Raw genomic sequence first — 72,089 nt, forward strand, 5'->3', positions numbered from 1 at the left:
GTTTCGCACTTTTGTAATTTTATTGTTGAGCTTATTTCTTCGTTGGGCTCCTCGTATTATTAATCCTTTCTAATTATATATATATATATATATATATATATATATATATATATATATATATATATATAAGCCATAGAACTGTTATAATCTTGGATTATCCTTTGCTTTACGGCATGAGGTAAGGCTTAGGATAATTAGAGTGTTATAAGTACAAAAAACTTTAGAGAGAGAAGTTGTTTGTTTTAGAGAGAGAGAGAGAGAGAGAGAGAGAGAGAGAGTTGTGGATTGAAAGGAAAAGTTGCATTTGTAATTCCTAAGGCGCAGGACCATGGCGCAGGAATGCAGCCTGTACTGACTCAACGACATTGCGCACGTTGCTAGTGGCATCAATAAAGAGGTAAGTTTGTTTTCTTTTATTTATTAAATTTTATATAACATAATATGTAGTATTAGAGTGCAATAGTTAGAATACAAATTAAAGATTTGTAGTTTAGTATTTAAAAGTTAAGATATAAAATTTTAAATTAAGGATATAGTATTTAAGTAGAATGTTTATTCTCTAGTAATTAAGATTTAGGGTTCAAATTTTAAATATAGTGTTTAAGGATTGTAGGGTTATTTTTTAAATATCGTATTTGAAAACTAAGATTTAAAATTTTAAACTTTAGATTTTAAATTTTTAATTTTAAAATTAGAAGTTTTTTAGTTTAGTTTTAAAATTTAAAATTTAATTTTAGAAATAGAACCTATGATTTGTATTTTATTATTTTAATAATAAATTTTAAGTCTTAAACTATAAATTTTAAACTTTAAATTTTATAATGTAGAACTTATAAATTTAAAAGTTGAAAATTTTTTATTTGTTCTAAAATACATTTAGATATGTTTCAAAATTTAATGTAAAAGTTCATAAGTTTTGTTTTTCTATTTTAATAAAATTAGCTTGAAAAATAATGTTAAGTGAACTATATATGAAATTTTAGTTTAGATCGGATAAATAGGACATTTGTAGTTTTTGTGTCTAATTATAATTTATGGTTTAAATTTGTAAGTATTAAAATTTTTTTTGGTGTGATTATTTTTCTCACAGTTAAGTAGGTATATTTACAACGTTTGGAGGCAACAGACAATATATTTACAGCATAAATCGCTATAGGAGTATGTAGTTCATGCATATTATACATTTATAAAAAAATTGTTGGAAAGATGTAGCAATTTCTGCTTTCACGCTACCTAACGTAAACCGCTGCACTCTAATCGCAGTTTACATTCAAACACTAATCCACCATATTCTTATAGCAGTTTCTATAATAATATGAAAGTTGCATTTGCGTATGCAATATTTAAAAGTTATATTTTAGGTTTAATTATTCTGTTGGTCCTTATAGTTTTGCGAAATTTTCAGTTAGGTCCCTATACTTTTTTTCCTTTTAGTTGAGTCCTTACACCAATTTTTTTTTTAATTGGGTCCCTATATTTTTTTCTCCTTTTATTTAGGTCCTTATACCAATTTTTTTTTTTAGTTGGTCCCTATAAAATTAAGCCAATTACTACTAAAAATGACTTAATTGAAAAAAAAATTAGTGCAGGGACTCAATTAAAAAGAAAAAAAGTATAAGAACCTAATTAAAAATTTCACAAAACTATATAGGGACCAACAGAGTAATTAAACCTATATTTTAATAAAAAAAAGTTTTCAAACGATTTATCTTAGTGACTTACCCTTATATTATTGATATGAGTGACAATTAAATTTTTATATAATTATCTTTTAATTTTAATTTAAAATATATTACCTTTGTCTTTGTGAGTGGATGACATTTATACTAGAATTATATTTAGAGATATTATTTTTTGAATGTGCAAAATATAAAGATAATTATTTTATTAGTATCTATAGGCTTTTTATTTTTAATTCAATTTTTATAATTTAAATATTTTTAAATCAAAGTTTTTTAGTGTAAAAAGCTTTTAACCAAGCCCTTATTTTATCCAACGTTACAAAAGAACATCAAATGAAATTAATTTCATTTTTTAATAAATACTCCAAATTCTCATCCGCTCTCATGCACATCTCATACAATAACTATCCAACATATATTCTTACCTTTCCATCATTTTAAGAAAAAAATAAAAACAATATATCACTTTTTTCACTATTTGTATGAATAAGAAATTTTTTTGTGATTAAATAAAAAAAAAGATAAAACTAAATTAATTGGCTAGGTTCATATATAAATTTATTAGAGGTTGAAACTTACTCTATAGTTGTTTCCATTTCGAGTGAATGTCTGCGCCAAAAGCAGCTACTTTAGCTATATAATCTGCAACACTATTCGCATTCCTTTGAATTAAAAGAATAGAGATTTTCCAATTCCAATTCATAATCTCCTATATATGCTTTGTCAAATTTCATTTCGAAATATCATTACCAAGCATTCTTTGATTTACCAAAAAAAGGGCTTTTAAACAGTCTGTTTCATAAATAATCTCATGAAATCCATTATCCCGAAATAGAAGTAAATCTCTCAAAATCGCATACAATTCAACAAAAGAATACTGCACACTTCGAATTTTCTAGTGCAACCTTTCAACTAACATCCATCAGAATTACAAATGATATAACCAAAACCAGCATAGCCAAAAGGAGCAAAATAACTAGTATCATAATTCAATTTAACAAAATAAACGAGAGGTGGAACCCAATGCAAACAAAGTGAAGGAGAAGACAAAAATTGATGCATAGTAAAAATGACGTGGAACTCCCTTACTGAACTACAAATCAAACTCATCACTTTACTAACACTCCAAGAGTCATCTGTATTAAATAAGTCATGATTCCTGCTTCTCCAAATTTACCAGATGGTCGAGAAGAAAAAAAATATATCCACTCCTTGCACCTCTGTAGAGCCAATCACGTAAATCTGAATTATCTGAACACAAGCCTAAAAGGTTTCAGACCTCCTTGGCACTGGTCCCGAAGACAATGAAACATGGATTCAGAATCAATCTGGCAGTGATGACAAGTGCTAGATAAAACTAAGCTACGATCTAATAAACTCTGTCGTAGAAATAGCATTATAAACTTTCTCAGGAATATGCAATTTCCATATTCACAACCAATTATCACGCTCATTCCAGTCAAACTTTCTTTTGACTAGCCAACTAACTGTATCTATTCCTAGCTGAGTAGAGTCTAGAAGATGCCACACCTCACGACCAACTCGAACTCTCCCCAGCATTCAAATCCGGATTATAAGCATTCAAATGCTGTCTGACATCTTATGGAATGTTAGAGAAAACATCATGGAGACTCCACTGGCAATCTTTTCAAACGTCTCTAATAGTTAAATCATAATCAGAAATATAAACAAAAGGAACATCTTGAGCAATTGGGCCCTCAATACTCCACTTGTCAAACCAATAAGATTGATCAAGTGACCCAACGCACTAAGAGAAGGCATTCTTAAGAGCACCAAAAGCCTTTGAGATACTTTTCCAAACATGAGAAGCATTGCAAAGAATAGGGCCATCTAAAACTCTCTCATTCTTCATATACTTCGCCCTTAATAGAGCAACCAAAGGCTTGTCCAGGTAATGAAAAAATTACCAAACTAATTTACTAAGTAAAGATATATTAGCACATGCAGGTAGTGGTGGCAAGCGGAGAAGCCCGCCCCGCCCCGCCCCGCCTCGCCAGAAGCCCACCCTGCCCTGCCTAGTGAGGCAGTCCCAGAATCCTAGCCTGCCCCGCCTAACGGCGGGCTGGCGGGCCAGCGGGCTAAGCCCGCCAAATAACCTCTTTTTATTTTTTTACTTATAACTATTAAATAATATATAAAGGCATAAAATTTTTTTTCTTATTTTTTACTTTTAACTATTATAATTTCTAAAAGTATAAACAAATTATAATTTTTATATTCACAAACATTAAAGTCTTTGTAATTATAAATATCTAATAAATATAATTATAAACCAAATTTTTATCTAAAACATAATTATAAATATTGTTCCCAAAGCAAAATAAATATAATCCAAAATATAATTATAAATATTGTCTCTAAAATAAAATAAATATAATCTAAAATACTCAATTTCATCTTCATTCTCTTGTAAGTTGGGTTGGGGGAAGTTGAGTTTTGGTAAAAAAAATTGTAAAAATACCCCTTGCTTAAAAAATTCTAAATCCGGCGGGAAAGCCTGTCCCGCCCCGCCAAAGCCCATGGTTTAAGCGGTGCAGGTTAGGTGGGCTTTTACTATTTGGCAGTCCCAATTTTCCAGCCCAACCCACCTTTTTTGGCGGGTTACGCGGGCTGGCTCGGCGGGTTTAGGCCCGTTTGCCACCCCTACATGCGGTATCTCTAACACCCAAGTCACCAAATTTCTTTGGAGTGACCACAGTCCTCCAATTAATAAGAGAAAGATCTCTGGCATCAACTTGATCCTTCCAAAGAAACTGTCTCATCATAGAAGATAATTTATCACAAATCCAATTTGGAGAAAATGATACCTGCATATGATAGACAGGAATAGATGCTGCAACTGAATTGATTAGGCAAAGTCTTCTTGCTTTATTTAGAAGTCTTCCTTTCTGAGTAGCTAATCTTCCCCTTACATTTTCAATCACCGAATAAAAAGAGGCCCTACTAGTACGAAAATGATTAAGGTTAACTCCAAGATATCTTTCTAAGTCCAAAGCAAAACATATTGAAGAAACACTAGCAAAAGTATCTCTTCTACAAGCAGTCACATTCTTAGAACAAAAAATTTTGGATTTTTCAAGATTTACTTTCATTCCAGATGCCTTGCAGAAAATGTTAAGAGAATGCATGACCATTTCGACCTGACTCTTTGTAGCCTCATAGAAAAATAAGAGATCATCTGCAAATATCAAATGAGAAAATTTCAGGCCACCCCTAGTGACAGAAATCAGTTTTCACACACCCTCGACTACCTTATGAGATATATAGCAAGCAAGTCTTTCCATACAAAGCACAAATAAGTAAGGAGACATTGGATCACCCTGTCTAAGCCCCTTCTAGGAGCAAAACTATCCAATCTATTCCCATTTTACATAATAGAAAGAGATGATGCACGGACATAATTCATAATTAAATTAACTGTGATGATAAGAAAACCAAACGCAATGGGAGTACTCTCCAAAAACCTCCCATCCACCTTATCATAAGCTTTTTTAAGATCAATTTTAAAAGCAAGAGTACCTTTCTTAGATTTTGTGTGCTTCATGAAATTCATAATTTTTTGGGACACAATAATATTATCAGGTTCACCACGACCCGGAATAAAATCTCCTTGTAAAGGACTAATAATATTTAAAAGAAATGGCCGAAGTCGATTAGTCAACACTTTAGTGATAATCTTATAAACAACATTACACAAGCTAATAGGCATGAAATCCTTCATAAAAGTAGGGTTATCAATTTTAGGAATAAGCACAATTAGAATTTCCATGATGCTAGGATTTAAGTGCTCTCCCAAAAAAGTGCTCCGGATAATATTTTAAATCTCAATGCCTACTATCTCTTAATATTCTTTAAAAAAAATAAGCTTGAAAGCCATCTGGACCAGAACCTTAAAAGAGCTCATACTAAACACTGCTGACTTGACTTCTGCATAAGAAACAGGGTTAATTAACTTAGCACAAGTCTTGGTGCCTGGAGTGGGCATCGAAACATTCCCTAAATAATTAACCTCAACCTCTTCTATTCTATCAAAGAGATTCTTGTAAAAAAGAGAGTTTCTTCCTGGAGAATATCTGGATTAATAAACCAAGACTCATCTCTAGCATATAATTTATGTATTTTATTATAGTTTCTACGCACCAAAGTCTGAAGGTCAAAGAATTTAGTCTGAAGAGATTTTTTATTTAAATTATTAAATAACTAAAACAAAGATTCTTTAATTTTTAAAATATTCATTACCTAAAAATTTGTCCAGCATATGCCTATGTTATTTCATGCATTGGGTTAGTGGAAAAATGAGTTTGTATCCCAATTCATAGAGGCACCCATGAAATATAGATCTCTATGCATGTGAAATGACCCATTTAAACCCATAAAATATGGAGTCACAGGAAATGGAGCTCTCTTCGCAACCCTTCGAGTTCTTTTTTTTTTCGTGGACCCTCCTCCGAATTGGGGTGCAAATCTATTTTGCTGGCCTAATCCTTAAAAGTTGAAATGAATATGCGTGTGAGAAAAGTTAGTCTATCTCCAACATTTTTCTATCTATAGGAGAGCACCTTTCCTCTCTACAGAAGGGTACCACTACAGGGTTATTCCAATTTGGGAGATGCTTCAAATTCAACCAAAACATAAAGAGTTACATTAAATACCATAAAAATCTTAACCTTCTGTCACCTCCACCTCACAACCCAACACCTTAGATCACACCTTCACTTTTCTTTTCAAACTAATTTACCACGCTAGCCAATAAACCAACAACCACATATATCCACCAGTAGCACTGCACCAAAAGAAGATACACAAGATGTCACAAAACATGCCAATCTTTGGAAGGGAGCCGATAGAAGAAAAAACAATCACTATCAAACCAAACTGCCAAAAGGAACATAAAGTAGACTGCATCAATTTAGTAGGAAAAATCATATCAAGCAAAGAAGTCCTATTTAGAAGCAGCGAAAATGCCATTATGGGAATCTGGGGAAACCCAGAAGGAGTTTCCATCTCTGAAGTAGGATGCAACAAAGTTCTGATAAGCTTCAAGGATATGTGGGGAGGTCTGCAAACATTGAAAGGGGGGCTATGGAGTATAAAAGGTCATCTCCTAAATCTCCAACTATGGTCACAACATGAATCAATATCGGAGGTCAGCCACCAATATATGGAATTTTGGGTTCAGATACATGGGCTACCATTGGAGAACATGAACAGTGAAACAGGCAGAATCATTGGAGACATGATGGGGATTGTTATTGATGGAAGATCCAATGAGGAACTATGTACTCATGAGAACTTTTCTAAGGGTAAGGGTAGCCGTGGATATTCTCAAGCCTTTACCCATAAGTTTCTATATGGCAAGGAAAAACCTCCCTAATATCTGGGTTCATTTTAAATATGAGCGCCTTCAAGATTGTTACTACGTGGGGTTATAAGGCACAGCAAAAAAGAATACAATAAAGAGATGGCCATGGCGACGTGGAATCCAGACAAAGCCAGATATTCCCATGGGCTAAGGGTAGACCAAGCCAAATCTCTGAATAGGGGAGAGAGAAGAAGATAGAAGCAAAGCAAATCACAAGAAGGGGATGAAAAGATGGAGGCACGTGACATCCAGGACAACTATGAGAGAGTGGAGGAACTACAGGAATCTGTAGCCAGCACAGTAGGTAGAAATCTAGAAGAGGAAAGGAAGGAAAAAGGAAACAAAGTAGCATCAAAAAATCAGGAGCATTTAGGGCAAATGGATCTCAGAGCTGCAGAGCAGGTAGAAGAAATCCCTCTTAATCAGCTTAGGATGGCAGAAAATCAAGGGAATTACAATAGAAGAGCCAAGAAGATACTAGAGAAAATTATGACAGACTTAAATGAGATAAGGGCCAAAGGAGGAAAGAATACTAATGGGCCAAGCCCAATAAAAGATGGAATAGAAGCTAGGTACTGAACCGGGAAACAACAGGGAGAACAGAAAAGCATTAACCAAAAAGTAAGAAGCCCAAACAATTTAGACCATACAAGCCTAATGGAAGTGGACCAACAAGACACAAAAAAGGACAGGAAAGAAGAAGGATGTAGAAGGCAGCATAACAATATGGAGGATGAATTGGGCCCAAAAACAATAAGGAAGATTTTGAAGGCCAGTTTTGGTGCTAAAAACACAACAAATGCAGCAGGAGAAACGGAACAATAAAACAAAGGCAAGGCTTTAAAATTTAATGAGGACAGCAGGGATATTTGGGCGCTTAGAAGAATGAAGGAAGAGAAAGATGTCATGGCAAAAGAGAAGAATTTAATTATATAGAGAGTAGTTGGAGGAGGCACATATTTTGTGGAGCTAGCCAAGGAAGAGGACGAAGATAAAAATGAAAATAAAGAGACACAAGCTCTGCATGCTCAGTGGGAGAAGAGGCTCACAATGGAGATCATAAGCAAGTTAAATATCAAGAGGAAGAGGACTGAACAGGACACTCTGATGATTAAAGCTGCAGGGGAAGAAGAAAAAGAAGAAAAATTGCTTCAAGACAACACCAAGACCAAAAGGACTAGGAAAGAAGAAGTAACAAAGAGAGACATAGTTGTAGGAAAAATGCAAAATGTTCTCAGTAGTACAGAGGTTGAGGAGGTGGGCTTATACATGCCCCAACCCCAGCCATGAGTATAGTAAGTTGGAATTGTCGGGGTGTGGCGGCAACCGCGACAGTTTCTGAATTAAAAGATCTTTGCAAAAATATCAAGCCGGCCAAAATTTTCCTCATGGAAACAAGAGTTAAGGAATGCAAAATCAGAAAGTTAAAGAGAGAACTCCGTTTTGATAAATCTTTTTGTGTAGAACTGCGGGGCTTGTCCGAAGGTCTAAGTCTTTTATGGAATAAAAATATGAATCTTGATATTTACTCTTGGTGTCATAATGTTATTAAAACTTATATTACAGATAGGAAAGAAAATAAATGGGATTGTTATTTTGTGTATGGAGACCCCAACTTTAGGCAGAGAAGGAAACAATGGAGGGATTTAGTAGCTCAAAATTAGAATTAAAATGAACCACAGTTGTTCATTGGGGATTTTAATGATATTTTGAATCAGAAAGAAAAAATGGACTTACACCCAAAGCCAAGAGAGCATGTGGAAGAATTTAGGAATTTTGTGAACAGCAATAGATTGATGGACATTGATCTTAAGGGAGAAAAATTCACATGGTTTAGCAATCCTATGAATGGCTTCGTTACAAGAGAAAAGCTAGACAGGGTCCTTGTCAACTGGGAGTGGAGGAGATTATATCAGAATGCAACCCTCACAGCCTTCCTGGCGATAGGATCTGATTATTGCCTTCTAATTTTAAGGCTGGAACCGAGAGAGAAATTTGAAGGATGGGAAAAGAATGAAAATAAAAAGAATAAATGGGAAAAACTACAAGAAAAATTCAAGAGTTGCAAGAAGGAATTGGAGCAATGGAGCAAAAGAACTTTCACTAGAGCTGATAAGAAAATCAACTAATTTAAAAAAGAAATCACAAAACTGCAGAATCAGGAATTTTCAGAACAGCAGCAGGAAAGGATCAAGGATCTGAAGGTTGAAATATCACAGCTATGGAAGAAAGAAAAAAAGTACTGGGGTCAAAGAGCAAGATTAAAATGGCTAAAGTTTAGGGACAAAAATACCTCCTTTTTCCATGCAACGACAATTCAAAGAAGAGACTTGAATAAGATCGAAAGACTAAAGGACGCAGAGAGAAATTGGATTACAGGGAGCAAGGACATTTTGGAATTAGTGGAGAGACACTTCACTGATCTATTTGCCACAACCACAAGGAGCAAAGTAGAGGAATGCACCCAAATTATCCCGAAAAAGGTCATAGTTGAAATGAACAGGGAGCTTCTAAAGGAAGTGTCAGATAAGGAGGTAAGGGATGCATCCTTCAGTATGGGAAGCCTGAAAGCGCCTGGCCCAGATAGTCTTAACGGTTTATTCTTTCAAAAGCACTAGGATATCATCAGTAGAGAGGTATGTGATGTTATTAAGGAAATTTTTGCTAGCAGGAGAATGCCAGAGGACATGGGAGAGACTACGGTGGTTTTGATTCCCAAAGTTAAACAACCAGAATGCCTTAGCCAATTAAGACCTATCAGCTGCTGTAACTACATTTACAAGATCGTGACGAAAATCATTGTCCTCAGACTAAAAATGTTTCTTGATAAATTAATCTCCCCTACCCAAAGCGCTTTCGTGGGAGGAAGACTCATACAAGACAACATTGTTATTATTCAGGAGGCCTTCCACAATTTAAACAAAAAAGGTAGGTTTGGCTCCCAAAACTTAGCTATAAAATTGGACATGAACAAGGCTTATGATATGTTAGATTGGGATTTTTTGGAAAATATTTTACTTTCTTTTAGTTTTGAGTAGAGCTGGATACATTTAGTAATGGAGTGTGTCAAAAGCGCAAGTTATAAATTTAAAATAAATGGTAAGTTGTCTAAGAGGATAAAACCTCAAAGAGGTCTGAGGCAAGGTGATCCTTTATCACCATACCTTTTCATTATGACAGCAGAGGTTTTCACAACACTTATAAAGGAAGCACAAAGGGAAGGACGTATTTCAGGCGTTAAACTTGCTCCAACAATGCCAGTTATCACCCACCTTCTGTTTGTTAACCATTGCATTCTTTTTGCGGAAGCCAAAGAAGAGGAACGTTATCAAAGCATCTTAATTCTGAATAGATACACGGATGCATCGGGACAAAAGATAAATTTAGAGAAATCGGGCATAGTGTTTGGACAGCAGGTACCGATTCAGACAAGGGTCAATATAGAAGAGATTATGGGCATGCAAACCTGGAAAAATCTTGGGAAATACCTTGGGTTACCGGCACATTGGAGAAGATTGAAGAACAAAGCGTTGGCATGGCTAGAAGAAAGGATAGACAGCAAAATTGAAGGATGGAAAGAGCGACTACTCAACCAGGCAGGGAAGGAGACTTTGATTAAAGCAGTTATTCAAGCCATACCCAGCTATGCTATGAGCATTGTCTTGCTGCCCAAAAACTTTTGCGAAAGAATAGGATCAAAAGTTGCAAGATTTTGGTGGGCAAACTCTGAGAGAGAGAAGGGGATACACTGGAAAAACTGGAGCAAGGTTTGTAAAAGCAAGAGGGATGGTGGGTTAGGTTTTAGGGACTTACAGTGTCAGAATTTGGCCTATCTAGCCAAGCAAGCATGGAGGGTGATTGAAAATCCAAATGAAATATGGGTAAAAATTCTAAAAGCAATATATTTTAAGGATAGTGATTTTTGGGAAGCTGGCATCGAGAGTGGGGGATTATGGGCATGGAAAAGTCTTATCCAAGGCAGGGACTTCTTGAGAAGGAATGGGAGATGGAGTATTAAAACGGGCTTAAAAGTAAAGATATGGACAGACAACTGAGTTATGGGCATGGGTAAAATCCTTTTGAACAGAAATCACTCAGTGGATAGAGTAACCGAGCTCATCATCGAGGGAGAAGGATGAAAACAAGGAAGAATAACAGAATTATTCCCGGAGAACATAAGCAACAAAATCCTACAAACACCCATAAGTCTACTGAGGAGCGAGGACAGACTAATATGGCCTTTCAAATGGGATGGGGGTTACACAGTTAAGACAGGATATCATGTGGCAAAGAAGAAAAAACAGGTCAGCGAGGGAGCGGGACTTTCAACAAGCAAAGATATGACGGATCTTTGGAAAGAGATATGGGGAATGAATGTTCCGTCGAAGATAATAATGTCTTTATTGAAAGCGGCACGTGATATAATACCAGTATATAACAACTTATTAAAAAAGAAAATAACTAATACTCCAATTTGTCAAATTTGCAGGGAAGGAATAGAGACAACAGAATATGCAATTCTTCTATGCCTGTGGACTAGAGCAACGTAGTTTGGAGCACAAAGTCAATGTCTACCAACACCAGAGACAATCAAGTCTTTTGCAAAATTGCTGCTTGAAATGTGCAGAAAAATTAGAGGACAAGGAAAGGAAGAGGCAGAGGATCTGATTAGAAGAATTGAAATGCTAAGTTGGGAGATTTGGAAAACGAGAAACCAGACTATATTCCAAAACACTAACCCCAACCCCAATGCAACCATCATCAGAGCTAAAATCCTAGAATTAGAAATTAGGGAAGCAATGAAAAAAAGGAGCAGTTCAGGCAAAACCAGAACAGGAGTATGAGCAGAAGGAGCATTACCTAGAGACCTCCACCGGGGGACTGGCTGAAGGCTAACGTAGATGCTGCGTATAGTAGATCGACGACAGAGGGAGCAACTCCAGTTGTGATTCGAGACAATTCCGGGAGATTGTTAACAGGAGAATCAATGAGAATCATAGTTCATTTCAATCTGGCAACAGAAGCAGAAGCAATGAGAAAGGCACTAATTCTAGCTACAAATCTTAATATGGAGCAAATTTTAATAGAATCGGATAATTTACCTCTTGTGCAAGCAGTGAAATAAAAAACTTATATAGGAGAGGTGGAATCGATTCTTTGAGATATTTTTCTTCTGGCTGAGAGTCTGTCCAATTGTGGCTTCACATGGGTCCCTTGAGAGGGAAATAAAGTCACAGATGGAGTGGCAAAATGTTCCCTGGCAGGCCAATTGGAGGAAAACTGAAGACAGAAGCCCCCACGAGAAATAGCAGAACAATTGAGGAGGGAAGCTTCAAACCAGAACAGATGCTCCAATCGAAGCCATTCAATGAGCAAGACTCAAAACACATTGCATTCCAGAATTCAGAGGCAAGGAAATATGAATTTCGGGAATTCAATGTGGTGAAGAGACCTGATGCCAAATTCCAGAACTCTAAACCCTCTCTCAGTTGTCAACGATGCTGATGCGACTTCGCCGGAAAGGAGAAACGTCTTTGTGAATAATGCTAACACACCTGGACAAGACAGTCAACTAGGGAAGGAGAAATTCGGCACGGTAGAGGAGCCAACCGGAGCTTCGTTAGCGACGAAGAATCATGGCAGACATGGGACAGAAAAGGGCTTCACCAACGGACAAAAGCATCGACGATGGAAATCAGCTGTTGCAGCAAGCGAGAAGGACTAGGCCACGGCAGAACTGAAGGTCTAAGGTAGTGGAGCGGTGAGATATGGTGCCAATGCAACCTCTGGGATCGACGGCAGACAGACGACAGTAATGGCTGCACAGCTGACGGAAACCAAGTGTCGGAGAGCGAGAGAGATGAACAGAGGGCGTGGGTGCTACACCAATAGGGTAGGGTTGTGTTGGCTTCTGACCCGACCCGGTCTCCTGGTTGGTTTGGCATTGGCCCAAAGGCAAAAAAAAAAAGAATATGCGTGTGAAAATTTGTGTCATGTACATTTTAACAATTAAAAAATTTTTTTAATTTATTTAAATAAAGAGTAAACTATCATTTTTGTCTCTAACATTTATAATAAATTTTAAAGTTGTCTCTAACATTTAAATTATCCTTTTTATGTCCCTAACGTTTCAAAATCATCTTAATGTTATTCTGTCATTAGTGATTTATTAACAGAATTGATGGTGAGACAAAATTGAAACGATTTTAAAACATTAGGGATTTAAATTGGACGAAAATATTAGGGATGAAATGATACATTACTCTTAGAAGAATTATCAAATCAAGTAAAATAATAATGAATTTTAACGGAATGAAATGCATTATAAATTCAAGATTTTTACTCATACTTGTAGAATGACTAGTATATAAATTTTTGGAAAAAGAACAAAAAAGAGTATGTATATATACAATAAAGTAAAAATTCTATCTTTTTGTCTCTAATATACCGAACTTCTTTAATGTTTAATTTAATTAAAATTTATTTTTTACTTTTTAATAAATTTTGATTTTTCTTCAATAATTTTCATTTTTTACAACAGATAATAATTTAATTTATTTTTTATTTTTTCTTAATAAAAAATAAATTTACATAGAACAAAAGTAATGTAATTAAGATTAAAATTAAAAAATAAATTTATTTATAATAAAAGTAATGTGATTAAGAATAATTTACTTAGATACAATTAAAAATATTAAATAATTAACTACTGTAAAAAATTAATATTATTAAAGGATAAAATTAAAAATAAAGTTTAACTAAATTAAATATTAAATAATTTCATAACATTAGAGACAAAAAATATAATTTATACTTTATTGTATATGTACCATGTTCTTTTTTTTCGCAAGTTTATTTATTAGTCATTCTACAAACATTTTATTATGAGTAAAAATCTTTAAGAGCAAAATTTAAAAAAATATTTAGAATGAAAGTAATATGATTAAGTATAATTTATTTAGATGTGATTAAAAAATGACTAAATAACTACATACTGTAAAAAAATTGATATTATTAAAGGATAAAATTAAATTTTATTTCCAAGCTAAAAATAAAATTTATTTAAATTAAACACTAAAGAAGTTCGATACATTAAAAAAAAGATATAATTTATACTTTATTATATATGTATCATATTCATTTTTTTAAAGTTTATCTACTAATTATTCTAAAAGTATTTGTTGAGTTAAGAAATTAACTAAATTAATTAGTGATGACAAACATTATTTTTGGCAAAATAAATAATTAGAGTTGTTAAATTAATAAGTATACATTGCTAATTATTTATGTTATGTTGCAGGCCATAATTCAATTTTGGCAGCCCAAGTTGAATGAATAAAACAAAGCTAATGGGTTGAATGGAAAGTGTGAATAAAGACAAGCCCAAGTCATTCTTATCAAACAAAGAAGCATAGCAAGGCACCACGGGCCAAAAAGAGAAGAACCCGATCTAAGCTTGAAATTGTTTTCAATTTCCCACCTTTTTGCTCCAACCAAAGCAACGTTCCTCTCCTCTCTAATCAAGTCACATCAAGACTTCAGTAAAGTAAGAAAGAGAAAGAGAAGAAAAGCTTCCTCCATAAGCCAGTAACCAAAGAAGCAAGAAAGAAAAAATCTAAGCTTGAAGCACAGAAGCTAAAGCAGAAAATCTAATACAAATCAAGCTTAAGAAAGGTAATCCATCTCATCTTGCATGCATCAGATCTTCATCCTTTCTTTCCTACTCTCTGTTCTATCCGAAAATGGCATTCAAAGAAAAAGTTGATCTCTGTTTTTCACTGCTACAAATTCACGGTCACAAGAGATTCTTGGGGACCAAGTTGCATCTCTATGGTTCAGATTTGGTTGACCATTGGAAAACAATTTCGGTTACTCCTTCATGGCTTTCGGTCAAGTTGGAAAAGTTAGAAGGAAAGGTTCTACTTTGATGATTGAGAAGAAAAAGTAAACTGGTGGGTTGGTAAAGCTCAAGGCTCAAGATGTTGACCTTGGAGGAAGAACCAAGTAACATGCAAGGAGATAAAAAGAAGCTTGTTGTTCATTCTGAAGCAAGGAGAGAAAACCAGAGTTTGAAAGTTTGTTCTGAGAGAGCTCTTTGAAGAAGTTCAACTAACTGGACAGTGTAACCTATTCAAAGGTGCATTCCACCAGTATGAAGAACTAAATCAGAGGCTTGCTAATCTGGTTTTTCGCATAGCACAGAGGCTGTTGATGAAGTCAATCTCCTTCATGCTTTTCTGATTGTGATGTACTTTTCTAAGCTTATATTTCTGTAATTTCTTGAGAGAAAAGGCATTGTGAGAAAGCTTGAGAAAAAGCCAAGAGTTGAAAAAGGCTGAGAGATACACTTGAGAGAAAAGCCTAGAGTTATTTTCAGATTTCTTTAGGTTGATTAAGTGTCTTGTATCCTGTACCTGTTTGGTATCCCTTTCTTAGTTGGGATAGCACTTAGAGTGAATAGTTGAGAGTTAGCATAGCCAATGTCAAGTTAGGTTAGAACTTGAGTGTGAAATTGGTGTATGTAATACTGTTAACTATAGTGAAATTCTTCCATATTTGTGGAGGAGACTGGATGTAGGTTGCATAGCACAAAGCAACTGAACCAGGATATATGCTGGTGTTAGCTTTTTCTTCTCTGTCATGTTCTGTTTTCTGATATTCATGAGACAAAAATAAATTGTCTCATAAATTTCCGCTGCTGAGTTCAAACAGAATCAGATTTGTAACTTTGCTTAAAAGGGTCAAAACAGCAACTTAAAAGGAAGGCATAGATTCAACCCCCCTTCTCTAAGCCTACCACAACCTTCAGTATTCTATGATGAGTAAAAATCTTGAATTCGTAATGCAATTCATCTTGTTAAAATTTACTTTTATTTTACTCGATTTGATAATTCTTTTAAGAGTAATGTATCATTTTTATTCCCAACGTTTTCGTCGTATTTAAGTCCCTAACGTTTCAAAATCGTCTCAATTTTGTCATGCCGCGTCAATTCTATTAACAGATCCTTAACGACAGGACAACATTGAGACAAATTTGAAACGTTAGGGATTTAAATAGAATGATTTAAAATGACTTTGAGACTTCCTTCAAATATTTTCGGAGACAAAAATAATACTTTACTCTTAAATAAAAAAGCCAAAATAAGATGTGAATAAAAATATATAAATTGTTGGTTTCAGTAAGGTTTATTCTTTTGACTTGAAGTCTGCCCTTCGCTGCCCGACAGTATGGAGTACTGACCACACCGAGGGACAGGCCTATCCCTAAAAAAAGGCTTTTCTGCTGTTAGCTCCGCCACTGGATCTGGTCCAACCCCTCTTCTGTCTGATGACAATCGGGGCCTGACTCTAACAAGTAAGCAAGTAAACCACCTTAGCGGGCTAGTCTTAAACTCCATCTTAATCTCTGGCAGCATTTCCCGGCCTACTAGAGCATAGGAATGAGGGACGGAATCCTATTCAACAGCTTAGCCGTTCCCCCCATCCCTTAGTCGGTGCTCCATAATACGGTTTGAACACTACTTTGAAGGGTATCAGTAAGCAACCAAACCAACGAAGCGTCCCGTCCCATAGGCGTTTTCGCCCGCCCTTGAATAAGCAGTAAGGCGTGGGCATTGGTTTAGAACTAGAAGGAGAGCTGTGCTGGCGGGACTCATCCATAACAGAAAGTAGTGAACGACGAGTCCCAACAAGGATCAGTCATTCGATTCAAAGACCCAGGCCAATCCACGTGGCCTGCTTGACGAACGTCAGCGACGGAGACATCGTAAATTGGTCTGCGGGCATCGCGATAAGTCCTCTGTCCTACTACAGGTGCCGCGACAACCTTTACCAAGTCCGAATGATTGTCGACCACCAGACCTTGGCGGAAGCCCTCATTTATTTGATGAAATATCCACTTTTGATTCAGCTCGCAGGTTGGACGATGGCTCGATGATTGTCTTTTAGTAGCTTTTCCAGGTAAGGATTGTACAGTATAACCTAACTCTTAATGTCTACCCTCAGACCGTTCATTAAATCATAGATTGAGATTTGGAAAGTGAATAGGCTGTGAATGTCCTCTTTTCTTTTCAGGAAGAATTGGGATTTACCAGGAATGAGAGCAGAATGAGCAGCCTAACGACGTACCTTCAACTCGCAACTCGAAAGGCTAAGCCCGCTCCTAGAAGTAGAGCTCAAACCTAACTCTATCAAGTCAGTTATAAATTCCTCTTCTTTCCAGTCGAGCATCTTCAAACTTTTTGGCTGTTGTGCGCGATAGGTCATTCTAAGGCTTCATTTATTCGCCTCAATATATTAGATAGTTGAAATAAAAAATACCAACAATACTAAGTGTACACTAAAATTAGTTATTAGTGTATAATATCTTTTAAAATATAAAATATATATTAAAAATAAATCAAATTATATTTATTTATATATAAATACATAATAATTAATTTTAGTGACAAATTTTAGTGTGTAAATAGTATTTTTAAAAAAAATACTTATGAAATATTCTATCTATTGTGTTGTTTTTGTCACGATTAATGAAGTTAGATTTCTGGATGGAACAAGAAAATTAATATTACATAAATAAATGGTTAAATAAATAATTATTTGTATAAAATTAAAATATAAATTGAGAAGTAGAAAGAGAAAGAGAGGAATTCAGTGAGTATCCACTAGCTAGCTATATACAATATGAGAAAATAAAATTAAAAAAGGAGGCAAATTACAACCACACTATATCTGTCATCCAATAATGAAGAAACAGAGTAGACACCATATCATCGAATTCACACTAATTATTGAGTGGAAGAAACAGCGGCGGTTTTCCTTAGCTTGAGAACTTTGCCAAGTCACTATGGCTGAGGTGGTATTCAAGAGTCACAGTTAGCGCCACTATGAATGCATAATCAATGTTCGGATACACTTTTACCAGGAATTTCTTTCTGCTAAACCAAGTGAACACTTCATGTGTTATCTACGAAATAAAAGAAAAAAAAAGATGTCATCATTAATATTAACTATTTTCAGCAATATTATATATTATCGCTTCTATATCCAAAAATTTAAAATTTATTATTATCTTATTTGTCCTTGCTACAATAAAATTTATTTTTTGAATAACATAATAATCAATTAGTTATTATATATCTTATTTAATTTATATTTTTACAAATAGTTATATATTTACATTATAATTACATATTATAATAATTATATATTTTTTTATTCAACTAAACAGTCTTTGTCAATAATTATATAATTAATGTTAAAATTTTTTAGCAATAAAACATAAGATAATTATTGTCTAATTATCGATAAATATATTAGTGATTATTTTTATTATTGCTAAAAATAAAATTAATAACTGCTAAAAATAATTTTTCTAATGGTACCTCTAAAAAAATGATAAAGGTGTCTCTTTAGACAATGTTATTATTAATATATTCCCTCTTATTGAAAATAATCTTGTTACTTAATGTATTATTAAAATATTATTTTAATAAAATATCTTTTATAATATTTTCACTAAAACAATTTTTTAAGATAGCAACGGTCATTTTGCAGCGGTTTAGCTAAACTGCTGCGAAAAGACAAACTGCGGCGCATATAGCGCAGGTAGGTGTTAGAGCTGCTAGCAGACTGATATTTAGCGGCGATTTTTTTCAAACCGCCGCTATATTGTCGTCAGGTTTGCATTTTGTAGCATCTTTTTATTGATCGTACATGATATATGGTACCTTAATTTAGTTATTTTATTATTTTGAGTTGAAAATTTTGGTCTACTTTTTTTATATACATTTATATAAAAAAAATTATATATTAATATGTCATTCTACTTATCATATATACAGTCATATCAATGAAATCAAGCCTTTCATTACAAACATATGTTAAGTAGATTTCTTATGTAATTTTCCTTCTTTTCTTTCATTATTTTAGACTAATCATTACTAGGTTATGCGTATTATTCTTTCTCCTCTTCCAGTATTATGATTACAGATAAGTGTAACTCTCATGATGTTTTTATTTTGTTTCTTGGAAATAAGTGAAGGATCTAAACGTCATTTTGGATACCAAAAAACAAATAAAAAGGCTTGGTTTGGGAATCCAACAGTCTCCCTTATTCTCCCACAGCCGCTGCTGTTCTTCCCTTTCTCCTGCCGGCTGTCGTGTATTTTTCGTCTCTACGCCATCCCTTCACTGGTTCATATTCTTGCCTTTTTTGTTCATGTCTTTATTTTTTTATACTTTTCATTGTTCGCCATCTCCATTTGTCTGATTTTAATTGCTTTTGTTCCATTCCTTCTATTTTTTTCTTGGATTGCATATGTTAATTCTGGGTTAATTTCGTTGGTTGTTGCTGCTGCTATGTTATGACTTATGAGATAAGAACTTCTTGATATGGTTTATTAATTGTTGTTGAAGTTATGTTATCAGCTAAATAATTTGGTATGGTTGCTGCTGATACTGTGAGAAAGGTGTTATTACTGTGTTTGACCTTGGTTCATGGATTTGGATTATTTGTGCATTCTTGATTTAAATTCTACTCCCTTTTTTTATCGCCAAATATCAGTAAGGTAAGTATGAAACAGGGAAGAGTTGTAGTGCAAGATTCATTAGGGAACCCACCTCTACATAACAACTCACCTTTCTATTTATTGTAATATTATACCATACCACTATTATTTGTATATATATTCGAATGTTGAATATCCAATTTAGTATAACACTTTCAGTTTGTCAAGCTTGATTATTGGCTTTTGATAATAAATAATTTTACACTTATACAAGTTGTTTTACTTACCAGGTCAATAATTAAATTGATACACACATTTTTAATTATGACACATTCAAATTTATTGAGAAACCAGTTATTAATCCTATTAAATAGTAAGACTTCAACTAACATTAAAAATAAACAATGTTTTTTTATATTTTAAATTAATTTAATTAGACTTAGTTGATTATGTTGTTAATTTATTTAAAAAAAATAAATTCTAATATTATATCAGTCTATGATGTATCATGTAATGTGCCTTATAGTATTCCATATAGATTTCATAATTTTTTTATTCCCTATTTTTAGGGTAAAATTTGTATTCTCTATTTGCTTTGAGCATTTTTTACGCTGTGCTTGTCAGTTGTCTACTAATATTGTTTTCTATACAGGTTTGTAAGGATGCCTAGGAAACCAAGGTACAACATTATACGGGAACCCCCGAAAGATGCCGGAACTAATGCCGGTACTGAAGAGATAACGGTTAGTGTTTGTGGTTAACATTTCTTGACATAACCTTATGCGAAAATTATATGTCCTTAAATTGTATCATCGAACTGCATTAATTTTTCTCGCAGCAAAATTATTAGTTTATGAAATAAAATAATTTCTCAATATTAATTCATTCTCTAAGATATAATTCTAAATGGTTTTACATTGCGTTAAGGTTGGGTCCACGACTAGAGGAGCTCAGACATCACAGGAGCAATCACATGATAGGGCTCCTCTGATTTCATCCTCAGCTAATAGAGCTCTGGCAGTATGAATGAATCTTTCATGCACCGCGTCTCGATCATAGGAATACACAGTCAAATACTGCTGATGATCCTCAAACTCCAACAGACAATATAGAGACTCGGCATTGCGCGAAAGTGGCTGATCATGAATTAAGGGATGAGGATTACGACCCAGAGGCGGATGAAGTTCCGTCATTTGATGACCACATCGACGACTTGTTTGCTGCCCAAGATGTCGAAGTTCAACATAACAACAAGAAAGCCAAAGATACAGATTTCTGGGAAGTTACTGTTATCGGTAAACATTTTTTTCCTCCCATTTTTGTAAACAGTTATCTTCATAGTCCTTTACTTCTATTTTTCTTTTTTGCAATGATTATATAGTAATTTTGTTTCCCATACAATTCTTAGATGACGGCGTGAGAAAAGTTTCTAAGCTGAGCATGAAGGAGGCTATAGCCCTCCCTTCCAATACAAAGATAGTACTCCCATTTAACAGTGAGCTGCAACTAATTGGTCAGTTGGCAAGATTATTGAGTGGTTTCATAGGGAGTTTGGGTGCGGATTATTCCTAGTTCCCCATACACTTAGACAGTTGGAAGCTGGTGAGCAAAGCAAAGAGGGAACATGCGTACGACATGCTTAAGGTACAACTTTAAGCTTCTACAATTTAAGCAATTTTAGTATTCGGTTTTTTTAAGGTCTTTTGCATGGGTAAATTATATGGGTAGTAAAATTTTCATATTGTGTTTTTAACATCGTCATTTAAGCACTTTTCATTTATACGTAATTGCGACTGCTTGTACTGAATTTGAGGGGACATACTTTAACAATTTAAATTAGCCTGTAATGGTTGTGGCATTTGTTCAAATTATTAGTCTTATACTTGTTCGTTGGTCTTCGTTAATGACAATGTATACTAATTGCAGCCGGTCTTTTACTATGAGGACGATGCCGGAGGAAAAATAAAGCGCGATATTTTGAAGAGGATAGGAAAGAACTGGAAGGATACAAGGCACCACTTGTTTCATAGGTGTTGCAAACAAATACGGATTTATGAGGAAAATCTTCAGCATCACCCGAAAGGAATAGACAAAAATGATTGAAAAAAGTTCGTTGACTATCGCCTAAATGAAGAAACACAGGTAAGTCTTGGTATATTTTATTATGTCCACAAAAAAAACATGTGTATACATATTAATTCCCTTACATTTTATATTCAACTTTTTCTTTCTCATTTATATTTGTTTTGTTATTTGTTCATAGAAAAAGTGTAAACAAAACACTTTAAATCGGAGCAAGCAACTTTACACACATATTGGGGGCTCCAAAACATTAGTGAGAAAAAAAGACGAAGTGGTAATAAGTCATTATTTGCATTAGATTTTGATTAAGCTTCCAGAAAAATGTTATTGTTTACTAAATTGTGTCAATATCAACGATATGGGAGAGAGAGCAAGGAAGGCACGTTGGTAGAGGAGAGTTGTTTATCATGACTCCTAAGAAAAAAATGGCTCGTATATCCATCCCGATGCGCGTGTTGTTAGTGTAAGTCATGTTTGAAAATTTGAAGCAATATATAGCTTACTGTATATATCGTGCTACTGTTAACTTCTTCCTTTCCAATGTTGTATATTTGTAGGAAGCAATTGCGAATGTTGAGAAGCAGGATGAATCCTCTAAGCACCTTTCACAAAATGACTCGCTACCACAAGTTCTCGGAAAGGAGCACCCAGGACTAGTTCGTGCCCTAGGTGCTGGACCATGTCCCACCCAAGTCTTTGGTAACGCTGCTAGACAACCGTCGGGTTCTGCAGAGTCCAATGCAGAGGATAAGATGATGATTGCAGAATTAGCGGCTAAGTTAAAAGAAGAGCGGGCGAAGAGACAGTCAATACATAAGGTCTTCGGATATGTAGTCCAACAGTTAGGAGGTAATTTGCCAGTTGAGATTGCTGAAGAGCTGGCTTTTGTGGGCGGTATACCGGACACGTCATGCGCAGGGCCATCTTCATCTAGAAATCACGACCCGCAACAGAAATCTTGAATTTCAATTAATGGTCTTGGATACTTTTTACATTTGAGTTGGTTTAGTATGTTAGGCTTATTTTATTCGACTTGAGCATTCTTACTTTATTTTGGATGATGTTATGACAATTTTGTTATATATGTTATGTTTGTATATGTTTAATTTGGTTTGTTATGTTAGTTGAGCTGTTTTACTTGGGTTAAATTTGTTTAAAAGTAAAAAAAATTAAGTTTAATAAACATTCTTTGTCAAAATAGGCAAAATAATAAAAAATCTAAAATACGTTTACTATAATACGTTTTCTTAACTTCGCCTATGTTACACTAGCAGTACATAGCCGGTTCCAAGCCCGGATAAAGGAGGAAGGTTGTGTTAGGTCTTCGGCAACCAACATAAAATTATAGCCGAACCCCGATGACATGAATCAAATACATTATTGCGCTAAAGCTAGGTCGTTGCCCAGAAGCAACGCGCCGTATGGCTCGAGTACGGTGTCAAAGCAAGAGCCGCTGCATCGGTGCCCGGATGTAGTGCTAAATGAGCAAGGGTTCTCGCATTTTTGTGAACAGACGAGGGTAAATAAGCTAGTTCACAAAGTAAAAGGTAAAGGTCAAAACGACAGAAGGTTGAGATTTGGGACATGGAACATAGGCACTCTAACAAGAAAGTCCATGGAGGTGGTAGACACCATGACAAGGAGGAAGATTAACATTATGTGCCTACAAGAAATGAAATGGGTTGGTGCAAAGGCTAGGGAAGTGGATACTTCTGGTTTCAAACTTTGGTATACAGAAAAAGTGAAGAATAAGAATGGGGTTGGAATAATTGTGGATAAGCAGTGGAAGAAGGATGTAGTGGATGTTAAGAGGGTGGGAGATCGGATCATCTCTATCAAACTTGTGGTGGAGGGAGGTGCTTTCCATGTGATTAGCGCCTATGCACCGCAAGTGGGTTCAGACGAACGATACAAGATTAGGTTTTGGGAGGATCTAGAGAGTTTGGTTCAAGGCATACCTTTGGGAGACAAGATTTTCTTAGGAGGAGATTTAAATGGCCATGTTGGGAGAGAAGTGACTGGATATGGGAGTATTCACGGAGGCCATGGTTTCGGGGTGATCAATGCCGAGGGTAAAACTATTTTGGACTTTTCCTCAACCTTTGATCTTCTCATCACAAATACATGTTTTAAAAAGAGAGACGAACACCTTATAACCTATAAGAGTGGCATGACAAGCTCTCAAATCGACTTCTTCTTGTTGAGGAGAGTCGACCGAAAATTTTGCATTAACTGTAAAATTATTCCGGGAGAGAGTTTGACAACACAACATAGGGTGCTCGTCATGAATTTTCGCGTTGAGCAAAAGTTGAGGAAAAGACATCATACGAAGAACCCAAAGACGAGGTGGTGGCAGATGAAAGGTGAGGAACAAAAAAGCTTCCTAAGACGGGTAGGAGAAGAGGCAAAGTGGGATGGGAATGGAAGCGCGGAAGAGATGTGGAGGGAGATGGCAGAAGTTATTAGAAGAACAGCGAAAGACAGTTTTGGTGAATCTAAAGGAATAGGACCAAGAGACAAGGAGTCCTGGTGGTGGAATGCGAGTATACAAGAAAAGATAAAGATAAAAAATGAATGCTTTAAAGAGTGGTCTTTATGCCGCAATACAGATAACTGGGAAAAATATAAGGCGGCTAAGAAATAGACAAAAGTGGCTGTAAGTGAAGCAAGAACAAGAGCATATGAGGGTCTCTACCAGTCTTTGGGCACGAAAGAAGGAGAAAAAGGTATATATAGAATCGCAAAGAGCTGGGAAAGAAGAACGAGAGATTTGGATCAGGTTAAGTGCATAAAGGATAAGGATGGAGAGGTGTTGGCTCAAGAGGAGAAGATTAATGAAAGGTGGAAGAGCTAATTCTACGAGTTATTTAATGAGGGATAGAAGACTCTTCCGAGCCTTGGTCGATTATGTACAAGGGAAGAAGATCAAAACTTTGACTACTATCGAAGGATTCGAGACTTCGAGGTAAAAGAAGCTCTAAAGCAGATGAAAAATGGCAGGGCAGTAGGACCTGATAATATCCCGATTGAGGTTTGGAAGGATCTTGGAGAAAAAGGCATCAACTGGTTAACCAAGCTTTTTAATGAGATTTTAGGGTCAAAGAAGATGCCTGATGAGTGGAGAAAGAGCACCTTGGTACCTATCTACAAGAATAAGGGGGATATACAAAGTTGCGGAAACTATAGAGGGATTAAGCTTATGAGTCATACTATGAAGTTATGGGAAAGGGTGATAGAGCGGAGGTTGAGAAAAGAGACACAAGTAACAGAGAATCAATTTGGATTTATGCCAGACAGATCTACCATTGAAGCGATATACCTATTAAGAAGGATGATGGAGAGGTATCGTAGTAATAAAAGGGATCTACATATGGTGTTTATTGATTTGGAAAAAGCGTATGATAGTGTAACACCCTACCATACAGAGTCTTATGCTTAAGTCATAATTCAGAGATGGCAAGGTATTACGACCTCTAAAATAAAAATTTAGTACGTATAGTAGTATGAATGATTGATTATAACTAGGAGCCTTTATAGAAAAGGGGTAGACAAAAATCGCAACTCAAAGCGCAACACTCCGATCGATAACGTAACGAACAAGGATAAACCAACGCGAGATTATATATATACAAAGGAGTGTCAAAAACAGGAATATCAAGACTCAAGATCCGGCTGCGAAGATAACCGGTCCGAGCATAGCAGTATATACATATGATAAAATAAGAAAAACCCCAAAGGGACACAAATACATAAAACCTATTCTCCAAAATCTCCCATAAGAGGAGTCATCATAGTTTGTATTATTTAATGGAGATAAAAGTATCTAAGCAAAACATATAAACCAAAACATAGCCCCGAGAACAAAGGATCTTCGCGAATCTAGAAGTCTCCAGCATGCCTCAGCGGGAAACCTCACGTCCTGCATCTGAAAACCACAAAATCCGCATGGGTGAGAACCAGAGGTCCCCAGCATGGTAACCGCTTCCACATATATAATACATAATAATAGAGGAAAGCCAAAGGCAATCCTAGAACTTCCTCCAGATAATATCAAAGCTTATAAACAAGCTAAACCATATAAGGGCATCTGACTAAAGATTCTTCAGTCTAACTAATACTTCCCTTTCCAATTCCTTCTCACCTCCCAACCACCAGCAGGCGTATAATGTAACAAACACAGTTATATCAGACAAAGAATATACAAATAGGAGCAGTTAAGACATTTAGACAATTAGCAAGTAATATGCAGTCAAATAGGCAATCTCAAACAATTCACATAGTATGCATATGATGAATGCCTGTCCCTAGTGGCTGATGATATCATCTTGTCGGTTATAGAGCCAACCCGACAAGTCCTGGTCGCTAACCATTGGACTGTCCCTCTGTCGCGCATCCCCAACTCGAGTTATACTCGTTATAAACTTGATCATAAACATGATCCATATCCATCACCCTCACTGGTGAATATTTCGGGGGCGAGCTCATCCGGGTCTTTCACAGTGCCCGGCCACACTTACGACATAGGGTCACCAGAGTATCAAGTCTCAACCTGGAGCACGGGGTGGCTAGCCACTGCTACTACCCAGGGAAACTCGTATCTCTGATAGTGGAAGTGCAATTCACAATTATCAATAATTCAGCATAAACATGCATGAATTCTCATCCATGGATCAACATCCATATCAGCCATCCGGCTCACGGTTCAGTCCAGAACCAGCCAATATTCATAGCATACACAGCTATTCCGGCTCACGGTTAAATCCATAACCAGCCAATATTCATAGCATACACAGCTATTCCGGCTCACGGTTAAATCCATAACCAGCCATTTCATTAACAATTACAGCCTTTCGGCCCATGGCATAACAAGCACTTCCACCACCATCCTCTGCATCTCACATAATCATCTTGATCCTCATTGATCATTCATTTTTCCCTTGCTTCACTCGCAAGTTACCTCATTCACTAGCCCCTTTTTAATAGCTAGGCATGTCATAATGATTTAAGACATAAATGGTGAGATCGGAGGCTTAGAAGTATGAGATTTGGCTTTTAAAACTCAAAAATCAACTTTGGGATGAAAGCAGGGCCACGCGTACGCGCACTCCACGCGCACGCGTGGATGGCCTCAAAAACTCATCGACGCGCAAGCGTCATGCACGCTAACGCGTGGATTAAAGGTTTGCCAATCGACGCGCACGCGCCAACCACGCGCACGCGCGGGTGTTCTCGTGCCCCAGGCACAACACTGGCACAGTTCTGGCATAACTCTCTGGAAAATGGCTGGGCATTGGGTGCAGCACAATCGGCGCGCCCGCGCACATCACGTGCATGCGTGGATGGCGTTTTCTGGAAAATCGGCGCGTACGCGCCAAGTGCGCCCACGCGCAAGGGGTCATTCTGCTAAAAATTTTCTAAGTAAAAGCTGCAGAATTCACAGATTTAAACCCCGATCTTCCAACGGACATAACTTCCTTATTTTAAATCGTTTTTCACCCGTTCTTCGAACGGCATGGACATCCCGGATCCAATTTCATTTCTAAACAGATTTGGTACAAAACGGAGATCCGTAGTCCAAATTATGTCCCGTCAAAGTATGCCCAAAAACCATATTTTCATACAAAACCACAATATGCCATTTTCAAAACAAACCATTTTCAACTCTTTTCAAAATCAATCAAAACATGCCAATTTCATCCCTTTTCTTTGAAATCAATCAAAATGTATCAAATTCAACATCAAGCCTCCTCAACTCACACATTGACACATTACCACAATATACAAAATCACTATCTCATCATTTTAGCCCACTTCACCCAAGTGGCTCAAACTCAAACATATTGACATATCATATACTATTCCTCATGCCAATTTTCAACAACACCAATCCCAATTAACCATCATTATACATAATCAATATCATATTCACCATCAACATGGTTCAACCCACAATTCAACCATAACCAATCATCAAGCATATATCACAACATGCATACTTCTCATACATCATACCATTAAGGCATCAATACTCATCATCACATATATGACCACATCATATATCTCAATCATTTAACAACATCAACCATTCAATGCCTATCTTAGGGCCTCTAGCCTAAGTATTTCCTACCACATTACATATTAGATACGGGAAACCGAAACCATACCTTAGCCGAATTTCCCAAGCTCCCCCGGAGCACTTCCAAACCACTTATCCACAAGCTCTCAAGGCCTCAACACCTCCAAGAACAGATTTTTCACCACCAAACCCTTTCTAAGCTTTTCAAAGTCACCAATTAAGCTCCAATATTCACATATACACAACTTAAGCCACAACCATCATACCCATACACAACATCTCAAAACCCAAACATCATAGAATAATAAAATACACTAGGATTGAGAATCTTACCACACCCAAGGTCCAAGGGGACAAGATTAACCTTCTCCTTCAAGAGAGTTGGGTCCTATAACATCAAAGAACCCAAAATCTCAACATTTTACCCATGAAACTCGAAAATAAGGGCTGGACTTCGAACAGAAACTTGTGGCTTACCTCAAGATTAATTGTATGGGTTTTGTAGAGCTCTCCGCGGTGAACGCGTGGCCGCAAACGGAGCGGCAATCGGAGCTCTAGATCAAAAGTTATGGTGGTTTGAAGATCAAGTGAGAGAAAGAAGTTGAGAGAGTGTTCTTCCTCCCCTTCTCTCTAAGTTCAGCGTGTTTTAGTGTGTAATGAGGAGAGAGAGTGCTGAAAACTAGGGTTTTGGTTAAGTTTAGTTGGGCCAAGGGCCCACTTTGGGTCCGGTTGGCCTGGTTTGGCCCGTTCGGTCCAATCTTGGTCCGAATTCTATAAAATTGGTACCAAAATTCTCGTCTCAGTCTCCTCTATCAAATTTAGCCATAAAAATCACATTTTAGGCTTTCTAGAATAAATTCTCATTTATGGGCTAATTAGCCATTAATTAACCGGGTTTTACAGATAGGGTACCAAGGGAGGTCTTATGGAAGGTTTTAGAAAAGAGGAGTGTAAGAATCGCATATATTTGGGCAATTAAAGACATGTATGATGGGGCCACAACTAGTGCGAAGACTCAAGGTGGTGCGACAGAGAAATTTCCTATTGGTATAGGATTACACCAGGGATCATCCTTAAGTCCATACCTTTTCACATTAGTCTTGGAAGTACTCACAGAGCACATCCAAGAGCCTGTGTCATGGTGCATGCTTTTTGCCGATGATATCGTCCTTATGGGAGAGTCAAGAGAAGACCTAAATAAGAAGTTGGAGTTATGGAGAAAAGCTTTAGAAGTGTATGGTCTGCGTATAAGTCGTAGCAAGACGGAATATATGGAATGTAAGTTCAGTCTGAGAAGGGAAAACCCCAATATAGAGGTGAAGATTGGAGAAAACATCCTACGAAAAGTTAAAAGTTTTAAGTATCTTGGGTGCATCATACAGGATAATGGAGAAATTGAACAGGATGTAAATCATAGGATCCAAACAGGTTGGTCAAAATGGCGGAGTGCATCTGGTTTTATATGCGACAAAAAAGTGCCTTTAAAACTTAAAGGTAAATTCTACCGCACCGCTATAAGACCGGCTATGCTGTATGGTACGGAGTGTTGGGCGGCTAAAGGGGAGCACGAACATAAGCTGAGTGTGGCAGAGATGAAGATGTTGAGATGGATGAGTGGTCATACACGATTGGATAAAATAAGGAATGAAGATATAAGGGAGAGAGTTGGAGTAGCACCCATTGTGGAAAAGATGGTTGAATCGCGTCTCAGGTGGTTTGGACATGTGAGAAGAAGACCGATAGAACATCCAGTCAGGAGGGTGGATGAGATGGAAGATGGACAAAGGGCGAAAGGCAGAGGAAGACCTAAGAAGACCATCCATGAGGTGGTCAAACGAGATCTACATGTAAACGGTCTCTCTGTAGATATGATACATGATAGAGCACAATGGCGTCGTTTGATTCATGTAGCCGACCCCACTTAGTGGGACAAGGCTTTGTTGTTGTTGTTGTTATAATACGTTTTCTTCCTGTTCGACATTTAGCGGCGGTTTGTAACCGTCGCAAATTGGGTCATAGCATTTTTTCTTCACATGCGGCGGCGGTTATTGTTATTCCAGCGGTTGACTAAAATTATCGCTATCCGTTTTGGCGCGCCCTATCTCCCAACGTTTCATAAAACTGCCGCAAAATGTTTAGCGGTAGTTCAAAACTGCCGCTAAACGGCTCCAGAAACCGCTGCTAATGGCTTTTTGTTGTTGTGTTTTAAGAAAGGTATTTTTATGAAGAGATCTTTATGTGATATTGTGATGATGATATTGAGAATAGTTAGATGGCTCATTCAACTATATCAAATTATCTAATATTTTTAAAATATTATCTTGAGTAAATTACAAAAAAGAGTATGTATTGAAAATTTATATCATTAACAAAAATAATTCTAAAAAATGCTAATAACAAATAAATTCTTGAAAGATTTAAAATACAACAAAAAAAAAATAGATAATATATATATATATTCTAAATAGCGACTTTAAATATTATATTTTTATATAATTTTTTGTAAGTATTATTAAAAAATAAAAAAATTTAAAGATCAAATTTTATTCCAATTTGTTGTATTTTTTAAATATTTATTTAAATATTATTACAAAAATTGAGATCAAAATTATTTATTAAATACAAAAATTTTGTCACTTATAAAAAATATCTTACTTATTAATTTTTTTAATTATATTTTTAAATTATTCAAAAAAAAACTATTTTATCAATAATATCTTTTAAACCATTTGTTATGAGCGCCTGAATCTTTGTTCCATTAACCACCTATTTTTAATAAGTTTCTCTTAAGATAATGATCTAATAAAAACCTGGGCAACGACGTTGTCTGATTCGCCGATGCAAACAAGCCAAGATTGACCGAAGGAATTTTCTTTGAGAATCTTGAAGTCACAAACTTGTGTGGTGTTATTTGCTAAGAAAACGCCCATGTTGGCTTTTAGCTGGAAGGGTGGCGGTTGTCTCCGACTTAAAATCAAATCCCTTTGTTCCGTACTTTCACCTCTATATGCTTTCCAAATATCGTCACCTATCTGCATTCATTCACATCCAACAAATTAAACACTCATCACTTTTAAAGATAAAAGGTGAAAAGGTGGGATCCACTTTTGTATTTGTCTCAAACAGATAAATTATAGGTATAATAGATGAAAGCTTAATTTTATGATGGATAATTTTGGACTACTCAAACTTCAAATTATAATAGTGAAAAAAAAAATACTCCTTAAAGAGAAATTAAATTAATACAAGAAAAAGTGTTGTGTTCTGTTGGCAAAGTAAGCTCAAGTAGAGAAAGTCTAAACAAGAAAATGGCAGAGTTGTAATAAAGTGTATTTGATGGATCGGAGAAATTATTACCGCCTTGCGAAGACGGAGGACGGTGTTGCCACGAGCGTCGCGCAAGAAACGTTCCTTTCGCGGCATGACGAAGGTAGCAAGAGGACCCATAACGGTAAAAACAACGTTCTTGTTGATGTCTGTGACGGTGAAGTTATCATCGCCGCCAAAAGTTACCTGCTTCGTGATTATAAGATCAACTTCATGGGGAACACAGTACTGATGATTGATTATGGCGGTGGCAGAGGGTGGAGATGATGATGATGTTGGTGATTTTGACATGATAATAACAATGTTTGAGGTTCTAATAATATGAGTGGCACAAATTTGAGAAATAATTGAATTGAATTGAGTTGGATAATGATTAAGAGTGGCACAAATATCGTTCATATATAAAGGGGAGAATACGGAAGCTTTTCTAACTTGACTAAGTTCATGTTTGAATTCGATCAGGTCAAAAGTAGTGGATCTTTTAGTTTTCTTTGGTGATATGATACATAAAAGAGTTAATACTCAATTTGTTTTTTAAATTTGTATGGAAATTTTAATTTAGTTTTTAATATTTTAATTAATTTTATTTAGTCTTTTATAAATTTATAAATGGAATTTAAATTAGTTTTATGTGACAATTTTTGGTACATAAATATTAATGGAGCATTGATATCGATAATTAGATATTAAAGTTAGAACTTGTAAAATGATACTATTTTTATTTGGGTACTTAAATAGCCAAAAAATAATGTGGTATCATTTATTGTTGGAAAAAAATTTTAATAAATACCACTTACAATGTTATTTTTAGACTATTTAAATATCAAAATTAAATTAAAATTATTTTACAGAGTTTAACGTTATATTTATGTTAGCGTTCCATTAGCGTTTATGTTTTAAAAATTATTTTAGAGACTAACATAAATCATGTTCGTAAAATTTAAGGACTAAATAGAGAAAATCAAAATAAAATATTTGTCTTCAAAATATTAAGATTGAGGAAAATTACAGAAACTTACTTTTTCTGAAGTATCTTTTATTATTATAAAGTTGGATAGTCCCTTACATTGGACAACTACCCAGCCCTTCGACACCTGTTTCTAATTTTACTATTACATCTATTTTTAAAATTTTAAAAGTAAAATTGGAAAACAAAAGGATTTAGGTTATTTCTCTTTACCCTTTGGTTGAAGCATTGCACCAGCCGCTGGAATTAGAAAAAATGGGGAGACAAGATGTCGACGAGGGAGATTAGCGTAACGTGCTTTTTTCTACGGTGTTAGGCTTCAGCAATCCCGAGACGAGGTGCATTAGCGTAATGCGACTTCTTAATTGGGTGATAAGAGAAATGCTACCTTCTGATTGGCAGATGGCAGTGAGCCACGGATCCAGAAATGAAAATCTGAGGTATAGCATGATTAAATCTTTTAAATTGGCTCTAACTTTCAAATTTGACGCTCTTTTCTTTCTTTTTGAGAGAGTAGTGTTTAGGGTTTGAGTTCCAAACAGTGTTCTTCGTATCGTCTATATATTCTATTCAAATTGAATTTGTGAATATGTGTCCGATTCAAATTTCATAGCTTTTACAAAAAACGATTTTTATATACTTGATAGAGCTCTACCTTCCTGTGTTTTGCTATGGCTCTCATGAATTCTGTTGGTGCTCTGAATCAAAAAGTGGATGCTGTTGCAGATATCAACCCAACGAAGCTGGCTTGGAATCTGAAGGTTGAAATTGTGCGCCTCTACGAGTTTCCTAGCAAGTGGAACCCAAGAGAGATTTACAACATGGAGTTGGTGCTTCAAGATGAAATGGTCAGTTACCAAACCCTAAACTTTTCTAATTAGATTCACTTTGGATTTTTTATCCATTGTAGTTTATTCTATTTGCTTCTTTTTGGCGTAGGGTGATTGTATACACTGCTCCATCCCGAATTCAAATATGGCGGTATTTAGGACCTTGATTCGTGAGCATGAACTTTATACAATAAAAAATTTTATTGTTCAAGTAGTAAGACAATCTGTGCGAATAACTAGCCACAAGTATAAACTAAGCTTTTATACCAAGACCTCTGTCAGTTTGCTTTCCAGCGGCAGTTTTCTGTTTAATCCTTTTCAGTTTGTCTCATAAGAGAAGATTGAGGCAATGGTTGGTGTGAACAAGAACCATTTGCTGGATAAATCAAGTTACTGATTAGTTATTTTGTTCATTCTTTTAACGTTATTGTATAATGTTGGTTACTTATTTGGTTAAATTTGTATGTATCTTTATGAATCTCTTTGCACTTTGGGTTGCTTTGTGTACTCTTTTGTAGACTGTATGGGTCATGTCGTAGGAAGAGAGGATGTTACACCATTAGTTACAAAATCAAGAGAGAAGTGTAAATTCATTAAACTACACTTGGAAGATTTAGAGTCCGTTTCCTATTTATTTTCAATTCTTTTTTCGATTTTGTGATTTACTATTGATTTGTCATTTGGGTGGGCTTTGTTTACATTGTTTGTCCTTATATTTTGTTCCACTTAAAAAATTAGAGAAAACATCATGAAGTGCACCCTCTTTATTTGGTGAATTGGTGGACAAAGCCCTTGGCTTATTTGATAAAGATGATGGTCAGCCTATTATCTTGGTGGCACAACTCTTTAAGCCTAATTTCTATCTCAATGAGGTCAATGTTCAAAATAGCCTTTATGCCTCTCTCCTGTTTTTTAACCCTGAGATTCCCGATGTTCTTGCAATCAAGAATAGGTGTGTTGAAAGTATGTAGTCTGTCCTCACTTAACGGGTTCCCTTATCTCATTAATTTCACTATAATGTCTTCCTAAGATTGTTTGTCTATTTGATCTCATGTGCTTCAGGTTAATAAAGAGAGGTGATCTAAAGGCTCAGTGTATTAATTATATACAGAGCCAGCCTGTAAATTTAATTAGTGATGAGTTGCATGGCGGTTCTTTACCAATCACTACTATTGAGGAGGTTTTGGACAAAACTAATGTAAGCTCCTGTTGATTTTTTCAACATGGCGTGCTTTGTTCATATGGGTCTACTACTAGTGTTATTGTGTTTTTTTTTTTTTTTTTGTGCAGAAAACTTCATGTTGGATACTAGCCACTGTGGTTTCTATTGAAGTTGGTGGGTGTGATTGGTATTATGCTTCGTGCAAGAGTTGTCCCAAAAAATGAAGGAGAATAAAGGTGGTTATCTATGCAAGCATTGTGGTAAAGTTGGTTTCAATGCTCCTCTGAGGTAGAGACCTTCCAAGTTAAAAAGGGGTTAATATATTTAAGTTGTTTTGGGTTAATACTCACTTTTCTAATGTATTCCATAATGCATTTTCAACAGGTATCATCTACATGTTATTGCCATTGGTGGTACTGGCTGTATTGGCCTAATCATTTGGAACCAAGAGGTCAAACTGGTTGTTGAAAAGTCTGAAAAAAATGATTTAGTACCTCAGTGTAAATTTTTTAATATTTGTGTAAAAAATGATTTATGTATTCAACTCATTATAGAGCAATGAATAATGAATTGATTCTTTTTTTTTTCCTAATATCCAGAGAAGAAAAAATGTGGCATGCAAGAAAAATCTCACCTCAATTGATCAAGTGTATATTGTAGTTAAGATTAACGATGATGACACACTTATAGTCCTTTATGAGTCCCAGTCTTGCTCTATAGATATGGTGGTGTGTTTTTTATCTTTTAATTGTTATGTTGTTCATTATTTGCTTTCTTATTGTAGTGATCACACTATTTTTTTTCAATAACTACCTCTTAGGGAGTTGACCAAAATGTTTCTAATCTATTGCCTGCATCCTTTACTAATGAGGTTGAGTCTGATGTACATTCTGCTGCAGTTGTGTCTTCATCTAAGGTTTGTATATCATATGAAACATGCATAGAGCATGAGCAAATTTTATGACCAATCCCTCCCTCTTAAGATCTGTCGTTTCTGAGATGTGTTGCTAAGCATGCAGGATTCAGGTTTGGAGAGCATTTTCGAGTGCGGTCTTGAGACTTTTGGCAAGGGTGTTGTGGCTGATTCAAATGTAGGTGCCGCTATTGGTGGGCTATATAGTCCAAATGTTCAGGGCTCTACAACCAAGCCACTGAAAGGTTGTGTTGGGGAAAAGAAATTTGAGTAGTTAGTAAACACACTTCGGTTAATGTGGAATCCGAGAAAAGCATTTTCAGCTTAGTTGAAAATGCTCTTTTATTTATGTACATTTTACTTTAATATCATCTTTAATTGTTTTCTACACGAGAATCTATTTAGAAATTTATTGTAAGAACTCTATATATGTTTGTTAATTATAGTTTGATGCATCTTTTGTAAACAAAATTTATAAATAGATAGTTTATTAGAGAATGGTTAGTTCTAAGGATGATTACATTTTTTTCTAATTTACCCTTGGAAAAATATAAATACTCATTCCTTAGATTTTGATTATTTAAGCTGCTTTGTTTCATTTAAGCTGATATTAGACGATAACAACTCTTAAATAACAACAACCTGGGTTAATGATGAAGTCGTGCCTTGATTCGTGAGTATGAACTTTATTATTATAAGAAATTTTATTATTCAAACACGGTAGGACAATCTGTGTGAACAGCTAGCCATAAGTATATAATGAGCTTTTATATCAAGACCTTTGTCAATTTACTTCTCAGTGGCAGTTTTCTGTCTAATACTTCTTAGTTTATCTCATATAAGAATATTGAAGCAATGGTTAGTGTGAACAAGAATTATTTGCCGGATAAATCAAGTTACTAATTATTTATTTTGTTCATTCTTTTAATGTTACTATATCATCTTGGTAACTTATTTATTTAAATTTGTATGTACTCTTATGAATGACTTTGTTTTTTGGATTGGTTTGTGTACTCTTTATATACTGTTTTACTAAATTCGTGTCATTTTAGTTTACAATTTCTATTTGTATTTTACTAATTTAAAAATAATAAATATATAATATTAAGCTATATGAATAAAGCTGGCATTATATTTTGTGCAAAGTGGTATGCATGGTTAGATCATTACAGGTGTAACTTACCGTATATGTATAGTTTTTTTTTTTTGTTTTATTTTACTCTTCGAGGAATTGAATTTCAAAGTAACTTGAATTATCAAGCTTAGATATAGATAGTTGTATAATAAATTAGATTGTATATAAAATAAAAGATCTCCTTAGTATATTTTTATTCAACTTCTTTTTCTCTTAACATATTTACTCATAAATTATTCAACTGGTAATATGATTTTTCTATCTTTAATTATATTTAATTGAAAAAAACTAAAAGAGATGTGACAATTTACAATCACACTGAAGTTACAATAAGATAATCTACAAAGTAAACTATAATAGTGAAGTTGATGTTTTCAGATATAGATTTTCCAGAAAAATCACTATTTGGTGTTGACTTTATAATCTACAGTTTTTTAACTCCGTTAATTATGATGACCAGTTTTGTCATGAGTTATTAGCTGCATCAAGAAATTTGTATTGGCTATTATCAATTAAGCATACCTTACTAGACTGTTAACCTACCATAAAAAGTAAGTTGTGGCTAACTAAACTAAACAAAGGACCTTCCACTTATTATATAACCAATGAGCATTAGCAGCCAATATTTTTCCATGACAACTATGCTCTCTAATTTAGTTTACTGCACCAACTACAATTGCTTTCTTTTAAAATTTGATAACTGAACTAGCTTTTAATAGTTGCTGTATTACATCACCATTTTTTATCTTTATCATATTTGTCATCTAATAAGGTGCAATTATACATAAAAGAAGAAACTTTTGGTCTGGTGTTCAGAAACTAATCAATAGGCTACTAAAATTTTTTGCTGCCAAATAAATAATTGGTAATTATTTATTAAAATGTGAATTTGCTTAATAAAATTACCTATAACCATTTATTACATGTATGAAAACGAAGTATCTTCAGCCATTATAAAAAGTTATTTCACCGATTCTTCTCTTCTCACGCCCTCTTAAGTCTGAAGTTAACAATGTCTACTACTTCTCTACAAACACAAAGCTTATCACTTTTGCCAACTGATGTGATTTTTGAAATTTTTGTCAGAGCCGATTCTAAAAGCATTGGCCGTGGCAAAAGCCTTTCTACCTTCTGGAGGAATGACTTGCTCACCACAGATTTTATCCTGGCACATTTGGAACATGCCAAAAGAAGGTGTGGATCCATTTATGTTTTAATCTTTTCTAAAGGGCGAAGATCAGGTGCAACTTGGCTTTTCAAAATAAATATACAAATTGGGATAAGAGAAGCTGTTAGTGATCCATTTGTAAGAAACAACCAAGGCCAGTTTGAAATAATTGCTTGTGAGAATGAGTATATGGTAATTTGATACTCAAAGAAAGATAGTCCAACTAATCTTTTTGTTTATAATTCAAACTCTGGACATGTAAGTAGCATTCCTGATGTCATCCAGCATCATTGTAAATTATGTGGTTTCATCTATGCATTTGTTTATGTCCCATATTTTGTAAATTATACTTGGATCAACATATACAAAAGTAAACTCTTAGATGCACGTTGTTGGTTGACTTCGTATTCCTTAGCAAGTGGTTGGTGGGATACCAACTTGTGTTGCCCCCCATATGTGCAGGAAATTGATCCCGGATATGTTGCATCTAACGGCTCTATCTATTTATTGAGCTGGAATAATCATCCAGAAACTAAGCCCTTGTGTATTGTTACTTATTCCATTGTAACCAGAGAATTTGGATATATTGTCATACCCACACAAGCCAAAGCTATCCATCAAAAGTTGTTACTGATAAATGATCACCTATGCTACGTAGGCATGCATACTGAAATGGGTTCATATAAGTGGAACATATGGATGATTAAGAATTCACATGGAACATACTCGTGGTACCAAGTAATGTCAAGTCATGGGGGGAAATGATCATACATGAGGGGAGCTCACTTAGACATAGTTTTACATAGTAGGAGTAGGAGTAATGTAGAGTAGTGATCTTTTATTTCTCTCTTATGGTTTTAATTAGGTTTTCAATGTAGCATTTTATAGTTCAATTTCGATTTTGGATTTTGCTATCTCATTGTAAGTACTCTTTAATCCTCCCTTTAATTTCACTACTCTTGCTACAATTTTCTTTTGTTCAAGTTGCTTTGTTAATATATGCAATTTTGGTTTCTTGTAATTTCGGTTGATGAATTTATTGCTTTATGATTTATATTTGTTTGATTGAATGTTTATTGCTGATATTGTAAATATTTTGGTTATAGTTTTCATTTTCCTTTGCAAATTCTAATGTTTTGGTTTTATACCCACAAGGTGTTTGTGAAAATGCCAATTATGAGTTTTCAATAGATTTTCACACTTTGACTTGGGATTTGAGTTCCTAGAATACTAGAGTCATGATGTCCGACATTTAGTAGTAATTTTTGGGTAGTTAGTTAATTCTTATTTCCATTGATGCTAGCTTTTTACCAATTAATATGGTAAGTTAGCTAAGACCTATGGATTAAGATCAATTATGCTTGTTCTACTTACTCCTCGATGTTGGGTTAAGACAAAGCGAGATTGACTCATCATAGTTGCCATAGTTGTGGTTATGACAATGATAGGATTCCTTGGATCCTCATTCCCAAGTCAAGGCTCTTTTATGCATTTATAGCATTTTCACTAGTTTTGACCTTATTTTCTCTTTAATTACATTAATTTTAATTTTGATCATCTCTTTGTTCTTTTATTTCTTAGTTCTATCAATCTTTTGTTCTTTGATTGCAAAATCCCTTTTCCCCCCATAACCGAAAGCGTAACATTTCAATTGCATCCCTAGGGAGAATGACCCGAGGTTGAACTACTCTCGATATCGGTTAATATTTGTATTTGAAAATTAAACTTTGATTGTGAGAGTTCATTGTTGGTTTGGGCTATGCTATCAATGAACCTATATTTTTTGGAAATCTAGATCAACAATAAATTCTTTTCATAAGAGCTTTTGAAGAAAAGTCAAAACAAAAGCGGAAAAACGAAAAGTGCAACACTCACAAAGCGACAACATGGACGAAGCAAGGTAAGAATAAGCTAACATGGATATATACCAAAGAGTCCCAAAATACAATTAACAAGGCTCGTGACTTGGCTCGCGAAGACAAAACGGCCAGAGCATATAAGTATATACACATATATACAAGAGAACCCAAAAGAGAACCCAGAACACAGTTTACAAAACCTGTTTCTTCAAAACAACCTCTAAGAGGAAGTTAATACATCATGTACATAGGGAGTCGAGATGATAAGTATTTACATATATACATATAACCAAAATAAAGCCCCAAAAGACATATAGATATTCGCAATCAGAAGCTTCCAGCATGCCTCAGCGAGGTGCCTCATGTCTTGCATTTGAAAACCACAAAATATGTATAGGGTGAGAACCAAAGGTTCTTAGCATAGTAACAGTGCCCACATATCTAACATATAATGTCCCAAGAAAGCCAAAGGCGATCCTAGAACTCTGACACTCAGATTCAAGTCTTAAAGTTTGTAAATTTAAAACCATAAATAAGGTAGATTATCTAAGGATTCTTGATTCTAACTCAATTCTAAATGAATCTCTAAAATCATTGCCTTTCCTCCAATCCTCCGAACACTAGTAGAACCACACAGACAAACAAAACAGACAAAGCAAACACAAGTAATATACAGGTACAACAAGAAAATCATTAGCGAGTAAGTATAGTAATTTCACAAAGGCAATCCCAAATAATGCAAATTCAAACAAGATGAATAGAAGCAAATGATGCATGCCTTTCCTAGTGGCCGTTGATATCAACTGTCGGTTACACAGCCAGCCCGACATGTCCTGGTAGATAACCGTGGACAGAACACCAAACACGGAGTAAGTGGGACAACGCCGCAATCATTGCATCTTACCCACGTACCCGGAGGACAACTTCACCCTGCCTCTTATTCAGGTGGTGTTATAGTTCTCGACCCGAAGCAAGCGCGACAAAACACAGCCCTTGTATCTTACCCAAAGCTTTGAAGTTTTCCAGAGCAAGTAGATAACACCATTGCATTTTACCCGGCTTATTAACTCTTACCCGGAGCAAGTGGATAACACCACGACATCTTACCCAGAGTCACATTCAGAAACACATTTCATTCTTATTCATTTATTCATTCTTAATTCATACCCGGAGCAAGTGGATAACACCACTGCGCCTTACCTAGTCATTAGGCGGTCACGTATATCTCAAACATAATCATTTTCAGCCATATATCATAATTTAACATAGCCCTCAGGCCCATTACATAAATATTACTTCCACCACCCTCATCATTCACTTTTACCTCTTTCTTCACCAACAAGATATCTTCCCCAATAGTCCCAACCACACTTCACTACCCAAAAATCTATCTACCAGGTTTTAAATGAGAGTTATAAAGGTATTGAAAACTAGAAGAATGATTTAAAAATACAACATTCATATTTCAGAAAAATAGGGGCTGTTTGTACGCACACCCTTGCCGTGCGTATGCACACGGCTAAAAATGGGTGGTCGCGCACGCGACCCCCTTGCTCACGTACGTGAGTGCTCCAACCCGAATGGACTACTCGCTCGCGTGTGTTCCTCGCGTACGCATGCTTAGCAAAAATTTCAAAAAAGCGGCTAAGTCCAGAATTTCTATTTTGCACACCAATCTTTGATCGCACATAATTTTCTCGTTTTAAAATATTTTCCTCCGTTGTTCGAATGGTGTAAACCTCTCAGATCAAATTTTCTTTCAAGGCAAGTTTGATAAATTTTGAAGGTCCGGAGGCTAAGTTATGCTCCACAAAAGTTGGCCAAAAATCAAGATTTTTCTCAAAACTTCCAAAAACTCAACTTTCAAAGCAATAAATGTCAAACCTTTTAAAATCAAAACCAAAGCTTACCAACACAGCAATGAACCCTTCCACTTCATATTTCAATCTTCTCTGTTCATTCCAATGCTTCCTCACACACACCAACTTACCATTATATTACCATTTCAATCAATAATCCAAATTCTCAAACAACTTTATGTCAACATCATAAACAACATCAACATTTTCATTGCAAATATTCACATACAATATCACATATCATAACATCAAAGTCTCGACCACAATTTCAACCCTCATACATGTCCACCAAATCCAATCATCAACAATATAAATAGTCCAATCTTGCCCTACAGTCAGCTAACCTAAGTTTTTATGGCACATTACATTTTAGTTACGGAAAATTGAAACCATACTTGGCTGATTCCTCCCTAAGCTCGGTATGCCTCAAGTATCCACCGTTAACAAATATCCACACTCCCAAAAATCAAGCTCAAGCTCCCAACTTTGCCAATTTGCCTCCAATATCACCAAATTATTTTCAAGTACACAATTGAATCTAAATGTTCATACAACAATGCTAGAATTACCTTATGGTTCACAAATTCAGTAATTTGACAAGGTAAGGGTTGTCTCACCTTACCAATGCAAAATTGAAACAAGACCTGGCAAGTCCATGAAGCTAATTATGTCCTAAATACTGAAATTACACAATTTCTCAACACTAAACCCAATTAATTTTTGAAATTAAGGGCTGAGCTTCATGGAGTGAGAATGAGGCTTACATATGAAATTGTTGGATGGGTCTTGTAGAGCTTGTCGCAGTGAACGCGTGGCAGCAAATGGTGCGGCGATCGGAGCTCCGAATCAAAAGTTATTTGAGATTGAAATCAAGCCAAGGATTTGTATGTTCTTCTTCTCCTCCTCCTCTAGTTTCTAGTGTGTGTATGTGTGTGTGTGAAATGGGAGAGAGAAAGAGAGCTGAAGCTCTTTTGTGTCATTAATTGGGTTGGGTCTTGGGCTTAATATGGGCCCAGTTTGCCCGATTAAGCCCGTTTAGCCCAATTTCGGGTCATTTTTTTAAAATTAGTGTCAAAATTTTTATTTTAATTAACTCTATCTTATTAAGCTATAAAATCAATATTTTCTAATTTCTTTAAATAATAATTAATTTATTAGTTAATTATTTACTAATTTTGCGAGTTTTACATTCAGCATAGCCATACGCAAGAGGAGACAGAGACCGACAACACAGGAGGAGAAACAGAGCATTACGAGTTTTAGCCATGGAGGAAGGAGTGACATTTGAGGGCTTACGAGAGAGTGAGCACGACGGAGGCTTTGAGACGGAGAGAGCGCAGACGGAGGGAGCGCCGAAGCAGGGGTTAAAAGCGCGATGAAGTTCTGGGGTTCGGGTTGGAGGCGCGACGAAGCTCTGGGGTTAAGGTTACGTTGGAGGTGCGAGAAAAAAACTCAGTATTTACTTCTGTAAAATAGTTGTTAAGCTTTTGAAATTGTCTATTAATTACTTGATAAAATAATTCAACTTGAATACGATGCAAGTTTGAGACCTTTTGAATTTTGTGCCTTAATCTTTCTAAAAAAAATTATTATGAAGGACTGTAAACGAGAGATTTAATTATTAAAGATCTTTAATACAAAAATTATTAAAAAGAATTATTTTTTATAATATTTAGAGAGAAGGACCAAATCTTTGTTATAAAAAGACAAATATATCTTTAGGTTATTTTTTTATTTTTATTTTTATAAACATATTTTTTATCGTCTATTATATTCAAATTCTTATTTATATCTCCTTCGTCTGTAACAATAATTTTTGTTGTAAATTTTTATTTTTTAAGTTGGGTATGTTTGACTTATACACTCTACTTGAAAAAGAATATTATGTGGATGATAAAAGGTTTTAAGTCTCAACAAATTTTAATTTAAGAAAAGATGATAATAATATTTCGGAACTTGCAGTTAATTCAATTAGTTTTAACTTGAGAGAAGATATTAGAAATGATGTTAAGCTAACATTTATTTACCTCATTGAGATAGATTTTAATAAAATTAATTTTCTATAGCTATAAGTAGTGATAGCAACAATAGGTAATGTATCGTTCTATTTCAATTTTTAAGTTTTGTATTTATTTATATAAGTAATTCCTTTTCTCTTAATCTTTCTCTTCAATCTTATTATTCTTTTCTTCACTAAAATCTGACCCAGACCACAATTTGCAATTCTAATCAATTCCTTCTCCTAGCTAACAGCGTTCACACTTTAGGAGAATTATATATGATGTATCGGTTAGATCTTTAAAAGTTTAATAAGTTTAGTTGAACAATGTTATATAAGGAAAATGATAATATCACTTTTATTTTTGATAATATCACTCTTTATATGAATTTTTTATATTGTATTTTGTATAAATTTGTAAAAAAAAAAGTAATATTATAAAAAAAGTGATATTATTATTTTCTGTTATATAACTAATAAAATTTATCATTTATAGTAAATACTTGACTAACTATAATTTTATGTACTAAATTTTAAGTTTTAAATTCTAAATTATTAAATAAAAATAAAATATTGGTCAAAGTGTTATTTAATATTAATAAAATATGTTAGTTTTCAAACATTTCTCAGTTTAATTTACAGTTTAACTTTTTTTTTAAAAATGTTTAGATAACAAAGTGTCTTAAATATAATACCTTCCTATAAAAATTTAAATATTATCACTTAAATTTTCAAAGATCAATATTGTTAAAATACAAAAGTAAATGCATATATATTTTATTTTATTATTAAAAATATTAAAATTTTGTCTTTTTAATAAAATCATTCAACTATTATATATATGTTCCTAGCTAACTAAAAAAAAAGAAATATTATAATTTGTGAACTATTAAAAAATTGTCTCTAATCATCATGGTTGAGCTCATAAAGAATCATAATTATCGCCACAGCAAACCCATAATCAAAGTTTGGGCTCACAGAGATTGTGAAATTGTCTTTTCCAATGAGAATACTCCCAGCAGTGTGATGTTTTTTCATCTGCATGTGCAATTAACATCATAATATTCCTATGAGTTCATTTAATGACTATGTAATATTATAAGAGTCACATATATCTTTAGAGTATTATAAATTAAGAGTACTATTAATAAAAAATTTTAAATACTTTATTTTAACAGATTTACATTAATTTTATTAGAAATTAAATTTTGTACATTTTTTATAATAAATTTTTTATTAATAATTTTAACATATGTCTTTAAAATACATAATTTTTAAGAATTAATTTAGCTAAAGCAACAATTATTTAGAATCTATTTGAAGAGTTTGTTTGGACACTATTTTCGAAAAAGATTTTTTTAAAAGATATATACTTTTTTAAAAGATCTTTTACAAAAGTAAAAGTGATTTTATTTTTAGATATATTGATTAATTATGTTTGGATAAAAACAGATAAAAGTATTTTTTTGTTCATTTATTATTTGAAAAAATATTTTTTCAAGAAAAAAATCTTTTAAAAAATATATAAATTGCAACTTCTCAAAAAAGATATTTTTTAATTTTTCTAATGTTTTTATTTTTACTATTAGAAATTTGCCAAACACACTAAAAAATAAAAAAAATATTTTTTATCGATTTAATGGCGTTCAAACAAGTACAAAATCACAATAAAGTAGCTAAATAATTAAAGTAAAGAAGCTAACTCTTTTTAGTTAACAATAACATCAACCAAATTTTTTAAAATTACTCTATTATCTTAAATTTTAAATATTAAATTATAAATTCTTAATCTTAATTAAATTTTAAATTATAAATTATAAATCTTAATTCTTAAATTTATATAAAAACTAAAAATTTTTAACATTAAAAATAATAATTAATATTAACTATTTAAAAATTAATTTTTTTATATTTTTCAGATAATTAAATGTGGCGGTGATAAATTAATTAGTTACTTACCGCGGCGGTAATAATGTCGGTCTCACCAACATAAATTGTGGCTGATCGTTCAAGAAAGCTACCTTTGACTTTGTAATCACAAACTTTTTCGTCTGTGTTATTGGCTAAGAACACATCCAATTTGGCAACATGTTGGACAAAGAAGGTTCGTCTTACGTTGAATATCAGATCTTTGTCTTTCACGCTGTCACCCCTAAAACATTGCCATCGATCATGTAGAGTCATCGTCTGCATGCGCCAAGGGAGTTATTATACGCATATAATGTATAGATTAATTAGGATCTTTTCAGTTAGCTGAATAACTTTTCATTCATTCTTTCTATAATAATCATTTGTTTTATTATAAATTAAATAAACTAGTTAGAAAAAAAAACCTATTTTAGTAGATAAATAATTAAAATTTAATTTTAGTGCACTACAAATATAAAATAGTTTTATACGTCATATATTTAATTACGTAATGTCACATTAATAAAAATTATTACCTTTTAAATTGATCGCGTGAATAATTATTAATAAAAACGAATGTGATTGTATAACTGTAAAAATAATTTTATACTAATATATTAAAATTAAATTCAAATAATTATTGGAACATAGATAAATAATTCTGCTCACTCATTTTTAAAAATTAATTTTACATTTGTTTTCTCTCTCATGTAACAGAGAGAGACAGGAGAGAAGAAAATGAATTGCAAGAGAAATTGAAGATGATCAATTACAACTTACAAGCCTTTTATTCTTGGCTATAGCTGTTGTCACATGCATATTATATTGTGTGAGTAGTTTTCCTAAACTAATAAATTATTGGACTCATTTAATTGGATTTAGTAATTAAATAGATTTATTCACCTAATACTATGGAAAAAAACACAAATAAGATACTATAGAACATAATTAATGTTAGCTTAGTTAAAAATAAATTAATCTTTTATCATATATACTAAATGGTGTTCCGACAACTGATAGAAAATGGTCATCGGAATTTGGAAGTTGCTGTGTTAGCGCATAAAGAGATAAAATATAATAAAGACTAAAAAGGAGATCATATCATATTTAAATAAAATAAATCTATTTTTTTTAAATAGTCTTAAACTCAAATAAAAATCTTGTTTTATAGAAATTAGTCAAATTACTAAACAATAATTTAAAAATAACTTGGCTACATTATTATACCTAATAATTAGCTCGATTTTTTTTGGATGAGGGAAACAACAATCATGTAAAAATTAAACAATTAAGGAGGTGATTAAGAGGAAATAAAAACAAACCTTGTGTCGGAGTGTGATGATGGTGTTACCCTGAGGATCTTTGATGACAATGCGGTCATGAAGGGACACAACATTGGACTTGACTTTGAAAACGAGGTTGTTATTGACATCGGTGACATCAAAGCAAGTGTCGCTTAATGTCACTACGTTCTTCACCAGGGTTAGATCCACTGCATGTGGAGCACAAAATTGGGGTCCAATAACGGCGTAGACGGTGGCGCCGGTAGAGCTAACGGATGGTGGCATATTAGGGTTATCCAGATACATAGCCATAAAAAAAAACTATCAAATATGATATGACATCAAGCTGCTAAGGTTTTATTTCTTTGTGGTCTAATGGATGATGAACAAGAATGGGAAAAGTGAAAACTATTTTCAGGTTAGTTTCTATTGCTATAGATTTCAATTTACTATTTTTCCGGCGAAAGTTGAGTGATGGAATTGATTTATGGTTGGTCTTTTTTCTTTTGTAATATATGTTTTGTTTCGTTTTCCTTCTCTATTAAATGCTAGCCAAATTTGCTGAATTTTTTTAAATAAATAATTTTATTTACCGAAATATGTAATTTGTTTAATTATTGAAATCTATTATTTTATTTATGTCGTTTACACGATAAATGATTTGATTTTTAGTATATCTCGTTTACATTTAAATCAGATAAGACACATCACGAGCTATATGTGTCACATTTCACTATAAGAAAAAAAGTTTGTTGGTACACTTTTTTTGTCACGCTTTTAAAGTGTGGCCAAAAGTGGTCAATAGCCACGTTTTTATAAGGGTGACCACTAATTTGTGATTTTACCACACTTTTTTTGCCACACTTTAGAGAAAAATCAACAACAATTTTACGAGGGTGACCATTGATTTGTGATTCGGCCACACTTTTTTTGACACGCTTCAAAAGCATAATCTTATAGGAAAATAGGTACGCTTTAAAAACGTGACTAATTTGTCTTCTAATTGTCATATTTTTAAAGCGTGCCCATATCCTGTATTTATTTAGACACCCTACAAAAACGTACCAATAGAGCCCCCCAAAAAAAATTAATTTTCCACCCATTTTTTTCCAAATACTTTACTTTTTTCTAAGTTTTCACTTTTAACCCTAGAAGTGATAACAGCCTCCCCAACACTTTGTTTTCAAATTCACTTTAACACTAAAGAAGCCGTCGAAACCCATCAATAGCTCGCCTTCATATTCATTACTGTCGATGACCAACGCCACCCAGCTAGCCCTCATGTTCATCACAGCCCTTCATCTAACCCTCGCACCCAGCCCTCTCTCTGTCACCCTAAATGGCATCGTTTTGAATTAAAAAAATAAAAAATATTACACTACAAGAAAAACACCCATTCAGATACACTTGAAAAGTGTAGCCAAAAGTGAAAAAAAATGATGCCTTAGGCTACGGCTACGCTTTTTGGGCTACGGCTACGCTTTTTGGAGTGATTCCTATTCGGCCGTTGCCTATTCTCAAAGGCTACGCTTTTCTGCACCAAGGGCTACGCTTTTGGCCTTTGAGAATAGGCTACGCTTTTCAAGTGATGCTATCTAGGACCAAAGGCTACGCTTTTCAGCTTTTATTTTTCCAGAATAGGCTACGCTTTTCAACACTACTGCATCACTTGTAAAGCGTAGCCACATTGTATATCATAGCTACTTTTTATAAGCGTAGCCTTAGGTCCCTCTTTTTTTATATACTATAGCTACTATATATAAGTGTAGCCTTAGGTCTCGTTTTTTTTGTATACTATTTTTTCTATATATATATAATAATTATTAATACAACATAATAGTTAATATGATTACATATATAATAATTCTGCATTTTTATTTAAATGAGTTGAATATTACAAAATAAAAATAATACATAATTATACTAAATAATTTCTTTATATAATAAAAATTATCTCTAACCAAAATATATTTATAATATTGATCCAAAAGTACAAGAATGAAGTTAACTGTAAAAATTTATACATCTCAAACTAAAATAAGCATAGCCATATCAAAACCATAATATCACTTAGCCAATAAAAGTATCTTCTAATAAAAATCATTAGTCAACCATACATGTAAAGATTCTAAATAGCACTCTATCTTAGCCAATAAACCACAATAATAGTCAGCTTAATCTTCATTGTTATCCTGCATAATTATATAGAAAAGTAGTTAAAAAAATATTCATAATGACATTCGTAATTATAAAAAACCACCAAAGAAATCACCTTTTTTTAATCTTAATTTTAACTCGATTTATCACCAAAGAAACACAAGGTTCTCAAAAGCTATAGACACTTAAAAGAGTTGGAGCTAACATTTCAAGAATACATAATAATGAGTAATGACTAACAAATATGATATATAAGGTGCCAAAATAGGTCAGAGACTACTTCATAGCAAACAAAAATCTGCTGACTTTGGAAATAGACCTCTCAAAATCAAAATGAGCAATTAGATAGATGAGACTAAGATTCTTCAATTCAGAAAATAATGCAATATGTTCACAGAATAATCCTGACTCTTGAATAGACCTCTCTGACAAATAAAGACTTAACTGTCAAAACAGAAAAATAAAACTGACAAATCCAAACCATAAACCATTGCATTGAAGTGATGAAATATAATTCATTATATTAGGGAATAATTATAATTTTAATTGAAACGCATATTGCATTGAAGTGATGAAATTAACAGTACTTAATTATGACTTGAGAAGCATTACATACCTTCTATCTAGCAAGTGTGTCCCAATTTATATCCTTAAAGAAAACATGTTCTTTCACCTGGATAATTAAGCATCTATCAATGTGACGTTTGAAGTGCAAGTAAAATGAAATATGATCATAAAAATGGGGAACAAGCATCTGTATGCTAATAAGAAATTAAATCACCTCTGATGCACCTCTAGCTCCAAGTCTTTGGTTAGGATCTTCAGTCAATAATCTGTAAATAAACACATCTCAGGTACTAATCCAAGAAAATATTCATTTTTCTATCCTAATCGTGACTTCAACTTAGCACAATAACGCAGGACAAAAAACTATAATTTATAACAGATCGGCATCCAGCAAAGGGAGCATAAAGAAAAAGCTTTAGATAGAATAAAACTTAGATTTTGTACAAACTATAATTATATTTTCATTTTTACACAAAGCCACAGTTAAGAGGGGGGTAAAAAACGAATCATGGGCTTGTTATGTAGTTGACAACAGTCAAATAATTCAGAACACCAAATACAATGGGATTGCTGTTCTCATGGTTTAAGGATAATGCCATGTGAAAGGTGAGACAGTAGTGGTCACTGTCACAAGATTATTAACATAAAGTTCATATTTAGCAGATATGGCACCAGGATTGCTAAACAATATACATTCACAAATGCTATCTTGGGCTTAAGCAGTGAAGCTAAAATATCCAAATTAATGGAAGCATGCTCAGTATTGGAAACATAAACAAAGCATTGATATTCTAAAATGCTGACCAGAATAAACAGTTTGCAATTGCCAGATACATATAACATGAAGATAACATGATTATTACTGATCAATAAGATCTTGAGTTTCAGGACTCATTTCTTCAGGAACTGCAGGCCAAGGTATCTTACGATTAAGAATATTATCAAATATAGTCTACAAACACCCCCAAAAAGAAATATCTGTCAGTAAGAGCTAAACCATACAGCAAACAAGAACAGAAACGCAAAAATCATGGCAAAAGGTATGCTATTAAACCTGAGGATGCTCTGCATTAAAAGGTGGAAGACCAACAAGCACCGTCTCTCTGGCCTCCGCCACTCTCATTCTCTCTCCGTCTCTCCCTAAACTACAATCACATTTAAGAATCAAAATCGAAACCACCGACAAGGAAGCTTAATCCGTAAGCCAAAACAAAAAGGTAAAGAGAAGAAAAAAAGCGAGGCTAAATTGGGAAAGTTGTATTATAAACTGTAAGCTGTAACTAGAGGTAACCATGGCAAGATTCGTCAACTACCGAGTAGGAAAAATAAAAAAATTGAAGAGAAAAAGGGAATGGGCATAAGAAATTAGGCACCTGAACACCAGGGGTATCAAAGTTTATGACTAGGATCTTGGCACCAACGTCACCCAAAATTCGGAGCTCCACTCGGTCGTTGAGCGAGGCGTCACGCATCAAATTAGCGGAGTAAAAGTGAAGCATAACTATAAAAGTGAAGAATTAGAAACTGCAAAAGTGATCTTAAAACTTGTTTAAGAAAGAATAACAAACTACTATTTAAGATGGAAACAATGAGATAATAGATATGCATGTTCTAATGATGAAACATACTACTTCATTAGCATTTCAGTTTAGAGTTGTATATCAAGTTTTCCATGAACATAAAGACTTGAAATATATAGTTTTTGGGTTAAGCCCACAAAATCTGGTACAAACTTGGTACATATTAATGAAAAGCACCTATTTGCTTTATTCTCTGAGAGAAAGGAGGCCAAGTTGATACCTTCCTTGTTGTGGCAAGGGATCCAGAGGGCATTGCTGCTACAAAAGATACTATGAACCTAATGAGGGACATCACAGAGTAAATAAGGGATAGTAAATAAGGGATAGTACATAAGTACATAGTAAAATTGGTGAACCTGGTTCATTAGGATTTTCTCTCTTTCGCTACAATTAAATGGAATAGTGTTCTTAGTTCTTAATCAGTAACATAGGCTTTCTTAGCTGGACTATGTGGAAGACTAGAAACCAGTTCATATTTCAAAATAAAGAAATTAATCCAGCAACAACAATTATCTGAGCAACTAAGCATTGTGAATCAGAAACCTTGCCTTTTGCTCGTTTATGCCTTGAATCAGGTGCACAGCCTTGTGTGATAACATGCCAAATCCACTTGAACAGTTTCAATACTGAAAATTGATTAAAAATGTTAAAATAGACTCAGACTTTGTATTTGGTCCTAGCTCAGTATAATAACAACAATAGTAATTCATATATCAAACACGTAGTTTACTAATTGTATGCGAAAGTAATTACAATTAAAAAATAAAATCGCTAGTTTATGCATACAGGTTTTCTAAATTTCATGAAACAAAAGCAGAAAAAATAAATCAATTACTCTATTGTAAGCAACCTGTAAATGATTCGCAAGCAGATCAATTGTCTTGCTTAAGAAACTTCTTTGCTGAATTTCTCTTTCTCCTTATCACATTGATCCGATTCCTTGATTGTTTGATCAACGATTTGCTGAAAAACAAAAGGAGATAAACTGCAAAATTGAAAATTGAAATCTACATAATTACAATCAATGAAAGGTATTAAGAAGGAAGAAAAGAAGCAGAGAAATCGACACTTTCCTACAGAATGATTTCCCTAGTTTAGCATGCACGTATGAAATTTCCAGCACCTATTGCTTCCGTTCATGCCAAACACAGAAAGGAATCATAACGAATTGAGAATCAAAGGGCAAAACCCCCAAAATTAGAAAACCTAAAATTAGAACCCAAAACCCCCCAAAAATTCACAGAACCAATTGAAAATTGATACATACCTTCTCAATTAGCCATTGCAGTTCATCATCACTATCAAAATCATACACACCTTTGAACTACAAAGTGAGAGCGAGTTAGAGAATGAGCAAGAAAGAGAGGATGCAGAACAGAGAATGCTTACCTGGTGACAGAGGATACGACGATGGTGTTGAGCAGTGACAATGAAGAGATGAGCGGCGACGCAACGGCTTTGAGGTGGTGCAGCAGCTCAGCGGCGAGCTCCAGTTGACGGCAGTGCCGCGACAGAGCACAAAGGCGGCGATACATCCATCCTTCCTCCCTTCAAGCTCCTCGGCGGGGGCACAGAAGCCCGACGGTGGCAGAACGGCGACTGAAACAAGCCCTAGCAGTGGTGGTGGAGTTTCAGCGGCGACGGAGCACCTCCTTTTTCTCTCCTCCATCGCGTTTCCTCTCATCCTCGAGCTCTCTCTCTCACTGGCGCTCGACGACAACGGCGACGGCGGCGGAGCCCTAGACGGCGTCGTCCTCTCTTTCTTTCCTTTCCTTCTCCCTCTGATTTCTTCTCTCTTTCGTGTTTGTGTATGTTGAGTGAGGATGAGAGTGTGTGCTGCACTGCTGCGTGAGTGAGGGGGATTTTAGTAAGTGTTTATTGAGGATCATATTAGGAGACATTTTAAAAGCGCACCTGAAACAGAATAAATAAGCTACTCTTTAAAAGCGTTTCCTTAGATGAGAAAAGTGTATTCATAGATATTTAGATAAGGCTACGCTTTATAAGTGATTTCTAAAATACTTAAGGCTACACTTTTTAAATGATGCCACAATTGTGTATCCTTTTCTCATATAAAAAGGCAACACAGAGAAAAGCATAGCCTATTCTATGAATAGGCTACGCTTTTCAAATGTAGCTTAAAAAAAGTGTGGCTGAATGGGTATTTTTCTTGTAGTGTTAATTTTTAAACCTAACAACCCCAGATTCAATTCGTCCTACTTCCTTCTCACTCCCACTAACAGTAGCAGCTCTGGCCCATCAACGTTCTCTGCCACTATCGCCGGCGTTGACACAGACGGCGACGCTCACCTCGCCTGAGTCCCTCTAGCTTGTTGCTACTACTACATCTCTATCGCTGAATTGCCGCCAAAAAATCGCCTGTGGCATCACCTCTCTAATATCCATCAAATGACGCCTCTACTTGCTTCTTAGATATCATCGACGGTAAGCTCCTCGTCCTCTCATATGGCCTCTGTTCATCCCTAACCCTTGTTGGTCCTCGTCCTTATCACTAACTCCTCTGACCTCTGGCCTCTCACTGTTGGAGGATAGTGGAGCTCGTTGCTCTCACTTGAAGATGCAGTCAGTAGGGAGTTACTGTAATAGCTAGTTAGATGTAAATAAATTTAGTTCAATGACTTCAATTAGATAAATAAAATAAATTAAAAAAAAGGCTTAGTCAGTATCTATAAGAGTATTCTTATTATTATTTTGGTCATTGTTATAAATTGTTTGGGAAAACTGGTAAAGTCAAAAAGCATTCTTTTGATCATTGTTTTGATTTGTATACGTAGATTTACTTACTGAGTTCACTTGTTCACCACTAAGCTTCAATAGTTTCCTGGTAACAGAATTCAAATTCAGATTGATGTGGGTTGTAGATTGAAGAGGAACAATGTCTGCTCATTCAGGTTTTTTGGTTGTAAAAACCACTCTGTCTTTCTTTCTCTTTTCTATTTTTTAAAGCTCTGTAGAATTGTGTGTTAACTTAATGTGATATTTGGATAATACCAAGTTCAAATGGAAGCATGCTTGGTAAGATGTGAGTAGCAATAATGTAACTATAAATGTTTTTGCCATTTTGAAAAAAAAAGTTAAGTTAAATATGTTGATAGTTTTTTGGTGTTTGAAGTATTTTATTTTTGAAGTTTTATTGTTTGGAAATGTTACTTAAGAAATTCTTTTGTTGTATTACTATGTGATAGTCTTTGAGAAACTAAGAATTGAAATTCTGCTACGTATGAAGTCGGGTTTACTAATTTTGTTTTTCTTGCTTTAACATTATTGTTTAGGATAAGTTCACTAGATTGCTTGATAGGAGCAAAGAAAGTCCTAAAGCAGTAAAGCAACATACTCGCCTTTTTCCCAAAGGGGGCCAATACAACTTCCTAAGGTATCACTTGTTAGATGAATTTAATTGTGCACTTTATACTGTTTCAAATTCACTATCAATTTTTTTCTTTTTCCAATTCAGAGGTTTAGATTTTACCTTTCTCTATCTCCCTGTGTATTTTGCTTGTAGCTTAGTGGATGTAGTGTACTTTGTGAAAGAATTGTGTTTATGGCTTCTTTCTTGTGCTCTGGCCATGTGTATGTTTCATGCTTTCATTGTAGTTTCCATTTATGCTTTGCAGAGAGACTAGTCAGCTTTGCTATAATATTCATTTTTGTTTCCATTTATGCTTTGCAGAGAGACTAGTCTGCCTATGTTACATTTGCGGTACATAGCCGGTCCCAAGCCCGGATAAAGGAGGAGGATTGTGTTAGGTCTTCAGTAACCAACATAAAAATATAGCCGAACCCCCATGACATGAATCAAAGACATTATTGCGCTAAAGCTAGGTCTTTGCCCGGAAGCAACGCGCCATATGGCTCGAGTACGGTGTCAAAGCAAGAGCCGCTGCATCGGTGCCCGGATGTAGTGTTAAATGAGCAAGGGTTCTCGCATTTTCGTGAACGGACGAGGGTAAATAAGCTAGTTCACAAAGTAAAAGATAAAGGTCAAAGAGACAGAAGGTTGAGATTTGGGACATGGAATATAAGTACTATAACAGGAAAGTCCATGGAGGTGGTGGACACCATGACTAGGAGGAAGATTAACATTATGTGCCTACAAGAAACGAAATGGATTGGTGCAAAGGCTAGGGAGTTGGATACTTCTGGTTTCAAACTTTGGTATACAGGAAAGGTGAAAAATAGGAATGGGGTTGGAATAATTGTGGATAAGCAGTGGAAGAAGGACGTAGTGGATGTCAAGAGGGTGGGAGATCGGATCATCTCTATCAAACTTGTGGTGGAGGGAGGTGCTTTCCATGTGATTAGCGCCTATGCACCGCAAGTGGGTTCGGACGAACAACACAAGATAAGATTTTGGGAGGATCTAGAGAGTTTGGTTCAAGGCATACCTTTGGGAGATAAGATTTTCTTGGGAGGAGATTTAAATGGCTATGTTGGGAAAGAAGTGACTGGATATGGGAGTATTCACGGAGGCCATGGTTTCGGGGTGATCAATGCCGAGCGTAAAACTATTTTGGACTTTTTCTCAACCTTTGATCTTCTCATCGCAAATACATGTTTTAAAAAGAGAGACGAACATCTTATAACCTATAAGAGTGGCATGACAAGCTCTCAAATCGACTTCTTCTTGTTGAGGAGAGTCGATCGGAAATTTTGAATTAATTGTAAAATTATCCCAGGAGAGAGTTTGACAACACAACATAGGGTGCTCGTCATGGATTTTCGCGTTGAGCAAAAGTTGAGGAAAAGACATCATACGAAGAACCCAAGGACGAGGTGGTGGTGGATGAAAGGTGAGGAACAAAAAAGCTTCCTAAGACAAGTAGGAGAAGAGGCAAAGTGGGATGGGAATGGAAGCGCGGAAGAGATGTGGAAGGAGATGGCAGAAGTTATTAGAAGAACAGCAAAAGAAAGTTTTGGTGGATCTAAAGGAATAGGACCAAGAGACAAGGAGTCCTGGTGGTGGAATGCGAGTATACAAGAAAAGATAAAGATAAAAAGGGTATGCTTTAAAGAGTGGTCTTTATGCCGCAATTCAGATAACTGGGAAAAATATAGAGCGGCTAAGAAAGAGACAAAAGTTGCTGTAAGTGAAGCAAAAATAAGAGCATATGAGGGTCTCTACTAGTCTTTGGGCACGAAAGAAGGAGAAAAAGGTATATATAGAATCGCAAAGAGCCGGGAAAGAAGAACGAGAGATTTGGATCAGGTTAAGTGCATAAAGGATAAGGATGGAGAGGTGTTGGCTCAAGAGGAGAAGATTAATGAAAGGTGGAAGAGCTACTTCTACGAGTTATTTAATGAGGGACAGAAGACTCTTCCCAGCCTTGGTCGATTATGCACAAGGGAAGAAGATCAAAACTTTGACTACTATCGAAGGATTCGAGACTTCGAGATAAAGGAGGCTCTAAAGCAGATAAAAAATGGCAGGGCAGTAGGACCTGATAATATCCCGATTGAGGTTTGGAAGGGTCTTGGAGAAAAAGGCATCAACTGGTTAACCAAGCTTTTTAATGAGATTTTAAGGTCAAATAAGATGCCTGATGAGTGGAGAAAGAGCACCTTGGTACCTATCTACAAGAATAAGGGGGATATACAAAGTTGCGGAAACTATAGAGGGATTAAGCTTGTGAGTCATACTATGAAGTTATGGGAAAGTGTGATAGAATGGAGGTTGAGAAAAGAGACACAAGTAACAGAGAACCAATTTGGATTTATGCCAGGAAGATCTACCACTGAAGCGATATACCTATTAAGAAGGATGATTGAGAGGTATCGTAGTAATAAAAGGGATCTACATATGGTGTTTATTGATTTGGAAAAAGCGTATGATAGGGTACCAAGGGAGGTCTTATGGAAGGTTTTAGAAAAGAGGAGAGTAAGGATCGCATATATTCGGGCAATTAAAGACATGTATGATGGGGCCACAACTAGTGTGAAGACTCAAGGTGGTGTGACGGAGGAATTTCCTATTGGTATAGGATTACACCAGGGATCATCTTTAAGTCCATGCCTTTTCACATTAGTCTTGGAAGTACTCACAGAGCACATCCAAGAGCCTGTACCATGGTGCATGCTTTTTGCCGATGATATCGTCCTTATGGGAGAGTCAAGGGAAGACCTAAATAAGAAGTTGGAGTTATGGAGAGAAGCTTTAGAAGTGTATGGTCTGCGCATAAGCCGTAGTAAGACGGAATATATGGAATGTCAGTTTAGTCTGAGAAGGAAAAATCCTAATATAGAGGTGAAGATTGGAGAAAACATCCTAAGAAAAGTTAAAAGTTTTAAGTATCTTGGGTGCATCATACAGGACAATGGAGAGATTGAATAGGATGTAAATCATAGGATCCAAGCAGGTTGGTCAAAATGGCGGAGTGCATCTGATTTTATATGCGACAAAAAAGTGCCTTTAAAACTTAAAGGTAAATTCTATCGCACTGCTATAAGACCGGCTATGCTGTATGGTACGGAGTGTTGGCGACTAAAGGGGAGCACGAACATAAGCTGAGTGTGGCAGAGATGAAGATGTTGAGATGGATGAGTGGTCATACGCAATTGGATAAAATAAGGAATGAAGATATAAGGGAGAGAGTTGGATTAGCACCCATTGTGGAAAAGATGGTTGAATCGCGTCTCAGGTGGTTTGGACATGTGAGAAGAAGACCGATAGAACATCCTGTCGGGAGGGTGGATGAGATGGAAGATGGACAAAGGGCGAAAGGCAGAGGAAGACCTAAGAAGACCATCCATGAGGTGGTCAAACGAGATCTACATGTAAACGGTCTCTCTATAGACATGATACATGACAGAGCACAATGGCGTCGTTTGATTCATGTAGCCGACCCCACTTAGTGGGACAAGACTTTGTTGTTGTTGTTGTTGTTGTTGTATCTTATACAATTTTCTGTTTACATTGCTAATGAAACTTCTATTTGTGTCAATTCCCTATATTCTAAAAGAAATTTTGCTATGCAATAATGTATATATACGCCTTGAGGGAGAAGGGGAAAAAAAGGAAAAAACTTCTAAGAACTTGTGTAAATATGTTCTAGTTAAGTACTATGCTATTACTTTTTTTGAGGAGGGGGGAGGGGAGGGTCAACTTTTGTTCTTCCTGGACACTAAGAAATCTTTTATATACTTTCACTATATTTGTAGAGGGCCAAGCCATGGCTCTCGTGGCAGAATTCTCCTCGCATTTGAAGATAACGGGTCTTCAAAATTTGGGTTAGGTTCGATAGATCAATTCCATATGGCAATGATCTTGGAGGCCTTTGTGAAGGAAATCACGGATACTTTTGTTCTGGTGATTCTCTTTGTCTGTTTGGTGTTTCTTTGGCAAGTATTGTCATTTTTATGCTATATTTGTGTTTAAAATTCATTGATAAATTATATTGCAGCTAATCAGTTACTGTGGGATGGTTCTGAAGGAGATGACTTTGACAAGATTGTAGTTAATTGTCTCGACTCTTACCTGAGATTGTAAGACGTTATCACCCTTTAGTATTTTTTTTTTAATTGCATGTATAGGGTGTCTCCAATCAGAATAAAAGTGTTGCACTAGTTGTCTTCATTAAAGATGTTGAGAAGGCGATCATTGGTAATTCAGACATTCTGAAGAGTAAACTTGAAAGCTTACCACAAAATGTTGCTGTAATTGGATCACATACCCAGCTCGATAGTCGAAAGGACAAGGTGGTGTTTGATTATTGTATTATGTTAGCTAACTTCTATTTTAGTGATCTGATGAGTTTTGAGAATATATTGCTTCTGATTTTGATGGCTCAATCTTTTTGTTTCCAGACCACACATGATGGCATTCTATAAACAAAGCTTGGGGCCAATCCAGCAGCATTACTTGGTCTTTCTTTCCCGGTAAAATAATATTAGCCTTTCCTTGAGTAATTATGATATGGAAATGATAAAATATTCACACTGCTTTATATGCACTATTACTAGGTGTCATTAGTGTGGCAAAGTAAACCTTTTTTCAAATCTTTGTGACAAATGTTTTCCAAAACAATTAATTGCTTTGTTTGGTTAATGATTGGTTTTCTTGAACTTTGGCATGATTAAAGGTACTGATAAGTGATGACCTTATAGAAAATACCTTAGTGAAATGTTACATGTAAGTGTACAATGCTATTTTATGGTAAATATTGATATTTATGCGAGCTACCAATGATATCTCTTCCTTCTTTATACTAGGTGTGGAAAAAATCATTGGCTGGACTATAAGTCACCATTTTATGCATTCGGCTGAGGGTTCTGTCGAAGACTCTAAGCTTGTGATATCTCCAGAAAGCTGGTTCTAATAATTTTTATATATCTCCCTCCTATTGACGTTAAGAAAATTAAGCAGTAAAACAAATAGAATTATGTGAATTTAAGTTCACATGTAAACACTATTTTACATTTTATATGAACTTAAATTCATCTTGTAACACTTATTTTACATTTTATTGGTTCAGCCTTAAGTATGGGCTGAACATTCTCCAGGGCATTGAAGGTGAAAAAAAGAATTCCAAAAAATCGCTAAAGGTAATCTAATCACTGATTTTCATCTCTTTTATTGTCTCTGTTATTGATTGAATCAAATCTTCAGTACCCATGACCAAATATAATTGAATTTTTCATCATAGCCTTGTAAACATATTGCCTCGTAAACTTATTTTTTAGATGGAACTTCAATTACTTGTTTCAATGGTGGTTCTTTATTGAAATATATGTGGACTATTCTTTAATTCTTAATATTTATTGTTGTTTTTCTTTCTTCCCCTCCCCATTTTGCTCAGGATGTGGTTATTGAGAATGAATTTGAGAAAAATTGCTTGCTGATGTGATTCTTCCAAGTGATATTGGGGTCACTTTTGATGATATTAAGACTTTAGAAAATGTGAAGGACACCTTTAAGGAGTTGGTTATTCCTCTACAGAGATCTGAACTCTTTAGCAAAGGACAGTTGGCTAAGGTGGGTGGGGACTCCCTTTTCTGTCAATATTACACTTTTATATGTCGTCCATTTTCAATCAGATTTTGACCTGCATTATAGCATCTCACTGCAATTACTTTGGTGTAGCCCTGCAAGGGAATACTACTCTTTAGCCCCCTTGGTACTGGAAAGACAATGCTTGCGAAGGCTGTAGCAACCGAGGCTCGAGCCAACTTTATTAACATTCAATGTCTAGCATTACTTCAATAGTGTGTTTTAGATGTTGTAAATTTTATTTTGCAAAGTGTTGACTTTGCAATGAATTTCTTTTCTTTTCTTTTTATTTTTTCAATTTTTCAGTGCCAATTTTTGTTTGGATTTTTATATAAAGTTTATTTTAATAACATGATTTATTTTTGCATAATAACTACTTATTTAATGTTGATTATGCTGGCTTCCATAATATTGAAAGTTGTATGGAGTGGCCTAGTGAAAGGTTTAAGGGTTTATGTAGCTATTGGCATGCTTTATAAGCATAGCCATATTTTCCTGTAGTCATCAACAGCCACGCTTATGATTCATAGCTATATATCACCCTATTGGCATGCTTAAAAAGTGTAGCTGTATCTTTCTCTATCGGCACGCTTTTGAAGCGTACCCTTTTCTTCCGAACACGCTTCAAAAGCGTGGCTATCTGTATACTTTTTGGTATGCCTTTTAAAGTGTAGCTATAGGGTTATACATACGGCCACATTTTTAAGTGTGGCAATAGATGAAAGCTTGGCAAAAAAGAGAGCGTGCTGATAGATCGACAAAAGTGTGGCGATAAAGAAACCAGTACACTCGCAGATGTGACCCTTTCAAAAGTGTACCGATGCTCAAAAAGTGTGGTGAAAAGCTATCAACACGCTTTTTTCCACTTTTTGGCACGCTTTAAAAGCATGACAAAAAGTTGATTTTCTTGTGGTGTTTGCATATGTGATATGTGGAATAGAGTGGGATCTACGTATCTCGTTTATAGTCTAAACGAGATATAGTATGACAAAAATCAATCAGCTATAAAAGGATCTATAAACCATTGGTATTAATCATCTTAATCATTCTTCTGATCCATTTCTTCAATAAATTTAGTAGAAATGTCTAGTGTTGGTGGTTATTTTGTTGTGACGGTGTATCCCAACTGTTACATGAGAAATAGTGACATGGGATTATATTTGAGTGTGAAAATTCTATTTTGCTGCGCATTCGGAGAGCATGTTCTTTGTCTAAGTTAAGGAATATGATATTGACACACGTCGGTGGTAATAAAGGGAAAAGAGGTTGGAAGAGTTGGTTATCGGATGCTAACACCGATGGAAAATGGAGTATTTCGTTTTCGTCTATTTTGGCTCGATGACGATGAGCATGTGCGGATCATAATGTTTGATGTCTACAGGAGAATCATGGCAGAACAAGTGATGGAGCTTTCTGCAGAAGTCAGTGATGTTGGCAGTGGTAGTTCTGGCAACTCGAATTTTGTTCAGGATGACCCACCTCTTGCACCACCCCTGCATTGTGCTAGTCCAGAGGTGCCCAAGGATTTATGAGAGGCTGCAAAAATTGTTTGTCAAGAAGGGCCGAGAGGCACAAGCCCAAATGGTAGCCAGTAATCAGTTTTCACAGTGGCTGCTGGTAGCTGTTGAAAAGAACAGGTGGGAGTCCTGAAGATGCGTTTACACACTGTGATAGATGGGCCTCAATCTTTGTGGTGTAGGAGTTAGAGTATTTTGAGGGTTGGAGTCAAGGGTTGTTCTGTGTGTGGTTGAGTGGGAAAACATGTGACTTTGGTCTTTTCCAGTCACTTCATTTCCCCTGTCATCATGCATTTGCTTCTTGTGCCGCCGCAGGTGTCGAGTGGGGGTACATATGTGGATTCAGTGTACATGCAAGAGGCCATGTTCATGGTGTACAAGGTTGAGTTCCCCCTGAGGTTGAGTGCCTCCGTCATCATGGTTCTCTCGTGACCACTCGTCGATGCACCTAGATCCACCCAGCTAGGTGGAGAGGTAAAAGGATCATCCTAAACTTGATGTATCTGTGAGTCCAAGGTGGTGGTAAGTCCCCCGTTCCGGCTGGTATCTCACCATGGTCCTCCTGTCTTCTTCCCGTCCTGTGGTCGTTAGGAACCTGTCGACATTCACTGGGTCTCCAGGCACTGGTTGCTCCCCACCGAACTTGTGTTTCACTCGATCAACATGGTGAAACTCCACAATTTTGAAGCAGATGAGGGGAACAATAGTTATCCATGTTTCTCATTCTGCCTCATCTCTCAACCAGTCCGGGCACAGGGCTTGCAAGGCTAGGTCGTCGTACAACGTCCATAGAAGCTACATCAGTAAATTATAATATAATTGTCAAGTTTAGTGCATTACATAGGATATTTAACCGTTTAGAGACAACTAAATAAAACTAAATTGCGTAACTCATGCAACTGCAAGTGATCTAACACAGCACGCTGGTGCACGAAATTGTGATCATCAACAATGGCGCCAAAGATTTGGAGCTCTCAAACGTGAATCACACTTTGTCACAACTTCGCACAACTAACCAGCAAGTGCACTGGGTCGTCCAAGTAATAAACCTTACGTGAGTAAGGGTCGATCCCGCGGAGATTGTTGGTATGAAGCAAGCTATGGTCATCTTGTAAATCTCAGTCAGGCAGATTCTAATGGTTATAATGGTTTTAGAATATAAAGATAAATAAAGCATAAAATAGAGATAGAGATACTTATGTAATTCATTTGTGGGAATTTCAGATAAGCGCATGAAGATGCTTTATTCCTTCTGAATCTCTGCTTTCCTACTGCTTTCATCCAATCATTCTTACTCCTTTCCATAGCAAGCTGTATGTTTGGGTTTCACCGGCGTCAATGGCTACCTCCCGTCCTCTCAGTGAAAATGGTCCAAATGCGATGTCACCGCACGGCTAATTATCTGTCGGTTCTCGATCATGTCGGAATAGGATCCATTGATCCTTTTGCGTCTGTCACTACGCCCAACACAGATCCTACTCGGAATACCACAGACAATGTTTAGACTTTCCGGATCTTAGGAATGGCCGCCAATAATTCTAGCTTATACCATGAAGACTCCGATCTTTCAGAATGGAGGCTAAGAGATACGCGCTGAATCTAAGGTAGAACGGAAGTAGTTGTCAGGCACGCGTTCATAGGTGAGAATGATGATGAGTGTCACGGATCATCACATTCATCATGTTGAAGTGCAGCAAATATCTTAGAATAAGAATAAGCTGAATTGAATAGAAGAATAGTAGTAATTGCATTAATACTCGAGGAATAGCAGAGCTCCACACCTTAATCTATGGTGTGTAGAAACTCCACCGTTGAAAATACATAAGTGATAAAGGTCCAGGCATGGCCATGAGGCCAGCCCCCAAAACGTGATCAAAGGATCAAAAGATAATCCAAAGATGATCTAAGGATATTCCAAAGATGTCTAATACAATACTAAAAAGATCTATTTATACTAGACTAGTTATTAGGGTTTACAGAAATAAGTCTAAGTGCAGAAATCCACTTCCGGGGCCCACTTTGGTGTGTGCTTGGGTTGAGCTTGAGCTTTACACATGCAGAGGCTTCTCTTGGGGTTAAACGCCAAGTTGTAATATGTTTTTGGTGTTTAACTCTGGTTTGTGACGTGTTTCTGGCATTTTACTCAAGAATGCAGCATGGAGCTGGCGTTGAAAGCTAGTTTGCATCGTCTAAACTCAAATAAAGTATGAACTATTATATATTGCTGGAAATCCCTAGATGTCTAATTTTCAACGCAATTAAGAGCGCGCCATTTGGAGTTCTGTAGCTCCAAAAAATCAATTTTGAGTACAGGGAGGTCAGAATCCAACAGCATCAGCAGTCCTTTGTCAGCCTCCTATCAGATTTTTTCTCAGGTCCCTCAATTTCAGCCAGAAAATACCTGAAATCATAGAAAAACACACAAACTCATAGTAAAGTCCAGAAATGTTAATTTTTCATAAAAACTAATAAAAACATCCCTAAAAGTAGCTAGATCCTACTGAAAACTACCTAAAAACAGTGCCAAAAAGCGTATAAATTATCCGCTCATCACAACACCAAACTTAAATTGTTGCTTGTCCCCAAGCAACTGAAAATCAAATAGGATAAAAAGAAGATAATATACTATAAATCTCAAAATATCAATGAATATTAGTTCTAATTAGATGAGCGGGACTTGTAAATTTTTGCTTCTGAACAGTTTTGACATCTCACTTTATCCTTAGAAGTTTAGAATGATTGGCATCCATAGGAACTCAGAGTTTAGATAGTGTTATTGATTCTCCTAGTTAAGTATGTTGATTCTTGAACACAGCTACTTTTATGAGTCTTGGCCGTGGCCCTAAGCACTTTGTTTCCAGTATTATCACCGGATACATAAATGCCACAGACACATGATTGGGTGAACCTTTTCAGATTGTGACTCAGCTTTGCTAAAGTCCCCAGTTAGAGGTGTCCAGAGCTCTTAAGCACACTCTTTTTGCTTTGGATCACGACTTTAGCCACTCAGTCTCAAGCTTTTCACTTGGATCTTTATGCCACAAGCACATGGTTAGGGACAGCTTGATTTAGCCGCTTAGGCCTGGATTTTATTTCCTTGGGCCCTCCTATCCATTGATGCTCAAAGCCTTGGATCCTTTTTACCCTTGCCTTTTGGTTTTAAGGGATATTGGCTTTTTCTGCTTGCTTTTTCTTTTTCTTTCTTAAAATTTTTTTCGCCACTTTTTTTTTGCAAGCTTTGTTCTTTACTGCTTTTTCTTGCTTCAAGAATCAATTTTATGATTTTTCAGATCATCAACAATATTTCTCTTTTTCATCATTCTTTCAAGAGTGGTGGACGAAATTGTGATCATCAACAATGGCTCCAAAGACTTGGTGCTCTCAAACATAAATCACACTTTGTCACAACTCCGCACAACTAACCAGCAAGTGTACTGGGTCGTCCAAGTAATACCTTACGTGAGTAAGGGTCGATCCCACAGAGATTGTTGGTATGAAGCAAGCTATGGTCATCTTGTAAATTCCAGTCAGGAGGATTCAACTATATTAAGAGATTATTGGATTTTTGAATAATAATAATAAATAGACAGCAAATAAAGATAGAGTTACTAATGTAATTCAATGGTGGAAATTTCAGATAAGTGTATGGAGGTGCTGTATTCCTTCCGAATCTCTGCTTTCCTACTGCTTTTATCCAATCTTTGTCACTCCTTTCTATGGCAAGCTATATGTAGGGCATCACCGTTGTCAATGGCTACATCACATCCTCTCAGTGAAAATGGTCCAAATGCTCTGTCACAGCACGGCTAATCATCTGTCGGTTCTCGATCATGTTGGAATAGAATTCCTTGATTCTTTTGTGTTTGTCATCACGCCCAGCAATTGCGAGTTTGAAGCTCGTCATAGTCATTCAATTCCGGAATCCTACTCGGAATGCCACAGACAAGATTAGACTTTTCGGATTCCCATGAATGCCGCCATCAATTCTAGCTTATACCACAAAGATTCTGATTAAGGAATCCAAGAGATATGCGCCCGGTCTAAGGTAGAACGGAAGTGGTTGTTAGTCACGCGTTCATAGGTGAGAATGATGATGAGTGTCACGGATCATCACATTCATCAAGTTGAAGTGCAACGAATATCTTAGAACAAGAATAAGTCGAATTGAATAAAAAATAGAAGTACTTGCATTAAAACTCGAGGTACAGCAGAGCTCCACACCCTTAATCTATGGTGTGTAGAAACTCCACCATTGAAAATACATAAGTGATGAAGGTCCAGGCATGGCTGAATGGCCAGCCCCCATACATGATCCCAGGATCAAAAATACAGTCCAGGATGAAAATACAATAGTAAAATGTCCTATTTATAATAAACTAGCTACTTAGGGTTTACAAAAGTAAGTAATTGATGCAAAAATCCACTTCCGGGGCCCACTTGGTGTGTGCTTGGGCTGAGCTTGAATGTTACACGTGCAGAGGCTTTTATTGGAGTTGAACGCCAAGTTGTAACGTGTTTCTGGCGTTCAACACTGGTTCGTGACGTGTTTTTGGAGTTTGACTCCAGAATACAGCATGGAACTGGCGTTGAGCGCCAATTTACGTTGTCAAATCTCAAATAAAGTATGAACTATTATATATTTCTGGAAAGCTCTGGATGTCTACTTTCTAACGCCGTTGAGAGCGCGCCATTTGGAGTTCTATAGCTCTAGAAACTTCATTTCGAGTGTAGGGAGGTCAGATTCCAACAGCATCAGCAGTCCTTTGTCAACCTTCTTATCAGAGTTTTGCTCAGGTCCCTCAATTTCAGCCAGAAAATACCTAAAATCATAGAAAAACACACAAATTCATTGTAAAGTCCAGAAATGTGAATTTAACATAAAAACTATTGAAAACATCCCTAAAAGTAGTTAGATCATACTAAAAACTACCTAAAAATAAAGCCAAAAGCGTATAAATTATCCGCTCATCACAACACCAAACTTAAATTGTTGCTTGTCCCCAAGCAACTGAAAATCAAATAGGATAAAAAGAAGAGAATATACTATAAATTCCAAAATATCAATGAATATTAATTCTAATTAGATGAGCGGGACTTGTAGCTTTTTGCTTCTGAACAGTTTTGGCATCTCACTTCATCCTTTGAAGTTTAGAATGATTGGCTTCTCTTGGAACTCAGAGTTCAGATAGTGTTAATTGATTCTCCTAGTTAAGTATGTTGAGTCTTGAACACAGCTACTTATGAGTCTTGGCCAGTGGCCCTAAGCACTTTGTTTTCCAATATTACCACCGGATACATAAATGCCACAGACACATAACTGGGTGAACCTTTTCAGATTGTGACTCAGCTTTGCTAGAGTTCCCAGTTAGAGGTGTCCAGAACTCTTAAGCACACTCTTTTTACTTTGGATCACGACTTTAACCACTCAGTCTCAAGCTTTTCACTTGGACCTTCATGACACAAGCACATGGTTAGGGACAGCTTGATTTAGCCGCTTAGGCCTGGATTTATTTCCTTGGGCCCTCCTATCCATTGATGCTCAAAGCTTTGGATCCTTTTTACCCTTGCCTTTTGGTTTTAAGGGCTATTGGCTTTTTCTGCTTGCTTTTTCTTTTTCTTTCTATTTTTTTCGCCACCTTTTTTTTCTTCGCAAGCCTTTTGCTTTTTCACTGATTTTTCTTGCTTCAAGAATCAATTTTATGATTTTTCAGATCATCAATAACATTTCTCTTATTCATCATTCTTTCAAGAGCCAACAATTTAACATTCATAAACAACAAGATAAAAAATATGCACTGTTCAAGCATTCATTCAGAAAACAAAAAGTATTGTCACCACATCGATATAATTAAACTAAATTCAAGGATAATTTCAAAATTCATGTACTTCTTGTTCTTTTGAATAGGAAATATTTTTCATTTAAGAGAGGTGAAGGATTCATGGAATTATTTATAGCCTTAAGACATAGTTACTAAATACTAATGATCATGTAACAGAGACACAAAACATAAACACACATATAGCATAAAAATCGAAAAACAGAGAGATAAGAACAAGAAAGTTAAGGAATGAGTCCACCTTAGTGAGGGTGGCGCCTTTTGAAGGTCCAATGGTGCTTTTTGAGCTCCTTTATGTCTCTTCCTTGCTTCTGTTGCATGATCCCTAGTGATTTTGGTGTTCCTATCCTTAGTTGCTTCCAATAATTATGTGGAGGAACATGTATCCCCTAAGGTATCTTAGGAATTTCTTGATGAGGGAATTCCTCATGATCTCTTGATGTGCAGTCAAATGCTCTTCTACTGAGCTATGGACCCTTGAGATGAATCTCTCCATCTCCCATGACTCGGAGGTGGAAAAATTTTTTGTCTTCTCTTTTTTCTCTCTTTTTTTTTTGAGGTTTCTTTGGCCTTAGGTGCCATCAATGGTTATGGAAAAACAAAAAAGCTATGCTTTTACCACACCAAACTTAAAATGTTGCTCGCCCTCGAGCAAAAGAAGAAAGAATGGAAGAAGATATGGAGGAGAGGGAGAGATGTGTATGTTTCGGCCATATAGGTGGGATTGGGTGGGGAAGAGATGGATGGATGTGAGTGGTGAAAGGGTGATGGGGAAGAGAGATTGAGGTGATTGGTGAAGAAGAGAGAAGGTGAGTTGAGGTGGGTGGAGATCCTGTGGGGTCCACAGATCCTGAGGTGATCCTGTGGGATCCACAAATCCTGTGGTGTCAAGGATTTACATCCCTGCACCCATTAGGCATGTATAATGCCTTAGCATACAATTCTGGCGTTTAAACACCGAAGTGATGCTCATTTTGGGCGTTCAACGCCCAATTGCAGCATGTTTCTAGCGTTGAACGCCAGTTCCATGCTTCTTCCTGGCGTTTAGCGCCAGCTTTCCTCAAGGCATATTCCTGGCATTCAAATGCCAGGATGTTGCTTGTTTCTGGCGTTCAGCGCCAGATCCATGCTCTGTTCTGGCGTTGAACGCCAGCCAGATGCTCCTTACTGGTGTTGAACGCCAGTAGGTCCTTCCTCCAGGGTGTGGTTTTTCTTCTGCTATTTTTGATTCTGTTTTTAATTTTAATATTTTTTTCGTGACTCCACATAATCATGAACCTAATAAAACATAAAAGAACAATAAAATAAAAAATAAAATTAGATAAATAAAAATTGGGTTGCCTCCCAATAAGCGCTTCTTTAATGTCAATAGCTTGACAGTGGGCTCTCATGGAGCCACACAGGTGATTAGGTCAATGTTGTATAGTCCCAACACCAAACTTAGAGTTTGATTGTGGGGATTCAACACCAAACTTAGAGTTTGTCTGTGGCCTCTCAACACCAAACTTAGAGTTTGATTGTGGGGGCTTTGTTTGACTCTGTACTGAGAGAAGCTTTTCATGCTTCCTCTCCTTACCAAATAACTTGGAATTTAGCTTCATGATGGCTCCTAAATATTGAGCAACTCGCTCTCCAATTATATCTTCATCCTCCTCAGAGGAATAATAGTCTTCAGAGCTCATGAATGGAAGAAAGAGGTTTAATGGGATCTCTATGGTCTCTATATGAGCATCAGATTCTCTTGGGTCCTCAATAGGAAACTCCTTTTTGCTTGAGAGACGTCCCATGAGGTCTTTCTCATTGGGATTCACGTCCTCTCCTTCCTCTCTAAGTTCGGCCATATTGATTATATCAATGGCCTTGCACTCTCTTTTTGAATTCTCTTCAATATTTCTTGGGAGAGTACTAGGAGGAGTTTCAGTTATTTTCTTACTCAACTGGCCCACTTGTGCCTCCAAATTTCTGATGGAGGGCCTTATTTCAATCATGAAACTTAAAGTGGCCTTAGACAGATCAGAGACTATATTTGCTAAATTAGAGGAGCTTTGCTCAGAATTCTCTATCTGTTGCTGAGAAGATGATGGAAAAGGCTTGCTATTGCTAAACCTGTTTCTTCCACCATTATTAAAGCCTTATTGAGGCTTTTGTTGATCCTTCCATGAGAAATTTGGATGATTTCTCCATGATGAATTATAGGTGTTTCCATAAGGTTCACCCATGTAATTTACCTCTGCCATTGCAGGGTTTTCAGGATCATAAGCTTCTTCTTCAGAAGATGCCTCTTTAGTACTGTTGGATGCATTTTGCCATCCATTCAGACTTTGAGAAATCATGTTGACTTGCTGAGTTAACACTTTGTTCTGAGCCAATATGGCATTCAGAGCATCAATTTCAAGAACTCCCTTCCTCTGAGGCATCCCATTATTCACGAAATTTCTCTCAGAAGTATACATGAATTGGTTATTTGCAACCATGTCAATAAGTTCTTGAGCTTCTACAGGCATTTTCTTTAGGTGAATGGATCCACCTACAGAATGGTCCAATGACATTTTGGAAAACTCAGATAGACCATAATAGAATATATCTAATATGGTCCATTCTGAAAACATGTCAGAAGGACACTTTTTGGTCATCTACTTGTATCTTTCCCAAGCTTTATAGAGGGATTCACCATCTTTTTGCTTGAAGGTCTGAACATCTACTCTAAGCTTGCTCAGCTTTTGAGGAAGAAAGAATTTATCCAAGAAGGTCGTGACCAGCTTATCCCAGGAGTCCAGGCTATCTTTAGGTTGTGAGTCCAACCATGTTCTAGCTCTGTCTCTTACAGCAAAAGGGAAAAGCATGAGCCTGTAGACTTCAGGATCTACTCCATTCATCTTAACAGTCTCACAAATCTGCAAGAACTCAGTTAAAATCTGGTAAGGATCTTCAGATGGAAGTCCATGAAACTTGCAGTTCTGTTGCATTAAAGCAACTAATTGAGGTTTCAGCTCAAAATTGTTTGCCCTAATGGCAGGAATTGAGATGCTTCTTCCATCAAACTTGGACGTGGGTTTAGTAAAATCACCAAGCATCCTCCTTGCATTATTGTTGTTGGGTTCGGCTGCCATTTCCTTCTCTTGTTTGAAAATTTCAGAAAGGTTACATCTGGATTGTTGTAATTTAGCTTCTCTTAGTTTCCTCTTCAGAGTCCTTTCAGGTTTAGGATCAGTTTCAACAAGAGTGCCTTTTTCCTTGTTCCTGCTCATATGAAAGAGAAGAGAAAAAAAAGGAAAAGGAATCCTCTATGTCACAGTAAAGAGGATCCTTATTATTAGTAGAAGAAGAGAGAGGATAAGGATTAAGAAGAAGGAATAATCCAAAAACAAGGGTAAGGATAGAGGAAGTGATTGGAGATGAAGAGGGGTGAAGAGAAGTGTTAGTAAATAAATAAATAAATAGAAGAAGATGAGAGAGATAATTCGAAAATTAATTTTGAAAAGGAGTTAGTGATTTTCGAAAATTAAAGATGAGATAGAATTAAAATTAAAATTTAAAATAATCAATTAATTTAAAAAGAATTTTGAAAAAGGGATGAGATATTTTCAAAAATTAGAGAGGGAGAAGTAGTTAGGTGGTTTTGAAAAAGATAAGAAACAAACAAAAAGTTAATTAGTTAATTGAAAAAGATTTGAAAATCAAATTTGAAAAGATAAGAAGATAAAAAGATAAGATAAGATATTTTGAAATCAAATTTTTGGATAAGATAAAATTTTTGAAAAAGATATGATATAAAAGATAGGATAAGATAGATTTAATTTTTAAAATTAAAATTAATTACTTAACTAACAAGAAACTAAAAGATAAGATTCTAGAATTTAAAGATTGAACCTTTCTTAACAAGAAAGTAACGAACTTCAAATTTTTGAATCAATCACATTAATTGTTAGCATAATTTTCGAAAATAAAGATAAAATTAAGAAAAAGATTTTTTTGAAAAATATTTTTAAATTTTCGAAAATCATAAGATAAAAATGAAAAAGATTTGATTTTTGAAAAAGTTTTGAAAAGATAGGATTTTTAAAATTGAAAATTTGACTTGACTTATGAGAAACAACTAATTTTAAAATTTTTTGACTAAGTCAACTCAAATTTTCGAAAATTAGGAGAGAAATAAGGAAAAAGATATTTTTTTATTTTTGAATTTTTAATGATGAGAGAGAAAAACAACAAAAATGACTCACAACATGAAAATTATGAATCAAAACTCATGATGCATGCAAGAACACTATGAATGTCAAGATGAACACCAAGAACACTTTGAAGATCATGATGAACATCAAGCACATATTTTTGAAAAAAATTTTATGCAAAGAAAACATGCAAGACACCAAACTTAGAAATCTTTAATGTTTAGACACTATGAATGAAAAAAATGCACATGAAAAACAATAAAAGACACACAACAAGAAAACATCAAGATTAAATAAGAAGATTTACCAAGAACAACTTGAAGATCATGAAGAACACTATGAATGCATGAATTTTTCGAAAAATGCATAATAATTTTTAAAACATGCAATTGACACCAAACTTAAAAATTGACTCAAGACTCGAACAAGAAACAAAAAATATTTTTGATTTTTATGATTTTATGATTTTTTTTGTATTTTCTTAATAAATTTTTCGACTATAGAAAAACGAAAATAAAGAAAAAAATTTTTGAAAACTTTTTTTTGAAAAGAAAATAAAAAGAAAATTACCTAATCTGAGCAATAAGATGAACCGTCAGTTGTCCATACTCGAACAATCCCCGGCAACGGCGCCAAAAACTTGGTGCATGAAATTGTGATCATCAACAATGGCTCCAAAGACTTGGTGCTCTCAAACATAAATCACACTTTGTCACAACTCCGCACAACTAACCAGCAAGTGTACTGAGTCGTCCAAGTAATACCTTACGTGAGTAAGGGTTGATCCCACAGAGATTGTTTGTATGAAGCAAGCTATGGTCATCTTGTAAATCCCAGTCATGCGGATTCAACTATATTAAGAGATTATTGGATTTTTGAATAATAATAATAAATAGACAGAAAATAAAAATAGAGTTACTCATGTAATTCAATGGTGGGAATTTCAGATAAGTGTATGGAGGTGCTGTATTCCTTCCGAATCTCTGCTTTCCTACTGCTTTTATCCAATCTTTGTCACTCCTTTCTATGGCAAGCTGTATGTAGGGCATCACCGTTGTCAATGGCTACATCCCATCCTCTCAGTGAAAATGGTCCAAATACTCTGTCATAGCA

At 35.3% G+C, this 72,089-nt stretch overlaps 4 protein-coding genes and 1 long non-coding RNA gene across 12 annotated transcripts; 2 read left to right on the forward strand and 3 right to left on the reverse strand.

Annotated features, from left to right (window-relative positions):
* Window positions 1-17,615: 17,615 nt before the first annotated feature.
* LOC130977113 (protein LURP-one-related 15-like) lies at window positions 17,616-31,437 on the reverse strand. Of its 2 annotated transcripts, none has more exons than XM_057902128.1 (3): window positions 31,090-31,436; window positions 30,543-30,764; window positions 17,616-18,031 (listed from the first exon to the last, which is right to left on the reverse strand). In XM_057902128.1, the coding sequence occupies exons 1-3, from the start codon at window positions 31,348-31,350 to the stop codon at window positions 17,885-17,887; spliced, it is 630 nt and encodes a 209-aa protein (XP_057758111.1). In that variant the 5' UTR covers window positions 31,351-31,436; the 3' UTR covers window positions 17,616-17,884. The 2 variants fall into 2 exon arrangements, with proteins under 2 accessions (XP_057758111.1, XP_057758112.1); XM_057902129.1 differs by lacking the exon at window positions 17,616-18,031 and adding an exon at window positions 25,150-25,581 and having other exon boundaries at window positions 31,090-31,437.
* Window positions 31,438-32,185: 748 nt separating this feature from the next.
* Window positions 32,186-35,379, forward strand: LOC130972992 (uncharacterized). 7 transcript variants are annotated; one of them, XR_009083974.1, is made up of 5 exons: window positions 32,186-32,466; window positions 32,674-32,874; window positions 32,966-34,054; window positions 34,147-34,306; window positions 34,403-35,379. XR_009083974.1 is itself a non-coding variant. In XM_057897354.1 (2 exons), exons 1-2 carry the CDS (start codon window positions 32,698-32,700, stop codon window positions 33,188-33,190), a joined length of 402 nt encoding a protein of 133 aa, XP_057753337.1. In that variant the 5' UTR covers window positions 32,502-32,697; the 3' UTR covers window positions 33,191-33,427. The 7 variants fall into 7 exon arrangements, 1 of the variants encoding a protein (XP_057753337.1); XR_009083975.1 differs by having other exon boundaries at window positions 32,187-32,466; window positions 32,738-32,874; XR_009083978.1 differs by having other exon boundaries at window positions 32,189-32,466; window positions 32,738-32,874; window positions 33,919-34,054.
* Window positions 35,380-43,854: 8,475 nt separating this feature from the next.
* LOC130975450 (protein LURP-one-related 10-like) lies at window positions 43,855-46,448 on the reverse strand. The gene is made up of 3 exons (XM_057900247.1): window positions 46,182-46,448; window positions 44,911-45,138; window positions 43,855-43,989 (listed from the first exon to the last, which is right to left on the reverse strand). Exons 1-3 carry the CDS (start codon window positions 46,446-46,448, stop codon window positions 43,855-43,857), a joined length of 630 nt encoding a protein of 209 aa, XP_057756230.1.
* A 1,678-nt stretch (window positions 46,449-48,126) lies between these two features.
* Window positions 48,127-49,197, reverse strand: LOC130973242 (uncharacterized). Its single transcript, XR_009084078.1, has 3 exons — window positions 49,081-49,197; window positions 48,916-48,972; window positions 48,127-48,334 (listed from the first exon to the last, which is right to left on the reverse strand). It is a non-coding gene; the product is annotated as an uncharacterized LOC130973242 (long non-coding RNA).
* Window positions 49,198-57,716: 8,519 nt separating this feature from the next.
* On the forward strand, window positions 57,717-59,666 carry LOC130975451 (26S proteasome regulatory subunit 4 homolog). The gene is made up of 7 exons (XM_057900248.1): window positions 57,717-57,770; window positions 57,865-57,885; window positions 57,995-58,182; window positions 58,268-58,339; window positions 58,936-59,005; window positions 59,349-59,435; window positions 59,544-59,666. The coding sequence occupies exons 1-7, from the start codon at window positions 57,717-57,719 to the stop codon at window positions 59,664-59,666; spliced, it is 615 nt and encodes a 204-aa protein (XP_057756231.1).
* Window positions 59,667-72,089: the final 12,423 nt, after the last annotated feature.

This window comes from Arachis stenosperma, chromosome 4 (assembly GCF_014773155.1).
Source record: "Arachis stenosperma cultivar V10309 chromosome 4, arast.V10309.gnm1.PFL2, whole genome shotgun sequence".
In the NCBI taxonomy this organism is placed as follows: domain Eukaryota; kingdom Viridiplantae; phylum Streptophyta; class Magnoliopsida; order Fabales; family Fabaceae; genus Arachis; species Arachis stenosperma.

What these genes read in the sequence shown, in the direction of transcription:
- LOC130977113 (XM_057902128.1), bottom strand. Translation starts at nt 31,350, where the DNA reads ATGTCAAAATCACCAACATCATCATCATCTCCACCCTCTGCCACCGCC. An exon ending in TCCTCCGTCTTCGCAAGGCG is followed by an intron (nt 30,765 to 31,089) that starts GTAATAATTTCT and finishes GAATGAATGCAG; the next exon opens with ATAGGTGACGATATTTGGAA. An exon ending in CAGACAACGTCGTTGCCCAG is followed by an intron (nt 18,032 to 30,542) that starts GTTTTTATTAGA and finishes TTTATTTCGTAG; the next exon opens with ATAACACATGAAGTGTTCAC.
- LOC130972992 (XM_057897354.1), top strand. Translation starts at nt 32,698, where the DNA reads ATGGCTCTCATGAATTCTGTTGGTGCTCTGAATCAAAAAGTGGATGCT. An exon ending in TGGTGCTTCAAGATGAAATG is followed by an intron (nt 32,875 to 32,965) that starts GTCAGTTACCAA and finishes TTTTTGGCGTAG; the next exon opens with GGTGATTGTATACACTGCTC.
- LOC130975450 (XM_057900247.1), bottom strand. Translation starts at nt 46,448, where the DNA reads ATGTATCTGGATAACCCTAATATGCCACCATCCGTTAGCTCTACCGGC. An exon ending in TCATCACACTCCGACACAAG is followed by an intron (nt 45,139 to 46,181) that starts GTTTGTTTTTAT and finishes TGGCGCATGCAG; the next exon opens with ACGATGACTCTACATGATCG. An exon ending in CCGACATTATTACCGCCGCG is followed by an intron (nt 43,990 to 44,910) that starts GTAAGTAACTAA and finishes TTGCACATGCAG; the next exon opens with ATGAAAAAACATCACACTGC.
- LOC130975451 (XM_057900248.1), top strand. Translation starts at nt 57,717, where the DNA reads ATGGCAATGATCTTGGAGGCCTTTGTGAAGGAAATCACGGATACTTTT. An exon ending in TCACGGATACTTTTGTTCTG is followed by an intron (nt 57,771 to 57,864) that starts GTGATTCTCTTT and finishes ATTATATTGCAG; the next exon opens with CTAATCAGTTACTGTGGGAT. An exon ending in TAATCAGTTACTGTGGGATG is followed by an intron (nt 57,886 to 57,994) that starts GTTCTGAAGGAG and finishes TTGCATGTATAG; the next exon opens with GGTGTCTCCAATCAGAATAA.